Consider the following 72,089-nt stretch of genomic DNA (forward strand, 5'->3'; position numbering starts at 1 on the left):
CATGTATCCGGGCCTTGCACTTGCCTCATCCTTACTGCACTTGGTCAATGACCCATGCTGGTCAATGACCCATGCAAGTGGCATCTCCCAGCACCTACCCTAGCTTCTGACTGAATGGCCGCACTTTGGTTCCATTACCTCCACCAACCCCCCACCCCGAAACTTGTGCCCTCTCCCCTCTACAGAACCTGTCTGAGCACTTGCACAATCTGAATGCACCATGCCTTGAAGATCGTCTACCTGTTTTCCCTTGTCTCTTCTCCTTGCATGGTGGCTCCTAAATGCACTTGGAAAAACTGCAGAAACATCGTCAGACCTATTTACTGTTATCTACACAGTTAATTGTATTACATGCACTTGTTCTATGCACCCACTCTGCCCATGCAGACTGTTATCGTTCAGAAATTCAAGGGCTCTGAATGACTGTTGTTTTTCCCCTTGTTTCCTCCCTCCTTGAGCACTCTGAAACACATGCTTTGTGTATAGGCGCTTTACAAATAAACAATACCATAACATACTACACATTCCCTAACTGTTGAAATCACCAACATAGAAGCTCTCTGGAATGTGATCATGAGATGAGGACCATGGAGGAAGGAGGGGATGAAGGGAACAATTCAAAGTTCCAAGGGTAAATGGTAACTGACACAGTGGATGAAATGTGAAATTTTAAATGTTTAGAATGGAGGGCGGATTTGTTGAAATATTACTGTGGAACTTTGGATTTATTTCAGAATTTTCCATGCAAGCCTTCAAATGTTATTTGACGTCATTGCGTTGTCCTTTATTAGTAACAAGAACGAAACATTCCCTTTGGAGAAAGTTAACTACCTCTGTCCCTCACAATCTCTGCCTTCTCTCTTCCATCATGGTCACATCCCTAACACAACTAGCCATACCACCTACCTGCACTTAACATGTCTAACGTTAATTGTCCTTGATCTATTTAAGTTCATCTATGTATTGTACCGGGTGACTGTTCCATTTACTCCCCACCACAACGTGGTTAGAATGTCACTCAAGCTCACCCCTTAGTAACTATCTCACTGCTTCAGCTCTAGTTTCTTATCTATTGTACCTTCTTTTGGAATTAAAAAAGTATTGTTCTTACCTGTAAATAAATAAATAAATACAATGACTCAAAGTGTGGGAATATTTTAGATCATAAATAGGAAACAATGTTTGGACATCATTTGAAAATTCATTCAATACAATCTAAAATTATACTTTTTGAAAGAAATAAGAAGTATAATAGTTTCAAATGGTATATCAGTAACATCCAAATTGAAGAAGTAAATCACTTCAGCTACCTAGGATTTCTGATTGCCAACAGACAACATATTAATCATTTTAAAAATAAGCTCAGACAGAAGGTGGGTGCCTTTACTGCTCAATTGAAAATTATTTTGGCCAAGTATGAATGATACGCAGTGGAACCACTAATTGTTTTTTACTAGGTAATAGTTACTGCTAGTATTTTGGATGGATTAGAGCTACTGTATAAAAGAAATTGAAAATGGTTAGTCACTCTAAAAGGTCAGCTTTGGCGCTCGGTATTAACATTTCTGCCGTCTTGTCCCAGCGGGGCAATTCAATTTGAGTTGGGCCGGTTTTCCTGGTAACGCTCTGTTTAGTGAAGGAAATAAATGTATTTGTTGAGTTATGAAAGATATCGCAACATGAAAAGGTTAAGATAGTCCAAGCCTTTATGACATGTTGCATAGACCATCTAAGACAAGCACATTTTGATGAAAGAGCTGCTTGTGAAAATCTTAATTTAGCGAAACAGAACATTAAGGGGCCAAACAGAATAGAAAACTTGGAAATTCTAGGAAATCGTAAATTATTGAACAAATATGTAATTTGAGCAACAATGATCTCTACTTCCATATTTTCTGCCTAATAGAAATAAACACCAGAAGTCACACAATACATCATTAGTAAAATTCTCAAATATGCTACACAAATGATGAGGGGTCTATTACTAGTTTTTAACTAACTTAAAGTTATCATTTATTTAAGATATGAACTGTCTAAACCTTTGCACATGTCACTTTACATGCTCAAGTTCTCTAGGTTAGCAAATGTAATTTACACTTTATTTGGTTGTATTATGTAGGCCATTTCAATGTATTTATTTATTGTTTGCTTATACAGCAAGTAAAATACAGTTTCAAAGCACCCACAGGGCGAAGGGAGGGAACAAGGAAGTGAAATACATTACAAAACACAATATTTAACAGCAGTGGGAGGAAACTGGTACTTCAATACACAGTGCAGTCGATTGTTATCTTATAAGTTTGATGTCAATTTTGTAATATTATACAACATTTTTTTCTTTTAGAATAATTTTTATTTAGATATTATATTGATAAAGTGTTGCTTGTTTGACATATTGTGAAAGGTTTACATTTTAAACCATAACACAATACAAAATAGGAAACACACAAGATTGTGATATGGATGGATTAATCAGAGAGACAAATTTAAGGGCTGCAGAAGGGGTGATTCCTGTTCCAAAGGCATGAGCCCTGTCCGCAAGGGATCGGCAGAGGTGGGAAATTGAGGCAGTACTATCTTCATGGAAGCTTATCAGAATGGCCTTGCTGTCTCAGAGATTTCCAATCAAGAGGGTCCACGCTGATTACAAAAAATGAAAAGATAATTTCAAAGTGACTATGAGAATTCCCCAAATTAAATCATAAATGCTCTCTATAACCATTTTTGCTAATTCCCAGAAGGTGGTGGTACGGGGAGGGTGCTATGAAAATACATTGATGTTGTGATGAGACACTAACAGTGCATTCTCACCACATTTAAAATCAAGTGAAATGCTATTTCAATCCAACACAGAATATATTTGTGAGCGGAGTGCACAGTGTGATACAGATGACACTAGTGTGCAGCCTGCGCACAGCTCTTTGTAAATAATACTGTCATGTAATTCTCCCAAAAGTGTTTTCACAGATATAGTTTTTATTGAGCTACAATTCGAAGACATCTGTAGCATAGCCCCAATGAAGAGTTGCGTGATAATGTGTAATCTGTGAAGACCATCGATGTAAACTGAATTCTGGAATGAGGGCAAGCTTAATTGTGTCATTTGTACTCCCATTGAAAAGTATGCAAATGTAAATCCCATGCAGCCCCTTACTCTTGACATTACACAGTGGATGAAAGGAACCTTGCAACAGTGGGAGTTATTGGGGTGTGAGGTAAGTGTTATTGGGGAAAGCAAAGTTATTTCAATACATTCGTATTTTACTTATGTGTAATTTAGAACTGTTTTTTAAATCCAGACAATTTTGATACAGTGACCAACAAGAAGCAGAATTATCACTAAAATGCCTATTGCTGTTCAGAATTAAACATACAGAGATTTGATTATGTAAACATATTCATATGTGTCAGAAATATCGAGATTTATGCGGGCAGGTCATTTTCATTTTTGTAGACAAGCTGTCTGCTATTGGGGATTATATTGTGGTATTCATTTATTTGTTTATAATTCTTCAAAGCTCTAAACCCCCATGGGCCTCAGAGCACCAGCAAAACAAGAGGACCAGACGGTCAGAAGAGACAAGATGATCAAAGTGGGAGAGAGTAGAATTTAATCAGCAGAATTAAAAAGAGTTTAGATGGCCTTTTTGAAGACCAGAAGCAAGGAGGATAGTTTACAAGCATTAGAGAGGAGAAATTAATCTCTCCAAGTAAAGAGGAGCGGCAGTGTTATGGCATTTATAGATCAGGGAGAGTAACTTCTGTCTAATTCTCTGTCTGAATGGAAGCCAGTGTAGCTTTTTTCTGTAGGTAGATACATGATCATTCTTGGCCAGACTGTATATAGCCCTGAAGGCTCCATTTTGCATGGTTTGCAGATGGGAGGGATTAGATTGCAAAGTCGGACAAGCAGATTATTACAATATTCATACCGCGATTTAATTAGTGCAGTGGTCAGAAGATACCTATTTTTAAAGCATAAGTATGGCTTGATTTGATGCAATAACTTGGGGAATGTATCCACAAGATGAGTGCACACCAGACACCTGCTGTTTCATGGATAGTTCAGAGTCCACAATTACCCCAAGAGTTTTAACTGATTAACTGACCGGAATGCTATTACCCGAGATAGAGAGATAGGAATAGCAGGGGTCAATGTTCTTTAGCTGGGGGGATGTGTCAACAATGAGAGCTAAAGAATTATAGGCCATCCAAGTTTGAATTTCATTATAAATGCAATTCACCTTTTTGAGATCGGTGGCATAGGTACCTGTTAACTCAAAGAGGACCTGGGTGTCATCTGCGTAGTTAGTATATTGGACACACAGGTCATCAAGAAGATCAAGAAGTGGTCTGATATATACGTTAAATAGGTTTGTAGACAGGCAAGAACCCTGAAGTACTCTGCACGTAGAGAGATTAGGAGTGGCTTCGACCTCCTTAAAAGCAACTCTTGAGGTTCTAGAGCTCAGAAAGGAAGATATCCAGTCGGCTGCTTTACCTGAGAAGTTAGCAATATTGAGCAGCCTTTCGTGAAGGAGATTGTAATATATGAGATCAAAGGCCACAGAGAGACCCAATAACATAAGCAAGGAAGGGTGGCCCCTCTCTACGATCTTTGAGATGTTGGACTTAAGTTTCAACAATGCTGTCTCAGTCCTGTGCTGATTCCTGAATTCAGACTGATGAGTGCCCAAAAGTGTATTCTCTTCTACAAAATGTTGAAGTTGTTAATAGGCAACTCTGTCAAGAATTCTTAATAAGCATGTGACACAGGTTATAGGGTGATAGTTTTTGGCTGTGGAAGGGTCTAAAGAGTTAGTATTCCGCTGCATAAAGCTTGGGGGCACCTTTGCTTTGATTTTATATTAATGATTCCTAAATATGCCATTTTTCTATCGCCAGAATTGTGGGGTGGAGTTGTATCTAAGAGAGCATTAAATCATGGGCCTCCATTAGTGAAACAAACCAATGTAAAACAGTTAATATCTGCGACAAATGGTTGTTGGCAAGAAAGAATGACAGGCCGATTCATGGAATAATTAGCGCGGCGCAAGTGGGCAAAAACGTGCGAATCGCAGTGGAATAGCGAAAATCGCAGTGCAAGTGCGAAAATCGCATGAAAAGCAGCGCACATCGATTCATGGAAGGCCGTGCGCGAGAAAACCATCGGATGTGCGATAAAAAAGTGCGTGGCGCACGTTGGCGCACAGGCCATCTAACTGCGTGCGCCAGGTCACAGCGAAAATCGCACAGGCCACAGCGAAAATCGCACATAGCGCGGCGCACGCAACAAAAGTAGGCGGAACACGGGGTGTAACACTCGGAATGGGGAACAACTTGCCAAAACGTGGGCGTCACGGGGGAAGTACAGGGTACAAGTGCGCGGAACGCCCACACGCTCGCCTACAACACGTATTCATGGAATAGAATAGGGCAAAAAAGCGCACGCTCAAACCAGCGCAAAGGCACAAACACGACCGCCACAAGAAAGCAGGCGGTAGCATCTCTGCACCTGGAAGAAATGTGCGCCAAAAGGTGCGCCAACAAATAGCACCTATATACAGCCATGATGAATGTCCTATACTGTGGCCCTCCAGGACAAATGACGTGCAAAGGGGTACCCACAAACACGGACACCCGCTGACAAAAAATATGTGTGCGTGTATACCGGGGTGCGCGGGAAGTCTCACACGCGATTTCGGCAGGGTACGTGTATTTCAGGGGTGCGCGGGAAGTTCCACACGCGATTGGCCCAGTGCGAGCAGGGTACGTGTATTCCATGGGTGCGCTTGAAGTTCCACACGCGATTTCGGCAGGGTACGTGTATTCCATGGGTGCGCGGGAAGTTCCACACGCGATTTCGGCAGGGTACGTGTATTTCAGGGGTGCGCGGGAAGTTCCACACGCGATTGGCCCAGTGCGAGCAGGGTACCTGTATTTCAGGGGTGCGCGGGAAGTTCCACACACGATTTCAGCAGGGTATGTGTATTCCAGGGGTGCGCGGGAAGTTCCACACGCGATTTCAGCAGGGTACGTGTATTTCAGGGGTGCGTGGGAAGTTCCACACACGATTTCAGCAGGGTATGTGTATTCCAGGGGTGCGCGGGAAGTTCCACACGCAATTTCAGCAGGGTACGTGTATTTCAGGGGTGCGCGGGAAGTTCCACACACGATTTCAGCAGGGTATGTGTATTCCAGGGGTGCGCGGGAAGATCCACACGCGATTTCAGCAGGGTACGTATATTTCAGGGGTGCGCGGAAGTTCCACACGCGATTGGCCCAGTGCGAGCAGGGTACGTGTATTTCAGGGGTGCGCGGGAAGTTCCACACACGATTTCAGCAGGGTATGTGTATTCTAGGGGTGCGCGGGAAGTTCCACACACGATTGGCCCAGTGCGAGCAGGGTACGTGTATTTCAGGGGTGCGCGGGAAGTTGCACACGCGATTTCAGCAGGGTATGTGTATTTCAGGGGTTCTGGGGAGTACTACACGTGAATTGGCCGTGTGGGTCCTCCCAGGTGTACGCTCCACAACCTCCACGGCCCCTGCAGGCAGCCCACACCACGGGGGACTACCCTGCACCCCTGCTCATGTCCCGCAGGCAGCCCATCCACCATGGGCATGCCCCCCAGCCAACCCACATGTCACCTTGCACTACTGATCAACAATGCATGTCTCCCACCACCCACACCCCCCAGCCACCATGGCCAGCCCCCACCACGCTCCCACTCATGTCCCCTATCACCCCCACCCCCCAGCAGTGCAGGGGCAGCCTCCACCAGGCCCCCACCCATGTATCCCACCACCCCCACCCCCCAGCAGTGCAGGGGCACCCTCCACCAGGCCCCCACTCATGTCTCCCACCACCCCCACCCCCCTGCCACCATGGTCAGCCTCCACCAGGCCCCCATCCATGTCTCCCACCACCCCCACCACCCAGCAGTGCAGGTGCACCCTCCACCAGGCCCCCACTCATGTCTACCACCACCCCCACCCCCCAGCAGTGCAGGGGCAGCCTCCACCAGGCCCCCACTCATGTCTCCCACCACCCCCACCCCCCAGCAGTGCAGGGGCACCCTCCACCAGGCCCCCACCCATGTCTCCCACCACCCCCACCCCCCAGCAGTGCAGGGGCAGCCTCCACCAGGCCCCCACTCATGTCTCCCACCACCCCCACCCCCCAGCAGTGCAGGGGCACCCTCCACCAGGCCCCCACCCATGTCTCCCACCACCCCCACCCCCCAGCCACCAGGGGCACCCTCCACCAGGCCCCCACTCATGTCTCCCACCAGGCCCCCACCCCCCTGCCACCATGGTCAGCCTCCACCAGGCCCCCACCCATGTCTCCCACCACCCCCACCCCCCAGCAGTGCAGGTGCACCCTCCACCAGGCCCCCACTCATGTCTACCACCACCCCCACCCCCCAGCAGTGCAGGGGCAGCCTCCACCAGGCCCCCACTCATGTCTCCCACCACCCCCACCCCCCAGCAGTGCAGGGGCAGCCTCCACCAGGGCCCCACCCATGTCTCCCACCACCCCCACCCCCCAGCCACCATGGCCAGCCCACACCAGGCCCCCACTCATGTCTCCCACCACCCCCACCCCCCAGCAGTGCAGGGGCAGCCTCCACCAGGCCCCCACTCATGTCTCCCACCACCCCCCAGCAGTGCAGGGGCAGCCTCCACCAGGACCCCACTCATGTCTCCCACCCACCCCCACCCCCCCAGCCACCATGGCCACCCTCCACCAGGCCCCCACTCATGTCTCCCACCACCCCCACCCCCCTGCCACCATGGGCAGCCTCCACCAGGCCCCCACCCATGTCTCCCACCACCCCCACCCCCCAGCAGTGCAGGGGCACCCTCCACCCTGCCCCCACACATGTCTACCACCACCCCCACCCCCCAGCAGGGCAGGGGCAGCCTCCACCAGGCCCCCACCCATGTCCAACTCATGTACCCCTGCACCCCCACCCCCCAGCATCCAGGGGCAGCCTCCACCAGGCCCCCACTCATGTCTCCCACCACCCCCACCCCCCAGCAGTGCAGGGGCAGCCTCCACCAGGCCCCCACTCATGTCTACCACCACCCCCACCCCCCAGCAGTGCAGGGGCACCCTCCACCAGGCCCCCACTCATGTCTCCCACCACCCCCACCCCCCTGCCACCATGGGCACCCTCCACCAGGCCCCCACACATGTCTCCCACCACCCCCACCCCCCAGCAGTGCAGGGGCACCCTCCACCAGGCCCCCACTCATGTCTCCCACCACCCCCACCCCCCAGCAGTGCAGGGGCAGCCCCCACCAGGCCCCCACCCATGTCTCCCACCACCCCCACCCCCCAGCACCATGGCCAGCCCCCACCAGGCCCCCACTCATGTCTCCCACCACCCCACCCCCCAGCAGTGCAGGGGCACCCTCCACCAGGCCCCCACCCATGTCCAACTCATGTACCCCTGCACCCCCACCCCCCAGCAACCAGGGGCACCCTCCACCAGGCCCCCACTCATGTCTCCCACCACCCCCACCCCCCAGCAGTGCAGGGGCAGCCTCCACCAGGCCCCCACTCATGTCTCCCACCACCCCCACCCCCCAGCAGTGCAGGGGCAGCCTCCACCAGGCCCCCACTCATGTCTCCCACCACCCCCACCCCCCAGCAGTGCAGGGGCACCCTCCACCAGGCCCCCACCCATGTCCAACTCATGTACCCCTGCACCCCCACCCCCCAGCATCCAGGGGCACCCTCCACCAGTCCCCCACTCATGTCTCCCACCACCCCCACCCCCAGCAGTGCAGGGGCAGACTCCACCAGGCCCCCAGTCATGTCTCCCACCACCCCCACCCCCCACCAGTGCAGGGGCAGCCTCCACCAGGCCCCCACTCATGTCTCCCACCACCCCCACCCCCCAGCAGTGCAGGGGCACCCTCCACCAGGCCCCCACCCATGTCCAACCCATGTACCCCTGCATCCCCACACCCTAGCATCCAGGGGCACCCTCCACCAGGCCCCCACTCATGTCTCCCACCACCCCCACCCCCCAGCAGTGCAGGGGCAGCCTCCACCAGGCCCCCACTCATGTCTCCCACCACCCCCACCCCCCACCAGTGCAGGGGCAGCCTCCACCAGGCCCCCACTCATGTCTCCCACCACCCCCACCCCCCAGCAGTGCAGGGGCACCCTACAACAGGCCCCCACCCATGTCCAACTCATGTACCCCTGCACCCCCACACCCCAGCATCCAGGGGCACCCTCCACCAGGCCCCCACTCATGTCTCCCACCACCCCCACCCCCCAGCAGTGCAGGGGCAGACTCCACCAGGCCCCCACTCATGTCTCCCACCCACCCCCACCCCCCCAGCCACCATGGCCACCCTCCACCAGGCCCCCACTCATGTCTCCCACCACCCCCACGCCCCTGCCACCATGGGCAGCCTCCACCAGGCCCCCACCCATGTCTCCCACCACCCCCACCCCCCAGCAGTGCAGGGGCGCCCTCCACCAGGCCCCCACTCATGTCTACCACCACCCCCACCCCCCAGCAGTGCAGGGGCAGCCTCCACCAGGCCCCCACTCATGTCTCCCACCACCCCCCAGCAGTGCAGGGGCACCCTCCACCAGGCCCCCACTCATGTCTACCACCACCCCCACCCCCCAGCCACCAGGGGCACCCTCCACCAGGCCCCCACTCATGTCTCCCACCACCCCCACCCCCCAGCAGTGCAGGGGCAGCCTCCACCAGGCCCCCACCCATGTCTCCCACCACCACCCCCCAGCCACCATGGCCAGCCCACACCAGGCCCCCACTCATGTCTCCCACCACCCCCACCCCCCAGCAGTGTAGGGGCAGCCTCCACCAGGCCCCCACTCATGTCTCCCACCACCCCCCAGCAGTGCAGGGGCAGCCTCCACCAGGCCCCCACTCATGTCTCCCACCACCCCCACCCCCCAGCAGTGCAGGGGCACCCTCCACCAGGCCCCCACTCATGTCTCCCACCACCCCCACCCCCCAGCAGTGCAGGGGCACCCTCCACCAGGCCCCCACTCATGTCTACCACCACCCCCAGCCACCAGGGGCACCCTCCACCAGGCCCCCACTCATGTCTCCCACCACCCCCACACCCCAGCAGTGCAGGGGCAGCCTCCACCAGGCCCCCACTCATGTCTCCCACCCCCCCCACCCCCCAGCCACCATGGCCAGCCCACACCAGGCCCCCACTCATGTCTCCCACCACCCCCACCCTCCAGCATCCAGGGGCACCCTCCACCAGGTCCTCACAATCCCCAATCATGTGCGTTATGGTCAGCCTCCACAGCCAAAAAGCCCTACCAAGTAACCCATTCACCCACATGGAAATGGAAATTACATGTTACACCCCCAATGTTCATGAAGCTAATGAACCCATGTCCATCACACACAATGGTTGCAATTGAATGGGAAAACACCCAACATGACATGCATGAAACCAATGAGATGATACCACACAGTGAAGTATGAAAACAAAATTGTATTGAAAAAAATAAACAATGCTAAAGAAACGAAACAAACTACAATGGGAATGAGAAAAAAAAGCTGCATGTCCGTATAAAAAAAAAAACAGCAAATCAGAATCCAAAAGAATGTCGTCCAAAGTCAAATGTAAAAAAATATCTATGCAATCAAGAACTATGTAAAAAACTACCAAGGGTCCATGAGCCCAACTGAACAAAGGGAACCTACAAAAAAACCTAACTAAAATGCAACTATATACAAAAAGTGGAGCAGTGTCCGTCGACTCCAAATCATAATAAGAAACAAAGGAAACCTAAAACTAAAGAACTATATACAAAGGCGGCGGGCAAGTCCAGCGGCTCACTCCGTGGTGTTCCGGGCCAGGGCATCATCGAACTCCTGTTCGATGTCCCGGAGGCGGTCCAGTTCCATGGCCCCGAGGGTCCGCAGGGACGACGCCGTGTCCTCCTCCAACCCCCTGCGGATTGCCTCTAGGCACTCAGCCCGCCTCAGGGCCCTCCGCATGGAGTTTTCCGCCCTGACCATTGTGAGCCGCGCCTCTTCCGCCCGCCGCCGCTCCGCACCTATGGCGTGGCCCAACCGCTGCCACACGGAAGACACTCTCTGTCCTGGGTCCTCCTGCCCTCCGGCCGATGCCTGCCCCTCCGATGTCGAAGGCCCCGAGCCTTCATGGCTCCCACCATGTTGCTGCTGCTGCTCTGCCTCTGCCCGTGCACTGCCTCCTGCTGCCTGCACATCCTCCGCCGGCTGGGGTGCAGTTGTTGATGTGGCCACCCCTGCTGGACCTCCGACTCCCGACTGTGGCAGGGATGCCTCCTCCACCAGCCTGGCCGCACCGTCAGAGGCAGCTCCACAGGGCACCCAGGTGACTGATGGGTGGGAAGATGGCAAAGAGGACGACTGGCGCGTAGGGGGTCCAGTTGAGGAGGGGGTCGGAGCAAGCCCCATAAGACGGAGGAATCCGGCCTGGGTGACCTGTCCCAGCAGGCTGACGTGGTCAACGAGCCATTCGAGATGACGTGCAGTCTCTCCATGAAAAGACTGCAGGTCACCTCGCATGGCCCGTTGACGCAACGCCACACCAGCCAGCACAGGCTCAACCCAGACCTGGATGGCCACGTCCGCAGGCAGAGGAAGGCCAGTTGACGTCAGCTCATCCCCTGCCTGAAAACGGGTCTGGACGTAGGCATCCCTGCTGGTGCAAGATGATGCAGGGACAGGATCGGGGACAGGATTGTACACAGGCACCTCCGCGGCGGCCTGTGCTGCCTCCTGTCCCTGGTCCTGCACTGCACCACTAGCACCAGTGGGATCCCCACCTCCAGACCCCGTCTCTGGTGCTTGCACGGCCTCCTCCTCCACCAAACCCCCCACCAACCTGGATGACTCCGTGCCATCTTCCCCTGTTGGGCCCTGTGGGGTCCCAGCTGCCCCTTCTGCTGCCGAGGAATCCAACTCCAACCTCTGCCTCTTGGACCTCCCCCCGGCAGCTGCGGCCTGGGACGCGGCACCGGACTCCTCACTCCCCGACGAGATGACAACACGGGAGGGGAGCTGGGCCTTGCGTCTCCGGCTGGCGGTCGGATCCCCGCCGCTGTGCTCCACAGCACCTTCTCCGCCCTCTTCATCAGTTGACGCTGCAGACAGGGAGAAACAAAACACAGGCATCAGGGCACTGTACAATGGACACATACACACATGACAGTTGCACATGAATGGCATTGGCAAACCTCAGACATGTCATCACAATCCCCAACACACATGTCATTGCAACTCGCACACATGAGCCATACCACAGCCATATCGCAACTGCCAGCACCATCCCTACACATACAACAGCATGAGCAGCCAAAGGGGAGCCAGACATCACATGCAACACAGGAAGTGCACCACACATGTACACACACCACCACACTTGCATGCATGTGTACACCTCTGCCAAGTGTCGCATCTGTTCAGACGGGCATCCATGTCACATCTGCCAATCAGGCTTCCACATACCGCTGTCACATGCATCCATGTTGCATCACTGTTGCACCCTTGTCAAATACACACACATGCACATGTACACAGTGCTCATACATGCAGCCGAAAACAACATACATGCGTGACATCACGGACATGTCTACTTACATACACATTCATCCAAACATGTGTGCACGCACAACTGCATTTGGCATGCAAGCCTACACACACAAGCACCATCCATGTCTCACACATTACAGCCCTCGCATGTGTCAGCCCCACGGCCCTGTACACCCCCACCCATACTCGACCCCATACAAACAGATGTGCAACCTGCACAATACCGAATAATCACCACACGCACTGCTCACAATCAGGATGCATGTACACTCACCGCTCGACTCCAGACGGGTCTGCTTCTCCAGGACCTGGACGTGGAGCGCTGGGGATATGCGTTCCAGGACCCTAATCTGTTCTTCCGACAAGTGGCCCCGGCGCCCCTTGGCATCCGCTGCCTTCAAGAGGCGCCGGGCCTTGTTCAGGGTCCTGGACCTGAAGTCCTCCCAGCGCTTCCTGACATGTTGTAAGTCCCGGGCTGCCACCCCCTCCGCGTTGATGGCAGTCACGATGTCAGTCCAGATCCGAGTCTGTCCTTCCTTGTCGGCGCGGGAACTTCCGAAGAGGGCATCATACTGCCCCAGGACTTGCGCCACCAGGACACCAACTTCGGTGGCACTGAAGCTGGTGCCCCTCTGCCTCTCTGGCCGGGGGTTGTCAGTGGTCACAGATGGTGTTTGCCCCGACATGACAACCCCAGAGGCAGGAGTGGGTGGGCAACTGGGTCCTGGGGCTGGGCTGTGGAGCGATGGAATCCCAGTCGGGAGTCTTCGGTTCCAGCAGGGGTGGTCACAGCAACAGCACCCCTGGCTGATGTGCAGGCAGCAAATGGCAGTGCACGTGGGCAGCAGGCAGTCAGGCAGCAGCAGATGGCAGGTGGGAGCGTGCTCTGGGCTCTGGGGGACAGTAGTTCGGCCTTCTGGGCAGGAGCGTGGTCTTCCGTGTGCTTACGCGTGGCCAGCTTGGTACGGAGTGATTTGGCACATGAAAATACTGCACGTCAGCGTGAAAATCGAGGAAAGGCCCTTAGCGCGTAAGCGCGTCAGCACGCATACGCGATTCTATTGGACCAAAGGCCCTCAGCGCGCAAACGCGTCAGCACGCATACGCGATTCTATTGGACCAAAGGCCCTCAGCGCGTAAACGCGTCAGCACGCATACGCGTTTCTATTGGACCAAAGGCCCTCAGCGCGTAAGCGCGTCTGTGACGTGACCCTCACGGTTGTTTCCCACACAGCACGTGATGACAGAGCACACGTGGAAAGACTGCAAGTCAGAGTGTCATCGCGTGTAATTGGACAGCACGTCAGAGTGTCATCGCGTGTAATTGGACAAAAGTGCACGTACACGCGATTGGCCTATGTACGTGTAAATCAGGGGTGCGCGGGCACTTACACACGCAAGTACGTCAGCGCACCTGTATCCCGGGGTGCGCGGGAATTTCCACACGCTATTGGACTGGGTACTGGATTTCAGGGGTGCGCGGGTCACACGCTCGCCTACAACACGCGCAACGCATACATTTGCGCGCTAACAAAATAACAAGCTCAGACCCAGGATGAACATACCGTTCCTAGCAGCAGTGGGCGTGGGCTACCAAAGGAGGGGGAGGAGGATAGTCAGGGCCAGAATATTCACACCCAGAACCAGCCTTTTCGGGATGCCTGATGACCAGGTGCATGGGAGGTACAGGTTTCCACCACACATTATACTGGACCTGGTGAGTGAGTGGGAGGATGACCTCACATCACCCACCCTGTGCTCCCAAGCACTGAGCCCCCTGGAGAAGGTCCTCAATGTACTGCACTTCTTAGCCACTGGATCATTTCAGCGGACAAGTGCCATTGTGGGTGGTGTATCACAGGCCACCCAGTCACGCTGCCTACACCAGGTCTTGAACATCATCACTGCACGCCCATCAGTCCGCAGGCACATATACCTGCCCAGAACACCTGCAGAAAGGCATGCTGCCGCCCTGGATTTTTACGGTGTGGCACGATTCCCCAAAGTGCTAGGTGCCATCGACTGCACCCATGTGGCTCTACGTCCCCCCAGGGCATCAGAGCACATCTATAGGAACCGCAAGCACTGGCATTCCATCAACGTGCAGGTAGTATGTAATGCCGAGGGAATCATCACCTCAGTATATGCCAACTATCCCGGGTCAACCCACGACAGCTTAATTTACCGAATGTCCACCCTAAGCCGGGACCTAGAAGCTGGGCGGCATGGCGATACATGGCTGCTTGGTGAGTATGAATGCCACTGCACATGCATGCATGTCAGATACTGAGCAAGGTCACAACCCCACCAATGATACCAATCGCCACCTCCACAGGGGACAGTGCCTACCCTCTCAGCCCCCACATGATGACGCCAATTCGGAACCCCACCACGCCACCCGAGGTAAGATATAACACAGCCCACATTACAACCCGGGGCATAGTGGAGCGCACATTCGGAGTGCTAAAGTCACGCTTTCGCTCCCTTGACCGTTCTGGCGGGCAGCTGTTGTACACTCCCCCAGTAGTGTGCAGGATCATAGTGGCAGCATGTGTCCTGCACAACGCTGCAACACGCCGGGGCCTGGCCGTGGACATGGTGGTGGCCCCACATCCCCAACCACATGCACAGCCGCTGCGCATGGGAGGGGAAAGGGCACGGGGGGAGGCAGCCCGTACACAGCTAGTGGCTAATTACTTCACATATAAATCACACCCCTGTGGAGTGCACACTGCCCTGGCACATTCCATCTGACAATCAATGATGACTCAACCTGACACAATCCTGAATGTCTGGAGAATGAACCGTGAAAACCATATCAGCCTGAGATTGTTCACCTGGAAGTGTCACAATGTGTGCATCCCTACCCACACAGACACCACCAATGCAGTTTTGTTAAGTAACACATTCAAGCAGCTAAAATGAATACCCACTTGCAAAATGCAACAAGAGGACAGTGCCATGTCAGCCAACCCATCCCCAGCACCGCCACACGACACACCGTGCCATGTCATGCTATTTGCAGGTAAACAAAGTAATCCCCACAACATGACACTAGTGTCACAATGTAGAGTGTCCCTAATTGAAACTTGCAACACCTGAAATGCTCACAGTAATGCAGGACCAACAACAAACTTGAGCAGGTACTACCATTAACATGACATCACAAATGTTATATATTAGTAGTCTCACCACCTGGAAATGCCTGCACTCCCACCACTACCAACTGTGCAGTGTTGGCGCCATGTAGAGTTGTAGGTGCACTGCTGCCAACATGGACCCCATCTCCAGACTAGAGGGCCTTGTGTAGACATGAGGAAGGGACCTGCAAATTGGGAGGTAGACACAGATGATGAGTTACACATCAATGCAACATGCAGTGTACAACACAACAGCAATATGCACTAGGAATGTATACACAGTATTGACTAGACTACCCACACATGTAGTGGGAGTCCAATGTCACCATGTACGTCAATGTCACTTGGGCACACCCTTTGCAAGCCCATGGAAACGGGAAGCAGGAGGGGTGTGTGTGACTCAAACCCAAGCATCTGAACCAAATACATGACAAGCCTGCATGTGCCCAGCCACAATGCTGCTTATGCCCACGGGAACCACGGAAGGCAACAAATTGTCCCAAAAAAATTGGGAAAAATTAATTAGAAATTAAATATAAAAATAAAAATAAAAAATAAAAATAAAAATAAAAATCAAAAATAAAAATAAGAAAAAAAAATAAAAATAAAAATAAAAAATAAAAATAAAAATCAAAAATGGCCATTGATGGGCCCGGGGGGGTTTGGGAGGCCACCCAGGAGGTCCGAGGACAGGGTGCACACCAAAACCCACCTGTGTGGATCCTGGGGAAAAAAAAACACCTCCATGGGCTCATGGCCCACACGGCTACCCTATTGTGGGAGTATCACTGCTGTCGCTATTATCACCCTGTGCAGCTGCATCCGGAGGTGGTTGCACTATGGGAGGCAGCCCACGCAAGGCCCTAGTCTGCTCCTCCATGGCTGCAAGCATGCTGGTGTGGTAGGTCTGGTTCTGGAGGATGAGTGTGCGGAGGTCCCCATGCAACAACTCACGGGATGCCCGGACCTCCGCCCTCGTTTCCTGCATCTCAGCTGAGAGCGTACGGGTGAGACACTCCAGCTGCTGTTCTGTCCTTTGGTGTGTTGAAGCCTCAAGCTCAACAAGAGTCGTCCTGAGGTGAAGGAGCTCCTGCCTCAGGGCTTCCCTGTGGCCCTGGGACTCAATGGAGATGGCCTCCTGCAGAGTCACCAGTGCCGCCCGCCTGTCCCTGTTGGACCCCAACATGTCCTCCCTGTGTGACTGGCAGATGGAGTCGGTTGCCTGCTCTAGTCGCTCCATCAGCCTTTCAGGGGGGACAATGGAAGTGGCCACCCTATCCATGGCCTGAGCCATCATCTCGGATGATGCTGCCTGTTGTGTTGCCATACCGTAAATGGATTGCTCCCATGCGGTATTGCCAGGTGGCGTACGGCCACCACGTCGGCGGGCACCACACCTGTCTGGGGCAAGGCGAACTGCGCCTTGCTGTGCCGGCACTGCCTGAGGCTGCAGGACTGCATTCCCCCTCTGATCTGCTGGCCCAGGAACAGGATCAGATGTCGCGGAGTGTGACCCTGCATCCGTAACCACCAAAGGCGTAGCTGCCAACACTGACATCCCCATTGAGGGTTCTGACCCTGGTGCAGGTGGGTGGGACAGAACAGAATCCCTCCCTGGAACACGCACCTGCAACGGCACGTAGGTCTCATCCGAATCAACACCTGAGTACAGCTCGGGGGAGGTGCAGCCAGAGACACCCCTTGAGAGCACGACCTGCAGCAGTTGTGGGTTCTCACCCACTTCCACACCACGTCCCTCACTGGTGGTTGGTCGGCCCTCGGACCCCTCCTGGGTCTGCACCATCTCCACAACCCCAGCAGTATCAGGTGCGTCTTCCCCTGCAAAGACATAAAAACAAAGAAATGGAAACAAGCATTAGCACCATGGCACACAATGAGGGCTGAGAAGCAAGAGAACCAGTACTTGATTGACACATGTCCCACATGACTTAAACCCTCCCATGCATGCACCCTCACTGCATATGAAGGGCAGGCAAATGGCACACACTGATGACACCAAGATGGAAGATGAACACATTTTCTGCATGCTGCCTGGCAGTGGCATCACACATTGGCCTGTGATTGCCAGGTGAAACACACATGCCATCACACAGATGGCATGTACCATTGCTATTGAGTGAAGATGGAGAGGAGGGCAGCACCTATTCATTCAGTCCAGTTCCCGCATGTAATAGCTTTTATAATTCTAACAGGTCAGATTTTTCACCTGGAGCTGCCAGTCCGAAATGGTCCAATTGCACAGGGACATGTGTGAACAAATGATATCCAGGTAACAAAGTCACTCCACTTTACCATAGCCATGTCAGACATGTGACTAGAGGACTGCGACATGCCTAGTAAAAGTGGTGGAATGCAAACAATCTGACTGAATGAACAGTGAAAAATAAGCAACAATGTTGTGGCAAGGTGACACTTCAAGGGCAACTGGCGTGCAGTTGGGCTAGATGTCTACTGTTGGCAGAAGGGATACTGCTATGGCCAAATGCAGCTGCGCAGGATGTATTGCATGAAGCACATGGCTGACCCATATGACTCAGGCGCACACACTCTCACCTGGCACACAAACAGAAGCCCTCACACACACCATGCACATGGATGACACACACATGCATGTGCACTCACCGGACAATGCCTCGTAATCAGCCAGATCTTCCACGCCTTGGATCTGTTCCTCCGTGACGTAGGTCCCAGCGACTGACTCATGTGGAGTGAGTTCCATGTCTACTACTGGAGACCCACCTCCAGTCACTAGAGTTGCGGCATGACTTGAGGCCAGCTTACTCTTTGCCCTGCGCTTTAGGTCATTCCAGCGCTTATAGCAATCATTGGCTGTGCGCCCCACGATTCCAAGGGCACTTACGATGTCCACAACGGTCTGCCAGTGTGCCTGGCGTTATGCAGGTGTGGTCTTGGATCCTGCAACAATGACCATCTCGTTGTCATGTGCGGACACATACTCGACAAGTGCATTCAGTTCGTCATCCGTGAAGCTGGGCTTCCTGGACGGGCCGGACTGTGTAGCCGTGTCTGGGGCATCAGCCTGTGCCGGACGAGCACTCTTCCTCTTCCGCTTGGAAGGTGGTGGTGATCCTGAGTGTCCTGCGCCACTCTGGACACTAGGGGCAGGAGCCCTGGTGGACTCTGTATGAGGAGTGTGGGATTGCACACTCAGCATGGGAGTTGGTGCAGGCATTGGCTCAAGTGTGATGGTGTCAGGGGGAATGTCAGCAGGATGGACTAGGACCGACACTGTCCTGGCTGGGTGTGTGAGGGCTGGGGTGGATGGAGCCGCAGCTGCCCCTGCAGCCTCTCCGCCCTGCCTACTTGGTGCAGCAGATGACCTTGCTGCCCCAGATGCACGTGGGATGGTGACATCAACGTGCACCAGCGCACGTGTCATAGGCCTGCTGACCTGGAAGTCAGCCATGGAGTCAGCCAGGTCTGGTGCCCCAATGGGCTGGTCCAACAAGGGCTGAGCATGGATGGTGTCAGCCACATCAGCCTCAACGGGAGGGGGGGGGATTATGGGTGCCCTTGACTAGTCCTCCACACATGGGGGGACAGGCTCACCCTGCAAGTAACGACCACGTCCCCTACTGGATCCACCACGGCCACCACTTGTGGCTCTTCCACCTTTGCCACCCTTATGGAATCCTCGCCTCCCAGCCATGGCACTGATGTAAATGTGCGTATGGGAGGGGATGTAAACTATTGTCCTGGGCATTTGGGGGTCAAAGGGGTTGGGTACCAGATGGTAATTGTACCCTAGTGCTCTTGCAAGGCTGATTGTAACCCCTGGGGAAAGATGACGGGTCACGCTACGCACAGGAGCCCCAAAAAAGGGAGATGACGTGCACGCAACCCCTCCTAGACCACGTGTGCAGAAAGAAAAAGCTGCACTACGCTGTGGCACCCAGTAACACAAGAATGAACGTATGCGTGTCACACGCAGCCTAGAATGACCTCTGAAGGGGTAGGCTACACACGGGGCAAGCACAGATGTTAGATACGTGCGTGACTCACCGTCTGCCAGGTAAAAGAGCGTGAAAAAGGAGCGCGTTTGGTTGGCAACACCCCCGCCAAAAGAAGATTTGTACACTGTCTGAGGAGACAGGACAACAGTAGAAGGGAACACTGTTTGAGGGAACAGGCCCAGGTAAACCAGTAAAAGAGAAAAAAGAGAAAAAGCTGTCAGAGGTAACAGGGAATACGAACTTGAAACGCCGTGAAGTAAATCGCGTGTGAAACGACAAGAAGTACAGAATTCACCCACTCGCTCTCCACGAAAAGCACGTACAAGGAAATGGTGTTCTACACGTACCTTTTATACAGGCCCACACGTCCAGCGTCACTTACGCGGCGTGTACGCGCTAGGGCCATTTCCACCAATTACACGCTTTGTCACTTATGCGTGTAGGGCCATTTCCACCAATTACACGCTTTGTCACTTCTGCGTGTAGGGCCATTTCCACCAATCACACGCGATGAGACTCTGACGTGCTGTCCAATTACACGCGATGACACTCTTACGTGCAGTCTTTCCACGTGTGCTCTGTCATCACGTGCTGTGTGCGAAACACCCGTGCGGGTCACGTCACAGACGCGCTTAAGCGCTGAGGGCCTTTGGTCCAATGGAATCGCGTATGCGTGCTGACGCGCTTACGCGCTAAGGGCCTTTCCTCGATTTTCACGCTGACGTGCAGGATTTTCACGTGCCAAATCACTCCGTACCAAGCTGGCCACACGTAAGCACACGGAAGACCACGCTCCTGCCCAGAAGGCCGAACTACTGCCCCCCAGATCCCCGAGCACGCTCCCACCTGCCATCTGCTGCTGCCTGACTGCCTGCTGCCCACGTGCACTGCCATTTGCTGCCTGCACATCAGCCAGGGGTGCTGTTGCTGTGACCACCCCTGCTGGAACCGAAGACTCCCGACTGGGATTCCATCGCTCCACAGCCCAGCCCCAGGACCCAGTTGCCCACCCACTCCTGCCTCTGGGGTTGTCATGTCGGGGCAAACACCATCTGTGACCACTGACAACCCCCGGCCAGAGAGGCAGAGGGGCACCAGCTTCAGTGCCACCGAAGTTGGTGTCCTGGTGGAGCAAGTCCTGGGGCAGTATGATGCCCTCTTCGGAAGTTCCCGCGCTGACAAGGAAGGACGGACTCGGATCTGGACTGACATCGTGACTGCCATCAACGCGGAGGTGGTGGCAGTCCGGGACTTACAACATGTCAGGAAGCGCTGGGAGGACTTCAGGTCCAGGACCCTGAACAAGGCCCGGCGCCTCTTGAAGGCAGCGGATGCCAAGGGGTGCCGGGGCCACTTGTCGGAAGAACAGATGAGGGTCCTGGAACGCATATTCCCAGCGCTCCACGTCCAGGTCCTGGAGAAGCAGACCCGTCTGGAGTCGAGCGGTGAGTGTACATGCATCCTGATTGTGAGCAGTGCATGTGGTGATTATTCGGTATTGTGCAGGTTGCACATCTGTTTGTATGGGGTCGAGTATGGGTGGGGGTGTACAGGGCCGTGGGGCTGACACATGCGAGGGCTGTAATGTGTGAGACATGGATGGTGCTTGTGTGTGTAGGCTTGCATGCCAAATGCAGTTGTGCGTGCACACATGTTTGGATGAATGTGTATGTAAGTAGACATGTCCGTGATGTCACGCATGTATGTTGTTTTCGGCTGCATATATGAGCACTGTGTACATGTGCATGTGTGTGTATTTGACAAGGGTGCAACAGTGATGCAACATGGATGCATGTGACAGCGGTATGTGGAAGCCTGATTGGCAGATGTGACATGGATGCCCGTCTGAACAGTGCGACACTTGGCAGAGGTGTACACATGCATGCAAGTGTGGTGGTGTGTGTACATGTGTGGTGCACTTCCTGTGTTGCATGTGATGTCTGGCTCCTCTTTGGCTGCTCATGCTGTTGTATGTGTAGGGATGGTGCTGGCAGTTGCGATATGGCTGTGGTATGGCTCATGTGTGCGAGTTGCAATGACATGTGTGTTGGGGATTGTGATGACATGTCTGAGGTTTGCCAATGCCACTCATGTGCAACTGTCATGTGTGTATGTGTCCATTGTACAGTGCCCTGATGCCTGTGTTTTGTTTCTCCCTGTCTGCAGCGTCAACTGATGAAGAGGGCAGAGAAGGTGCTGTGGAGCACAGCGGCGGGGATCCGACCGCCAGCCGGAGACGCAAGGCCCGGCTCCCCTCCTGTGTTGTCATCTCGTCGGGGAGTGAGGAGTCCGGTGCCGCGTCCCAGGCCGCAGCTGCCGGGGGGAGGTCCAAGAGGCGGAGGTTGGAGTTGGACTCCTCGGCAGCAGAAGGGGCAGCTGGGACCCCACAGGGCCCAACAGGGGAAGATGGCACGGAGTCATCCAGGTTGGTGGGGGGTTTGGTGGAGGAGGAGGCCGTGCAAGCACCAGAGACGGGGTCTGGAGGTGGGGATCCCACTGGTGCTAGTGGTGCAGTGCAGGACCAGGGACAGGAGGCAGCACAGGCCGCCGCGGAGGTGCCTGTGTGCAATCCTGTCCCCGATCCTGTCCCTGCATCATCTTGCACCAGCAGGGATGCCTACGTCCAGACCCGTTTTCAGGCAGGGGATGAGCTGACGTCAACTGGCCTTCCTCTGCCTGCGGACGTGGCCATCCAGGTCCGGGTTGAGCCTGTCCTGGCTGGTGTGGCGTTGCGTCAACGGGCCATGCGAGGTGACCTGCAGTCTTTTCATGGAGAGACTGCACGTCATCTCGAATGGCTCGTTGACCACGTCAGCCTGCTGGGACAGGTCACCCAGGCCGGGTTCCTCCGTCTGATGGGGCTTGCTCCGACCCCCTCCTCAACTGGACCCCCTACGCGCCAGTCGTCCTATGTGCCATCATCCCACCCATCAGTCACCTGGGTGCCCTGTGGAGCTGCCTCTGACGGTGCGGCCAGGCTGGTGGAGGAGGCATCCCTGCCACAGTCGGGAGTCGGAGGTCCAGGAGGGGTGGCCACATCAACAACTGCACCCCAGCTGGCGGAGGATGTGCAGGCAGCAGGAGGCAGTGCACGGGCAGAGGCAGAGCAGCAGCAGCAACATGGTGGGAGCCATGAAGGCTCGGGGCCTTCGACATCGGAGGGGCAGGCATCGGCCGGAGGGCAGGAGGACCCAGGACAGAGAGTGTCTTCCGTGTGGCAGCGGTTGGGCCACGCCATAGGTGCGGAGCGGCGGCGGGCGGAAGAGGCGCGGCTCACAATGGTCAGGGCGGAGAACTCCATGCGGAGGGCCCTGAGGCGGGCCGGGTGCCTCGAGGCAATCCGCAGAGGGTTGGAGGAGGACACGGCGTCGTCCCTGCGGACCCTCGGGGCCATGGAACTGGACCACCTCCGGGACATCGAACAGGAGTTTGATGGTGCCCTGGCACGGAACACCACGGAGTGAGCCGCTGGACTTGCCCGCCGCCTTTGTATATAGTTCTTTAGTTTTAGGTTTCCTTTGTTTCTTATTATGATTTGGAGTCGACGGACACTGCTCCACTTTTTGTTTATAGTTGCATTTTAGTTAGGTTTTTTTGTAGGTTTCCTTTGTTCAGTTGGGCTCATGGACCCTTGGTAGTTTTTTACATAGTTCTTGATTGCATAGATATTTTTTTACATTTGACTTTGGACGACATTCTTTTGGATTCTGATTTGCTGTTTTTTTTTTTATACGGACATGCAGCTTTTTTTTCTCATTCCCATTGTAGTTTGTTTCATTTCTTTAGCATTGTTTATTTTTTTCAATACAATTTTGTTTTCATACTTAACTGTGTGGTATCATCTCATTGGTTTCATGCATGTCATGTTGGGTGTTTTCCCATTCAATTGCAACCATTGTGTGTGACGGACATGGGTTCATTAGCTTCATGAACATTGGGGGTGTAACATGTAATTTCCATTTCCATGTGGGTGAATGGGTTACTTGGTAGGGCTTTTTGGCTGTGGAGGCTGACCATAACGCACAATATTGGGGATTGTGAGGACCTGGTGGAGGGTTCCCCTGGATGCTGGAGGGTGGGGGTGGTGGGAGACATGAGTGGGGGCCTGGTGGAGGGTGCCCCTGCACGGCTGGGGGGTGGGGGCGGTGGGAGACATGAGTGGGGGCCTGGTGGAGGGTGCCCCTGGTGGCTGGGTGGTGGGGTGGTGATAGACATGAGTGGGGGCCTGGTGGAGGGTGCCCCTGCACTGCAGGGGGGTGGGGGTGGTGGGAGACATGAGTGGGGGCCTGGTGGAGGGTGCCCCTGCACTGCTGGGGGGTGGGGGCGGTGGGAGACATGAGTGGGGGCCTGGTGTGGGCTGGCCATGGTGGCTGGGGGGTGGGGGTGGTGGGAGACATGAGTGGGGGCCTGGTGGAGGCTGCCCCTGCACTGCTGGGGGGTGGGGGGGCGGGAGACATGAGTGGGGGCCTGGTGGAGGGTGCCCCTGGTGGCTGGGGGGTGGGGGTGGTGGTAGACATGAGTGGGGGCCTGGTGGAGGGTGCCCCTTCACTGCTGGGGGGTAGGGGTGGTGGGAGACATGAGTGGGGGCCTGGTGGAGGCTGCCCCTGCACTGCTGGGGGGTGGGGGTGGTGGGAGACATGGGTGGGGGCCTGGTGGAGGCTGCCCCTGCACTGCTGGGGGGTGGGGGTGGTGGTAGACATGAGTGGGGGCCTGGTGGAGGCTGCCCCTGCACTGCTGGGGGGTGGGGGTGGTGGGGGACATGAGTGGGGGCCTGGTGGAGGCTGCCCCTGGATGCTGGGGGGTGGGGGTGCAGGGGTACATGAGTTGGACATGGGTGGGGGCCTTGTGGAGGCTGCCCATGGTGGCAGGGGGGTGGGGGTGGTGGGAGACATGAGTGGGGGCCTGGTGGAGGGTGCCCCTGGTGGCTGGGGGGTGGGGGTGGTAGGAGACATGAGTGGGGGCCTGGTGGAGGGTGCCCCTGCACTGCTGGGGGGTGGGGGTGGTGGGAGACATGAGTGGGGGCCTGGTGGGGGCTGGCCATGGTGGTTGGGGGGTGGGGGTGGTGGGAGACATGAGTGGGGGCCTGGTGGAGGGTGCCCCTGCACTGCTGGGGGGTGGGGGTGGTGGGAGACATGGGTGGGGGCCTGGTGGAGGCTGCCCATGGTGGCAGGGGGGTGGGGGTGGTGGGAGACATGAGTGGGGGCCTGGTGGAGGGTGCCCCTGGTGGCTGGGGGGTGGGGGTGGTGGGAGACATGAGTGGGGGCCTGGTGGAGGGTGCCCCTGGATGCTGGGGGGTGGGGGTGCAGGGGGACATGAGTGGGGGCCTGTTGGAGGCTGCCCCTGCACTGCTCGGGGGTGGGGGTGGTGGGAGACATGAGTGTGGGCCTGGTGGAGGCTGCCCCTGCACTGCTGGGGGGTGGGGGTGGTGGTAGACATGAGTGGGGGCCTGGTGGAGGCTGCCCCTGCACTGCTGGGGGGTGGGGGTGGTGGGGGACATGAGTGGGGGCCTGGTGGAGGCTGCCCCTGGATGCTGGGGGGTGGGGGTGCAGGGGTACATGAGTTGGACATGGGTGGGGGCCTGGTGGAGGCTGCCCATGGTGGCAGGGGGGTGGGGGTGGTGGGAGACATGAGTGGGGGCCTGGTGGAGGGTGCCCCTGGGGGGTGGGGGTGGTAGGAGACATGAGTGGGGGCCTGGTGGAGGGTGCCCCTGCACTGCTGGGGGGGTGGGGGTGGTGGGAGACATGAGTGGGGGCCTGGTGGGGGCTGGCCATGGTGGCTGGGGGGTGGGGGTGGTGGGAGACATGGGTGGGGGCCTGGTGGAGGCTGCCCATGGTGGCAGGGGGGTGGGGGTGGTGGGAGACATGAGTGGGGGCCTGGTGGAGGGTGCCCCTGCACTGCTGGGGGGTGGGGGTGGTGGGAGACATGGGTGGGGGCCTGGTGGAGGCTGCCCATGGTGGCAGGGGGGTGGGGGTGGTGGGAGACATGAGTGGGGGCCTGGTGGAGGGTGCCCCTGGTGGCTGGGGGGTGGGGGTGGTGGGAGACCTGAGTGGGGGCCTGGTGGAGGGTGCCCCTGGATGCTGGGGGGTGGGGGTGCAGGGGGACATGAGTGGGGGCCTGGTGGAGGCTGCCCCTGCACTGCTGGGGGGTGGGGGTGGTGGGAGACATGAGTGGGGGCCTGGTGGTGGCTGCCCCTGCACTGCTGGGGGGTGGTGGTAGACATGAGTGGGGGCCTGGTGGAGGGTGCCGCTGCACTGCTGGGGGGTGGGGGCGGTGGGAGGCATGAGTGGGGGCCTGGTGGGGGCTGCCCCTGGTGGCTGGGGGGTGGGGGTGGTGGTAGACATGAGTGGGGGCCTGGTGGAGGCTGCCCCTGCACTGCTGGAGGGTGGGGGTGGTGGGAGACATGAGTGGGGGCCTGGTGGAGGCTGCCCCTGCACTGCTGGGGGGTGGTGGGAGACATGAGTGGGGGCCTGGTGGAGGGTGCCCCTGCACTGCTGGGGGATGGGGGTGGTGGGAGCCATGGGTGGGGGCCTGGTGGAGGCTGCCCATGGTGGCAGGGGTGTGGGGGTGGTGGGAGACATGAGTGGGGGCCTGGTGGAGGGTGCCCCTGGTGGCTGGGGGGTGGGGTGGTGGGAGACATGAGTGGGGGCCTGGTGGAGGGTGTCCCTGGTGGCTGGGGGGTGGGGGTGGTGGGAGACATGGGTGGGGGCCTGGTGGTGGGTGCCCCTGGATGCTGGGGGGTGGGGGTGGTGGGAGACATGAGTGGGGGCCTGGTGGGGGCTGCCCCTGGTGGCTGGGGGGTGGGGGTGGTGGTAGACATGAGTGGGGGCCTGGTGGAGGGTGCCCCTGCACTGCTGGGGGGTGGGGGTGGTGGGAGACATGAGTGGGGGCCTGGTGGGGGCTGGCCATGGTGGCTGGGGGGTGGGGGTGGTGGGAGACATGGGTGGGGTCCTGGTGGAGGCTGCCCCTGCACTGCTGGGGGGTGGGGGTGGTGGGAGACATGGGTGGGGGCCTGGTGGAGGCTGCCCCTGCACTGCTGGGGGGTGGGGGTGGTGGGAGACATGAGTGGGGGCCTGGCGGGGGCTGGCCATGGTGGCTGGGGGGTGGGGGTGGTGGGAGACATGGGTGGGGGCCTGGTGGAGGCTGCCCCTGCACTGCTGGGGGGTGGGGGTGGTGGGAGACATGAGTGGGGGCCTGGTGGAGGCTGCCCCTGCACTGCTGGGGGGTGGTGGTGATAGGGGACATGAGTGGGGGCCTGGTGGGGGCTGGCCATGGTGGCTGGGGGGTGTGGGTGGTGGGAGACATGCATTGTTGATCAGTAGTGCAAGGTGACATGTGGGTTGGCTGGGGGGCATGCCCATGGTGGATGGGCTGCCTGCGGGACATGAGCAGGGGTGCAGGGTAGTCCCCCGTGGTGTGGGCTGCCTGCAGGGGCCGTGGAGGTTGTGGAGCGTACACCTGGGAGGACCCACACGGCCAATTCACGTGTAGTACTCCCTAGAACCCCTGAAATACACATTCCCTGCTGAAATCGCGTGTGCAACTTCCCGCGCACCCCTGAAATACACGTACCCTGCTGAATTTGCGTGTGGAACTTCCCGCGCAACCCTGGAATACACGTACCCTGCTGAATTTGCGTGTGGATCTTCCCGCGCACCCCTGAAATACACGTACCCTGCTTGCACGGGGCCAATCGCGTGTGGAACTTCCCGCGCACCCCTGAAATACACGTACCCTGCTTGCACGGGGCCAAATCGCGTGTGGAACTTCCCGCACACCCCTGAAATACACGTACCCTGCTCGCACTGGGACAATCGCGTGTGGAACTTCCCGCGCACCCCTGAAATACACGTACCCTGATGAAATCGCGTGTGGAACTTCCCGCGCACCCATGGGATACACGTACCCTGCTCGCACTGGCCCATTCGCGTGTGGAACTTCCCGCGCACCCCTGAAACACACGTACCCTGATGGAATCGCGTGTGGAACTTCCCGCGCACCCCTGAAATGCACGTACCCTGCTGAAATCGCGTGTGGAACTTCCCGCGCACCCCTGGAATACACGTACCCTGCTGAATTCACGTGTGGAACTTCCCGCGCACCCCTGAAATACATGTACCCTGCTTGCACGGGGCCAATCGCGTGTGGAACTTCCCGCGCACCCCTGAAATACACGTACCCTGCTTGCACAAGGCCAATCGCGTGTGGAACTTCCCGCACACCCCTGAAATACACGTACCCTGCTCGCACTGGGACAATCGCGTGTGGAACTTCCCGTGCACCCATGGGATACATGTACCGTGCTCGCACTGGCCCATTCGCGTGTGGAACTTCCCGCGCACCCCTGAAATACACGTACCCAGATGGAATCGCGTGTGGAACTTCCCGCGCACCCCTGAAATGCACGTACCCTGCTGAAATCGCGTGTGGAACTTCCCGCGCACCCCTGAAATGCACGTACCCTGATGAAATCGCGTGTGGAACTTCCCGCGCACCCCTGAAATACACGTACCCTGATGGAATCGCGTGTGGAACTTCCTGCGCACCCATGGAATACACGTACCCTGCTCGCACTGGCCCATTCGCGTGTGGAACTTCCCGCGCACCCCTGAAATGCACGTACCCTGCTGAAATCGCGTGTGGAACTTCCCGCGCACCCCTGAAATGCACGTACTCTGCTGAAATCGCGTGTGGAACTTCCCGCGCACCCCTGAAATACACGTACCCTGCTGAAATCGCGTGTGGAACTTCCCGCGCACCCCTGAAATACACGTACCCTGCTTGCAGGGGCCAATCGCGTGTGGAACTTCCCGCGCACCCCTGAAATACACATTCCCCGCTTGGCGTTTGCTGTTTGCCAGCCCGGTGAACTGGTCCAGGGTTAGCGCAGCCCTTTGCGATGATTTAGCGATTTTGATGGCTTTTCCTTGCGCGAGGGCGTTCTTGGGGGCGTTACTGGCTCTGCTGCAGGGTCGCTGCGATTCTCTTCGCCACGGCTGGTTTGGAAGCCTAAAATCCATGAATACGCTGTGCGCGGAAATCGGTTTTAGCGCACGTGCCTGGCGCAGTCAATCGCACGCGGACACTCTGCGCCAGCCGCTTGCGACACTTTTCTGCGAAATTCTATGAATTACCCTGTGAGCGTTTCCTGAACAGGCTGGGTAATACAGGCAACAATAAGAGCAGTGAAAACTAGATGGCCTTGCTCACAGAATCCAGGGCATCAACGACCATCAAAATCTGAGGGTGAGGGGTGGGCAGAGATCCCTGCATCTGCTACTCAGGGTGGGAAACTTGAGATAGATCAAACATTAAAAACTAGAGTTAGGGTTTTGTATGTCTTTTATTGAACTGACTAAGTATTATGCAGAGATGGAACAATGCATTGGACTTTTTTTGAAATCTCATACACATCTTCACCAGATGGTGCAGAGTGAAATGATTGGAAAAGAAACACCCAGTAGTTAGTTCATTCCCAAAAAAAAGCTCAGTTTTCAGTTGAAACTCCATTGGGTACTGAAATGGTATTCATAGAATGCAATTCTGGAAAGGCTGCCTTATCCAAAGGAGCATAAAACTGCTGGTATCTGGCAATAACACAACAGTTTTCACTGAAAACAGTAAACATTTCTAGCTGGCTGATAGTTGCATTTTAAGAAAACAAACCATATACAGATGTAACTTTTAAATATAATATGTTCTCCAAGTTAGGCACAGGTAGTCTTAAAGTGGGTCTAGTAATTTCCTAAAATTACTGATGTTCTTTTAGAAATATATTAAAGTGAACGATTAAAGCACACAATTGGAAAGCAGGGTGTGCTTTGCATTTTCCTCACACATAGTATAAAAGTGTATTTTGCTCCCTCTATGTAGTCCCTGGACCATGCAGTGATGTCATTGCAGCTGCTAAGGTTTTCTGGTTGGTAGTCAACGCGTCACTGCAAAATAACTTCTAAAGGTTTGATTGGTACAGTCGCCAGTGTTATCTCATTATGCTTCAAGCTTCACAATGGCTTCCCGGCTTGCATACAATGTGGCAAATACGAAGTACAACACCCATTTTTGAATGGTGCAATGTCTGCAGTTATCTCATGCTTGGCAATGGGTGCTCCCCATTTGAGCTTAGACACCCGAGATCTCTAGTGTCGATTTCCTTTGTCCTCACCCATTAAAGTTGTACAAATCTTCTCAGGAAGCAGAAATCCTGCTGGATACTCCGAGGACTGCTTTGCTAACGGTGATCCTAAATCCAGATAAGCCATCTGAGTTCTGCTCATCATACTGGCCAGTGTCCCTGATCAATATGACAACAAAATATTGGTGAACATTTTGATGAATCGATTGATATCTCATATGCCCTTTCTGAGTATACCCAAACAAGCTGGCTTTGTGCCAGGCTCAAACCTACGCAGTTGGCTTGCTATTATGCCTAATAGAGACAATGAAATCATTTGGCTCACAAAAATGCCCATCTTTATTTGGGATAATGCCAGGTCAGACCTATGCCTGCACTTTATAAAAATGATCCAGCTTCCATGCTATAATCCGATAACTAAGATTATTACAAGAAGCATTATCTCTCAACTCTGTACATATCCAGTTATCGCCCCTGTCATTTGCTCTGACATTAGAGCTGCTAGCTTGTTTGTTAAAACCGTGGTATTCTGGCAGTAGGATCTAAGTGGGTGCAAGAACACAATATTGTTTTTCTTTATGTAGGCAACCTGGTCTTCTATGTTAAGAAATCCCATGGCACAGTTACCACCCAATGTATGTGATATAAACATTTTCGCGCAATATGCTGGTTTACGGAGAAATTAGATGAAAGCTGCTACCTCTTATGAAAATCACATCAAGGTGGGCAAAGCTCCAGGTTTCTGATGGATGGAATGCAGTGTGAACTATTTGGGTGTGAGGATATCTACAGATAAGTGTACCAAGTATACTGATGTGTGAAAAGCCTCACCTATTTTATTTTTTATTTTCTAGATTTAAGCACAAACCTATCTCAAGATCAGTGGAGCACTTTACAAAAGGAGGGTGCAGCAATGGGCTCGGCATTTTATACAGTAGGGCAGTACTGTTGGTGGAGAGAAGTAGGGGTTTTGATTCATCCAGCAGGTATTGTTGAAAAAGCCATGTTTTTAATGTTCTGTTGAACTGGAGGCTGGTGGAGGTCTTTCGAATCACTGTCGAGATTAATTTCCAGATGGTCTGGCAAGGACTCCTTGTAAGTCTTCTCTTTACGGGTTACCTTAGAATTCAACTTTTTGATAGTTTTACTGCGTGAGGCGCAAGAGCCTCCAGAGGTAATTGATCTGCATGATACCAAGTCAATATGGTCCTCGTGCCCAAACTGCTATATGCATTTCGAAATTTGCCTTTTGTTTCTCTGTCCTCATACTTCCGAAGCTTGAGGCAGTTGGTGTTCAGGCTTATCTGGTGGCAGGAAAGCAACCCAGAGTATTCCTTCATATTATTATGCTGCTGCATGACAGGGGCGGTTTATCAGGGCCAAATCTGGAGCTGCAGTATAGAGTAGCTTAGTCGCAGTTCGCTATATGGTGTTATTAGGATAATCCAGACCTGCTGAACCCCGGTCACGTGTTGACCCTTCGTGCACTACCGAGCGGTACTCTCAAAGTACTGTGAAAAATATGTATGGGTCCAACCACGAGAGTGTGCTATGCCCACTCTAAATCAATGCAACAACAAGCTGTGTAACCAGTTACACGATATCTACCCATATAGACCTCGGATAAATATAGCAAGAGAATAAGTTGGAACGGGTGATACGCACGTTGCCTCTCAAACACTAGTCACAATGAGTTAATTTAATTGACAAATCTTCACATATTATGTATTTATTTGCAAAGATCAGCCAACATGTGTTTCGACCCAAGTCGTCCTCAAGGCCTTAATCTTGAATAAAGGTTATATAGGTCCAGAATGTTGCGTGCTGATTGTATAGTAAATGTCACTGATCATGTCTTTACAAGTTCCTTTTCTTAGTGGGTTGTTTCACATATGTAGCCCTTTGTCATGGTACTGATACCTGATTAGTTTCCGTAAACTCCAAAGAGCCGGGTTGGATCCTGTGTTCTGCGCGTGTCAGCTGATCTTTGCAAATAAATCCATAACAGATGAAGATTTGTCAATTAAATTAACTCATTGTGAATAGTATTTGAGAGGCAAAGCGTGTATCACCGGTACAAACTTATTCTCGTACTCTCAATGTACCATGAACAGATCATAAGGCCTGGCCTGGTACACCACCTGGCTAGCACTGCAGAAACTGATGCGTACTCCTACGATCCTGGTGTTGTATTCTCCACTATTACTGATCTTTGCTTCTCGAGTAAATAGATCACAAGTCATGATTTCTTACCCTATGCTCACTGGTGATACATAAGCTGGGCGATTTGTTCACAGAAGCTTACATTGTCACATTACAACAGTTTAAAGTCAAGGATCCTGTTAGTTAATTCATTATAACATTAACTTTCCAGATGGCGATATCTACGGCCCGTGATATGCCCTACCAACCAAGTTCATTCATCCCAGTGTCTACTTCAGCAAGACCCACCTCCCCCACCTGGACCTAAAGGGTGAGCGCGCGCAGTTGGCATGTGTGCAGCCAGTGTGAGTGCTGTCAGTTGAGTGCGGTCTTCTCTCTCCTTGCTTTGGCGCGAGGAGTAAGGGAGCACTGGAAGAGTAAGTTAGTGGATTTAACATGTTCAACTATGACCCTGTGCTGCGGCCGGCTACTACTACCCGAGCTTGCTTCCTAGGGCCAGGGTGCCTCATTGATGCAAGCCACACAGGCTCCTATCGACTTGGCACACTGTAAACAATCCCCACTATCCACATAAATGTGCCACCTTAACTGTCTGACGGCCACCGCATCCACACTCGTGATAACTGCGTTAAGCCCATTTTTGTGCAATAACATCATGACGATTAAGCCCACACGGAGGGCGGGGCTACGCTGAGAATCAGCCAGAATGGTAAAGCGAGCCCAAAGCCCTATTAACATCTGCAAGACTCAGAAGGACGCACGCAAAACCAAGAAGGGTAAGAAAGATCACGGTGCCATTGGTGGTACTCTGTTCAATGCACATCCCAGTATAAATAGTCCCAATTTTTCCCGTCCAACCTGATGAATGAACAAACAGTGCAAGTCAATGTTTTGTTGCACTACACCAGACAACCCCCAAGTAAATATGACTGCTGAACCTGACAAGCAAGCTTAATGTTCCTTGCAGTGCTTGGACAACAACGGCACATTGCTCAACCTATGTAGGACTCTCAAGCGAAACTCCCTTGGGCCTAATATCCCCTCTAGTGACAACAACACAGGGGTGAATCTATCTAGCAGCCCTAACTTGGAAGCACTGGCTGCTGACCTAGAGCCCTCCGCTGAAGCAAACTTTGAACATGAGGCAACGTGTATGTCACAAGGCAACGAATATCGTCCTGAGGCGGATACATTAAACCCCCTGCTGAAAGCTTTGCTATCTAAAATTGAATCTTTGTTTGCCATGTACACAGTTATGGCATTGGACCTGTGTGAACTGAAACTGGCAATAACTAAATGAGCCAATATCACCACTGATAAACCTGCAGTGCCTAAACCCCACATTATAGGGACCGGCACCGGAGACGTCCTAAGAATGGCTCCAGCACTCCACTCGGCTAGAGCTTTGGAAGCCATACCTGGTATATTAGTCAAGGGGGGAGATGCCAAAGTGCCGAGTGGAGCAGGAGTGAGGATTTCCATCTCCTCAGATGAATCAGAGGTAACATTGATGTCCCAAGATTCAGTTAACATTGCAGCAGGGAACGAAGAGGACGCCCTAGAAGCTCTGTGTACCAAGATCTCTGTGATGAAAAACACCCCACCTGCCAACAAGCCTAGAAAACGCACGAGGGAGCTGCACAGAAATTATATATATATAGAAGCACCAAACTAATTGTGCCTTTGAACAACCCTAGTGGCCCAATAAGGTTTCCCAGGGGCATTCGGAAGTACATCCCTCAACAAACCAAAAACATTTGCAAAAGTAGAGATGGATGGTACAAGGTGCACTGCGACCCTGCAGGGTCCCACTGACAAGTGAACACACCCAAGGCCCACGCCCAGCTTGCCTACTGATGTGGGCAATACATGACACAGTAACTCACAATCAGCCCGTAATGAATGGCCTGGCGTCCAGGCAACACGACAAGGATGTACCCTGCCTACTAGCCCAACCAAGACATGTGATCATGATATGCCTGAAGGTTACCATTGCCAAAACCCCCACAGAAGACCTATGACTCAGTCGCTTAGCAAGAAGCTCTGTGTTGAAGGCCACTACAAGCTCCCTGTATCTGTTCCCTTGACAGTGCCTGTGGTCAGTGGCCCTTACAGTTCTCTATCTGGTAACATGATAAAAGGGCCCATAAGGGCGGTATCACTAGCAAGACTCAGTGAGATACATACCTCTGGACTTGGCCCATTCCTACACCAAACGAACCTCCTGCAGATGTGGTCTACGATACCCTGGCTATCCACAATCACCTCAAACAACATGCTGCAGTTGGAGCTCCCTAAATGGGATAGTCGCACAATTTGAGTTTTGATACGATTTGCATCACCTATAGTGGTATCCCTTCTAAGTGCAAACGTGGATGTCTTGCTCAGCTTCAGACTTAAATGATCAGTTTGTTGTGAATCAAGGTGCTGGCCCATCCATAGTGTAGGCCCCCTGTCAAGCTATGCACCATTTAGTTGTCAGCACCCTTACCCCAAGAAATACTGGGATCGCACATGGATCTGCGCTCCCAGGGCATGAAGTGGTGTATTGGTTATTACCATGTTGGGATGGGGAGACCCCCAGAGAACATCACACTAGGAAGACTTGAAGGCTAAGGATAGCTAGTTGGAATACAAGGGGGTTTAATAATCTCCTGCAGGCTGAGGAGTCGACGTATGCACTTCCTAACTACAAGGTATTCCTATTACAGGAAACCTGGCTAGACTGCCCTCTGATGTTGATGGTTACCACTTACACCAAATTATGGCCAATAAGGGTCCTAAGGGCAGACCCTCTGGGGGGGCTCATCATTGGAGTGAGTCAAAAAGTCACCTCGCGCCAAGTGGTGTTGCCCCCCTACGGAGGCAATGTCCAAGCTGTGGAGTTGTGGCTCAACAACAAGGTGGGTGGCGTGAGGAAGCTGATCATAAATGTTTACAATACAACCCTTATGAAACGTATGGAGGAAATACAAGCGAACCTGGAAGAGATATTTGTAATGATCGAGGAGAGTTATAGCAACCACTTTGTCCTCTTAGTTGGGGACCTTAACGCCAGGTGGCTCAACGAGCAGCAATGTGCTTAATATTGCAACGCTGAAAGAAAGAGTGAGATGCTACAGAAAAAAGTAAAAATAAAGGAACACAGTGGATTGACTACCTGAGACACTGGAACCTTACCATGCTGAATGCCAGAGCTAAGGGGACATCCCCGGGCAATATACATGGGCCATGAATAACAGTCGAGCCACCCTAGATTATTACTCTGGGAATAATGCTGGTTTTATGGCCACTGAAGACCTAAGGGTGACATGTAACGACAACAGTGACCACAGTATCTTGGCCCCTTCTATAAACACTCAAACAAAGGCTTTTAACCCCTATAGCTGTACTGTCATTTGACCAAACCACACCAGTTACTGTATACACTGGACTGCCAGGAGCATTGACATCATGGGAGTCCACCTAGTCGAGCTCTCAAGTGCCGATATGGAGGCTGTAAGTGAGAGGCCCCCGAAAATACAGTTAATTCTTCCAATGGAGTCAATAAAAACGCATCCCAGGAGGGAATGAGACCGAGACCAAGTGCTGGTGGTATCAAAGGCTTTATCTAAAATAGGGCAAGCAGAATCTACTCTGCTCACGCCGAGAGCGCTCTGCAGAAAACATGTTAGAATTTATTTTTATAAGAAAAATCGTCATCAAACTGAGGGAAGGCATAGTGGGCACATGAGCAGTTGGGATTGGTCACTAAGAGTGGACACCTATAGGTGCCATAGGGTTGGCGGCACTTGATTGGCTTGAGGGCACGTGATGAGACGGTGATGCGTCCTGGGTCAATCGGTCAGCTGGGCTCATCGAGTTGGTATGCAGGATTGGCAATTTGTAATGTGTCTTTTGTTAAGTAACCATTTGACATCTGCCCTTGCGGCCACGCACTCCCATTCATTCACTACCATAATCTGTTTGTCTGGTGAGCTCAAAGACCTGTGGCTTAAACACTTATAAAAACATGGTTCAAAGGCAGGTTATTTACTACTGGCCATGGGTTAAACTTCATCCATTAAATACAGCGCTTGACCTGTTCAGACAATTCAAGAGGATTCTAAATATATTGCTGGAATGACTAGGTCACAAGGGACACATACCTCTATGGGCATACATTTCATTGTGGGGGTTTTAATGATCATATGTGCAAACATCATTAAATCTCTGCTAGTCCATCTTGACACCATGAAGGGTAGAGGAGAATCAAAACCTCCTTGCGGTAAAGTTCCTCGTCGCACAAAGAACCAGGGCCTTCAAACATAGGCCCTCATTACAACTCAGGTGTTAAGGGTTAACGCCACCGTTAACCCTTAACGCCTGATTCCCACCTTAACGCCTGCTTTTTGCAGGCGTTAAGTTCCATGGTGCTAAGGCACCTTGGTGCTAATTACGGCACCGTAATTTACGGTGCCGTAATTAGCGCCTTCCCCACTCCCATTATGCCCTATGGGGCAAAAATGGGAATGGGGAAGGGAAAATAGGAAATGGGGATTTACCGCCCCACTCACCTTGTAATGGGGCGGTAAATCCGCCATCCACCATGGTGTAAACATAGTTTACACCATGGTGGTAAAGTTGGTGCACTTAGCACCTCAGTTGTAATGAGGGCCATAGTCTTCCATGCAGGCTTTTACATGTGGCTTACTATATTGCATTTAAGTTCTACTGCGCTAAAATATACTATGTCTTCTGTTTGGCTAAACATTCTCATTGTAACAAAAGAACTCATCAAGAAACCAACACATGCACTTGAATCAATGTTCATTCTTCATTAGAAGCAGTTCATGGCTCGGGGTCTGGGCATGCAGCCTCGGCAGGGATTGCGACTTGTCAAAAGTGATTAGCTGTTGTATTATGCAATATCATACTTATATTTACATTTGGACTTATGGAAATGAGGTAGCTTAGTGTTGGCGTGTACAGTATTATACTCATTATGCATCATGTTGTTGCAATCTACTTCTATGGGCATCATATGTTAATCTACATCATACTCTCATGGCACTTGTAATTACACATATATGTTATATTGTTCACTAGCATACATATTGTCTTCTTATTAGTTTTACATTATCTCGCATGCAAGAAGACACGTTGGCTCTGTTCTCATTAAGGCGTGAACGATTAAACAGACTCAGGGGTCACATTTGGCTGTCGACCCTGTCCTAAGGAATATAGGGATTGTGTTCTTTATGGCTGGGGTCTGTTGGGTGCGGGGGCAGGTTTATATAGACGGATGGCTTTCACACTGGCCCTTGCTCAGGTCTGTCTCTGGGTCAGCGAATTAAGACGGAAAGAAGAAGATACAGTGTAAAGTTTGTTGTATTCTCGCAGCTAGTCTCTCATGCGAACCAAACTACTGCAGAGACGGCAAAGAGGAGGAGGTGGGGGGAGTAGCTTGCTCGCTGTGTGCGCCTGGCTGGGGAAAGCTGTAGGTCTACGTTGAAACTTCATGACTGTCTTGCCATTACAAAATGGAGTCAGTGGCTTATAAAATAGAGTCTTATTCACCTCTGAGTCTTGCACTGCCATACAGGGTGTCACAAGGGGGGTCAGAGTTCCTAGGGGTATTCCCGCGCTAGTGCTCCGGGGCCGGGGTATTGAACCCAAAGCAGCCGTTACTGGGCCTACCCAGGAAGTGTAGGAATAGGGGAGGGGTGGCTCAAAATGCCCACTCCTTCCACTAAAGGCACTGTGTGACCTTAACTGTAACAAAGTTGAAGGATGGCTTAAAAGCTTTGCCACCTTAGTTGGCACCAATAAAAAGGGCACCTCTTGATTGCTGACAAACATATTAATACATTTGACAGTGCCATTCAAGACGCTAAAAGAGCGATGCAATGAAAGTTGAGAAGGGTACATGGGCAAGGATGTCGCCAACGCAAGATGACCAGATATGTAAAGAGTATTAAGAACGATGATAAGTACTGCCTTAAGCAATGGAAGTATTTGATAAGAAACTCACACTGGCAAAGTGTGATTACTCTACTTAGAAGTGTCAATATTAGAAACATTTGGGCGACTAACTAAGGTTAAAAGGGAGAGTAGGAAAAACTAAATCCTACCGAAGAAAAAGGGTGTATTAGCCACATGAAAGGGAAAAGGGGTACTCCCCCTGGGGACGTGCTCCCGCAATTTATCATTTTCGGCTGGCCCCTGATATTGGCGTGGCCGATATTGAAGTAGTAATTTCGAACCTTAAGAACTCTAGAGCCCCTGGGCCGAACAGCCTTGCCAACATAGTCCTCAAGCAGAATCCCTCTAAGTGGACCATTATATTCAAAATCCTGATTGATAGGGTGTGCACTACACAGGTAATCCCAACCTCATGGCAACAGTCTGTACTTATACTGGTCTATAAGAAAGGAGACAGGTACTTACCAGTTAACTACAGACTGTTGTCATTACTTAATGTTACTGGTAAAATCTTCTCAACATTTATCCATGGGACACTACAGAAGTGGGTGCACGACATACACCTACTGCAATTTATGCAGACTGGGTTTTGTCCGGGGGAACTCGACAAGGCACATCCTGAGGATTATGGACACCTTGTTTAGAGGAGCCAAGGCACCCAGAGGGTCTGCAAAGTATGCTATCTTTGTTGACTTCCTTTGATGGGGTCAATTGCGACAAGCTGTGGTATACATGTAAAATTTGGGGTTGCCCTAATTGGCTGTTGAGTGCCTTTAAGGGTTTGCATTATTTGTATTCAAAGGAAAATTGGCCCAATGGGACTGGACTAATAATTATACCCACCTTTCGACCCTACACACTTACAAATATGTCTCAAACATTACACATAGATTACTGCAAACACAAAGATATTTGAGACAGTGCCCAAGCCCTGCAGTCCAGAATTTCATGTATGTATAAATCAACTACCACTATTAATTTTTCATGGTGGACAACTTAAAATACCCTTTGCACATAGGGTTAGTCGCATATGCAATGTCCCTGGTAACTGTCAAATGGCAAGACACCTTTTTACCGAGTGTAAACCATTGGGCTCTGCAAACATGACCCTCATGGGTATTTTTGTGCACAAACTCGACTCGATAAAACATGATTCATTCTGGGTCTACGGTCTTAATACGAAGTCGGAAAATGTGCACATAGCCTTGTACCAGCTTTGGCGAATTATTATAAAAGCTCTGCCCATCGATAATCGATAGAGTTATAGCGAAAGATGGTGTTCACAATGTAGCTCAAATTCGATTTTATACAAATGTAATTTCGTTGCAACTGGACAATTGTCCTGATATCTACATTTTAGCACTGTTTTAACAGTTTTATATTGTTGAAGAACCACAACATGTGATTAACTTAAAAATAGTCACTCGACTATTCTTATCTGTGTTGTATATGAATTGAACTGATTTGGTCCAACCTGATAGTACTTGGATTAATGTTTGGTGAAATTATCTGTGAAACAAATTGCTATATCAGGTGTTTATATTATGTGTTTTGTGATTCAGGATTTATTATTATGATCATTTTCTGTTTCTTTTTTTTTTAAAGGTATTTTAGAGCTAAATTCGTTCCCTAACAACCCTGTGGGCTAGAGGTCCTGGACATTACCATTTCACCGCCCGTCATGACACATGTGGTGTCCAGGTTATATGCTATGGCTTTGAAAACAAAAAAACCTACTCAAACAATGCCCAGTCGGCACAAGAGGGATGCCCTTCTTAGAAAGGTCGTCTATAGGATGTCCTCCAACAAGGTCAGTATCACTAAAGTCTAGACATAGACTACTCTGCTGCAGTTTCATGCATCAGATGTTATATCTTGCACCGTTTATGTCTACCTTGTCCTATGAATGTGTGAGATGCGGGATGGAGAGAGCAGATTTTTAAAATCTAGCGTGGGCGTGCAGATCAGAAGCCCTGTTCTGCCAGAAGATATGGGATGTCCTACTGAAATGGTACCATCGTCAGTGGTCAACTCTGTGGTAAGTGTATGTGTTATCAGTCACATCCAAGTGTTGTTACTATAAATGTTAAATAAAGAGAAAAAAAAAACACGAGTGTTCAATTTGGAAACCTATGTAGGACAGACAAAAAGAAGCACACTACAACACTACAATGACATTACAATGTTAGGTTGTGGTTTCTAGGATTCACACTGGAGTTGACCTGATCAGTATTACAGTAGTATTACAATTTTGTGGACTGTTAAAAAGCAGACTCTACAAACCTGGGATTTACTGTTGTAGTAGGAGGCAGTAATTACCAGGGTAATGAAGATAGCATGTATCCAGTAGTGGCTGATGACATTTGTCAGTGGAGGGTTGTAAATATTTTTCATAAATGAGTATGCGTGACTGAGCATGGTGAGAGAACCCACATTTTTTAAAATAAAGGGTACGTGTACTGCACATGTTTTGCTAGAAATTGGGTAAAACCATATCATTTATAATCAGTTCTGCAGGGTAACATAAATAAAATCCAATCGATGTCAGGTCACCAGCATAACAAAGGATGGTTTTACAAGATTTTCATGATGCCTCTACCCACAATTTAAACCAGCGACACCTAAAACACTTTCATGAGGCTGGTGTCCACTCTATATCTCACCACTGCAAAAGTGCTTTTCTGATGATGTTATGTACCATGTGTAAACAATGACAAAGTAAAACCTTTTATGCGTCTGATGTACCCAATATATGTCATCATTGCCATTGTAAAATGATTTCTTGACACTGGTTTCCAAGGAATATGTAATCATTGACACTTTCAATAATATTGTTGATGCATGTGGTACCTAATATATGTCAGCAGAAGCATTCTAAATCACAATAAGGGCTTGATGGTCACGTATTATTACAAGCCTTTGATGCTCTGTGGCATGCACTGGAGAAAGCAGGTTATGGTTCTGAACTGATGTTAATCATGCATAAAGTCTCACAATTCGTGTCCGATGTAACATATTGTACACTTAAGCCATTTGTTTTTTCCTGTTCCCCAAATATTGGTACAATTTCGAGCAAGGAAATGATGAAACAGTCAGCCAAGGTTCGAAAATTGGGGTTCAATTTAGGCCCCATCCTTCCACCTCTGGGAGACAGGGGTCCTACCCTGCTCTTTTTCATCCAGGCTAAACACTTTTCAATCTTCTAATTCCCCCTCCTACGCAAGTGTAGAGGTTGTTGGGTTTCATACAATACCCAATTTGAGGGGTCAGAAATGGGAGACAGACACAAAGTTGTAGGGTTATTAACTTTTGCCATGTTTATGAAAACAAAAAGGGTGGTATAAAGGCCTATCCGTCCGTATTTTAATGAGAATGTCCCAACCTATGAAGCTAAAGCTAAAGCATGTTGAACTCAGAGGCATTGCTAAGGGGGGGGCACTAAGGGGTTATAGCCCCTGGTCTTTTGGTTGTAGCCCCGGATAGAATCTCAGCAGCTGCAACCGAAAGGCTAGCTAGCCCCCACTCCCGACAGTTCCAACATTAGCGTAGCCCCAGGCTTTTTCCAGACCTAGCAACACCCCTGGTGACCTTATCTTAAAGTAGATCTGACCCTCACAATAACATATCCAAAAAAATATGTAGGGTAAATGTGTCTGATTCCAACTTAGAAAATAAAGAGTGTGAAAGTTCAAAAAGGAAATTTGAACAAAGCAATCCTTATATTCAGGAGTTGGCTCCCTTCCCCTGAATCAATTCAGGATGCCTATTGGATATATGTTGTTCCAACAATGTTCTGTCCAAATGAATGAAAAATGTCTTTCAGAAAAACAAAATGTCTTCCTTGGATTAGCAAAGCAAGACTATCTCATCCACAGAATATTATTGTCAGAATAGCAAGACACTTCTCTTTTCCACAGAACCCTTTTCTTAGGACGTCAAAGCCAAATGTCTTTTTCATAGAACACTGTTCTCAGGATGGTAAAAGCAAATGTCTCTAACATATAACACTTTTCTCAACTCAATCCTTTGATATCCTGGTTTACTCTCCTGCCAGGAAGAGCTCTTTAACTGCAAAAAGAAAACCGCTTGATATCCTGGTTTACACTCCTGCCAGGAATATCTCCCTTTTGACTCACCGAGATCTCCTGGTATACTCTCCTGCCAGATATCTTTCCAAAAAGCATTACCACCTGATCAGGTCTTCCTGCAAACATCATTCCACTTTAGATATTATAGTCTTATTTCTTCAGTAACACAACTTGTTGACACTCGTGGTTCACTTGCACGATTTCCCCATGCAGACATCTCATATATGAGGGGTTGTTTAAGCTCTGTCTGTCAACCTTTCTTTCAGTCGCTCTTGGGTCTTGACAATGCTTGTTCCAGATTTCCACAACTTGCATATCATGTCAGAAGAATTGAACCATATTTGCCTTCCTCTCACAATGCCTTTTGACTTATAGCAATGATGGTCCCAGATTTCCCCCAACTGACATCTCATGTCAGAAGAATTGAACCATATTTGTCTTCCTCTCACAATGCCTATTGACTTATAGCAATTCTGGTCCCAGGTTTCCCCCAACTGACATCTCATGTCAGGAGAATTGTAACATGTATGCCTTCCTCTCACAATGCCTTTTGCCTTATGGCAATGCTGGTTCCAGGTTTCCCCCAACTACATCTCATGTCAAGAGAATTGTACCATGTTTGCCTTTTAATTCACTTTGGTCGATATAAAAAATGTTCTTTCAAATACTCTTCAAGGTTTCTGCATATCCCGGGGCCTATCTCACTCTCAGGCTCACTCACCAGTACACTGTGCTGTCGCTGCCAAGGTCTGTTGCAGGACCGGCTTCCCCATCTGAGCAGAGGCTCCTCTGGTTCCTGCATCAGTGTTTGCTTCCTTCGCTGTCGGAACAAGTGCCTTTTCCTTATTAGAGGCTCTCTTCCACGGTCCAGAATGCCACTGACCTGCTGCAGGCAAACGTTTGCCACTCTCTCTGCGGCAACTCTCCTCTGCACTGCCTCTGCTACCGGTCTCGCTTTCCACTCTGCATACTCTGCAACCTCTCTCCTTGCTTGCTTCTCGATTCTCCAGCTATAGGCAAGTGTAAGTTTTAAAAGTCCCATGCAGATGATTTAGCTTTGGACAACTAGACTGCACTTCATGCTCAAAGTCACATTTCCTCCTCATTGACTCTCTGTTCTTATTCGTCTCAGCACCCCAGTGGTTATGGGTATTGGAGTCCATATATGTTCTAGGCTTCTCTGGGCAATATAGTTTTAGATACTTATTGGAATAGCAACTGTCAGAGTCAGACGAGCATATGTGAACATCATGTATATTAGGGATGACAGCACTTGGCTCCACTTTACAATAATCCATTCCACTTTACAATAATCCATCAGTGGTTGTGCCATTTTGGTTTGAGGAAGACTGGACTGGACAAGACTTGCTTTCGCTCTGCTAGGGTTTATCAGGCTCCTGTAAACTTGTTGGCTTCCCCAGCCTTGATTATCAATGTTCATACCTCTCAATTGCGTTCTCTCCTCGGGAGCGTTTGCTACCCTTCTGCTGCTCATCTCAGCTGTAAATGCACTTCTCGTTCGGAGCGCAGGGATCTTTGCTCCCCTCTATGGTCTGGTCTCAGCATCAGTTATGGAGCCCCAGTCCTACCACGGCTTCCTTATGGGTGCATCACCAGATAAGACGGTTGCTTTCCCGTCTGTCTCTTTTCCAATATTGGCTTCTTGGTCAGTTAGAACGCCAGCCTAGCTTTTCGCTCCCACTCCATGCCACCGCTTTCTCTGCAGTCTAGCGTGGCTGTGCCCCTCCAGCACCTCTGTCCCTGCATAGGAGTGTCTCTTCTAGTCAAAGTTCCTCTTGGTTATATGTATGTCCTCACAAAAAAAGGGTGTGTCCTTTTTCTTTGACTGTGGTATTCAGACCAGATCCAGCATTACCTGAAACCAAAGGGATTAAAGAAATGTCAGTATTTAGTCAATTCAAAACAGAAGTAACAAAATATTTTCCAATTTTCATACTCCTTATCAGACTGGGTCTCCTTATCCCTGTGAGGGTAGTCAATCCCTTTGAGATCCCACTTGCCCACACCCCTAGGGAGGGCCTTGCTGAGCGGGCTCACCCGCCTAGCCTCCAAGGGGGTGGGCTCCCCTCTAGGCAGAGGGTATGAATTATCCAGATTTGTCACAACAGGGGTACAGAAAATTAACAAGGCACTCTCCCAGGCCCTAATGTGTTACCGCCTCCATTACAAGCAATCCTACAAAGAGAAAGGGTTTAATTTCAGGTATAAAGGGCCGTCTTCTGAAGGGTGCCACCTTCCCAGACCCAGAAAGAGGACAAGAAAGGGTTTCTACTCAATCCTCTTCTTAGAGCAAAAACTATCAGGAAATTACATTACCATATTCGACCCCAATACGTTGAATTTATTTATTCAAAGCAGTACGTTCAAAATGGTCTCTATATCTTCCATCTCTCTCCAACTCTCAAAGGATTACTACTTGGCATCTATTGATCTGAAGGATGCACATTCTCCTGTCCCTATTGCCCCTTGTTAGGCAGAAACCTGTGCAGCTCCCTTAGGGACCACTGCAAAAAGTTTAGGACTACAGGAGTTAGCAGTAAACCCAATTGGTAGCAGTCTGCACCACCCAGATTTACCTGGTAGCTGTGGCTGAGCAGTCAGACTTCTCTCAAGAAGAGTTGGGCAGTATACAGAGCATACACAATAGGGCAGGTAAACACAGTAGAACAAGCAAACACTGATCAGAGCTTTGGTGTAAAATATATATAATTATTTATTTAAAAACACATCTAAGAAAACACACTGGCACTAATCTCAAGCAAGTTCAAAAACACAGTCACTAAAGTATATACACTCTCTTAAGAGAATATTAGACAAGGCTTAAGTAGAGGCCCACTTATTTTCAGACAGCGGTGAGCGCTTAACGCAGATGGCACTCTAATAATTCGGTTTAAAAGGGAGAGAAAGGCAGAGCATAAATTGAAACAGATCCCAACACTTTCAAAAGAACACAGCAAGAGAGGAAGGCAGAATCAAACCGTGAAGTTAGAGTTCAGAAAGCCGGATCCACTTTAAGAGGATCAGAACGAAATGTGTCCAAGGTCGCACGGTTGAAGAGTGCACAAAAGTCTCGAAAAGGTTCAGAAAGAAGTTGGACCAAAAGAAAGGGACCAGTTAGATGGTCAAGAGGCCAACCCACTTTAGAAGGTTAAGGATTTACTGTCACCTTGTAGCAATCTATAGAAAGGGAGGCCAGGCGGACACAGTACCTTGAAATGGTGAGAACACTCCAACGGGGGCAGTTGTTCCTGGCAGCGGTTGCGAGTTGGTGCTTCGTCCAGCAGAAGAGAAGATCTCATCGGGGATGAAAGCAGAGGGTCGTTGTACTGCCAGGGAAGAAACCAGCCGCAGAGTTTCTCGATTCAAAGGAGTGATCCTTTTATTCGCGGTTCAGTGGTAAGTGGCTATCCGGTTGCCGGGGTGCTTGGCACGGGCAATTCGACCACTAGACGTCCTGGTAGGCGAAAAGGAAAGCGAACTGGTTGTCCCCACCAGCTCAAGGGGAAGAGACTCTCCGGCAAGAAGATCTCCTCTGTCGTCGGGAAGTGGTGAGACGGTTCAGCAGGGCTCCACCGGTGGTGTTGTTGTTGCAGGTCAGCTCAGCTTCTCCCTCTTCGGATTCTCAGGTCCTGTGGCGACTTCTGAAGTTCCAGTACCAAAAGCCCTGCTTTTATGCAAGAAACCCCCATTCATTTAGCCTAGCTGTCAATCAAACATGCTAAGTGGTGATCCGGCCGGCTCACCACTTGGGCCAATCACACAAGAGTGCGACTTGAGTTGCCAAGGCAACTCAGTCCAGGGTGCCCAAACCCCCTCCCACACTCCCTGTGGTACCCAGACAGAGTGGCACAAAGGGCTCGACTTGGGTTGGAGTCACAGAAGAGAACACAAACGCCATTTTAGAATCGAGTTCTGGCAAAAAATACCAACCAGTGAATTAATATTAAATAAATAACCCGGCGGTATGTTCGAGGCTATAGGAATTAAACAATTAAAGTTGGTAGCCTCGAACATTGGGAAAATCCCACAGAGATATATTCGCGGTCAAATATAAAAAGTAGTATCCACTGCCACCAGCCAAAACTCGATCGGGCGGACGGAGACGTGCCCCCTCGAATAACAGACCCCGGGGCAATTGAATTGCCCCGACCAGTACGTCCACAATATGATGGTTTGTACTGGTTTCTGTTCATAATTTGGGACTAGTAAAGCCAATGGTGACTTTACATGCCCTGGGAGACAGTAGTCGGTCCCAGGGTATGGAGTCTATTGTGGGGTGTCACTATGACACCCCTGTGTCACTGCACTGAGGGTGCTTTGTAACACACATAGTAAAAACACATGAGACCCTATGGAGTAAAGGACCCCATAGCCCATAAAACACATTAACAGTTAAAGGAACCCCTCAAATCATGTCCAAGAGTGTGAGAAAAAGAGACTCACTCTTGGCAGGAGAAAAAAAACAAACTCCAGAAATCCAGCAAAGCTGCTGGGGGACTCACTAGGTTAGGAAATTCAGCCTAAACAGAGAATTCTCCCTAACACCCCTCATCACAAGACGTTCCTGCGGATTGAAGTGAGAAGTCAACAATTTCAGTTCTACCTCCCCCTTTCATTTGGGGTCAAAGCTACTTCTTCCGTGTTTACTAAGGCCCTGCCCCTTCTGGCAGGTCTGTAGCATGCATTAGTGATTGATATCCACCCCTGCCTAGACAACTGATTAATGCATGTTCACTCTCTACAACTGCTTCAAGTCCAGTCTCAGAGGGCGAGTCAGGTTTTAACTTCCCATAGGTGGGTTTTGAACAGAGTTCTGAAGCTTCAGCCATGTCAGAGGTTGAGATTGATTCTAAACCTTCTAGCCATCACCTCTTTTGCTTTTGCTGTAGTCACCCTGAGTGGGACGGGTATGCCCAGACGTGGCTCCCGTGCATTGATGAGGCCCTATCAGGCCGAAACACATCTGGGGATGCTTGTGGTCACGTGCAGAAGGGATGTTACCAAGCAGTTCGGGCTGGACTGCCTCTTTTGTGGTGGGATCAAGCCTGATTTGCATATGGTCTTTCCCCTTTTGAAATGGCTTTGCAGGTAAAGAACAATGGTCTGGAAGGTTGCCCAGAGCAATGCCAGAGGTTACGATTGATTCTAAAGCTTCCAGCCATCACCTCTTTTGTGTTTGCTGAAGCTTCAGCGCATCTAAGATTTCTGTTGGCTGCAGAGCTCCACCCTTGGAGTAAATCTTCTGCTTCATGCATGGGCATAGGTTGCTGCCATGATTTTCATTGCACCCACAAAACCACAAGCATTTGGCCACTGGCTGTGCGCCCCTCCATTTTCAGGCGAACAACATGGGACACACTTATCAAATACCACTGACGTAGCTTTTTCCTTGGATGCATCTGGCAGCCAGCAAACTTTACTAATTGTTTCATACTAATTGCATGAGCTGTTGCTGACTCCACAAGACTTTACAGTAAAGGTGGGCTCCTTCGTCCTACCTCCGGTGCTGTCCCTCTGCCTTTCTATCACAACTACTACACACACCTGGTGCTTGACAAATATTGGACTCTGGTGCACATTTCCCATGTGAGTCACACAGAATATACCAAACAAGGCACCAGCCATAAGCCCCCCCCCCCCTGCGTTTTTCAGGTTGCTGATCCAGCCCAATTCATAGTTTGGAATCCCTTACTGCATGTCATGTTTTCAGAGCCAGCACCCTGCTTACTAGAGGCGGGCTCCTCTGTACACGATCCGTGACAGACTCAACGTCTTGTTATCGAGACAACAACGCACACGTGCACGATGCTGCACTCACTACCAATCAAAAGGTAGATCTCCCTAGAGGTAGTGGTTGCCTACACGACCGCCCCAACAAACGTGCAGACTAGGCACAGATGAGCATCGGACGGGCTTGCTTCCCACGCCCTGGACAAGCTTCTCTACACTCTCGGAAGGTAAGCTCTACACCCAAGGGTGCTCATTCTACTTCCCAGCCCCAGTCACATTGATCTAGGCTCCAGCCCACCATATAATAATTAGGCCATTACAGCAAGATGCATCCACATGCTCCGCCTTCTCGCTACCGCCTTACAGTGTACAGACACTGATGCAGATCTACTGCTGCTTTTCTTGCCTCCCCTCTACCCCTCCATCCCCCATTACCACCCTATACAGCAGCATCCAAACCGGGACCTGTGGTCACCATGCCAGTTGGACACTTGCACTCCACATCTACTACGGTCAAGACTCCACCCATCGGGATGGAAGCCTGTCACCCAGATAAGCCTGAGCTGACCTTGGATCAGCGGAGTCCCTCTCCACACACCGGGCCAAGACATGGATTTCTAACCTGAGAGTAAGCAAACCCACAGGACACAGAGGCCAACCTAAAGTAATTGCCTTGGGTACCGCAACCACACATGCACTTTTGGCAACTAAAACACTGATATATGCCCCCCACAGGGTCGCATGATTTGAGCCCTGATGAAGGCGATTCACATCATACTCCACCGCCGAAATGTGATCTGAACCGGAATACCTACCCAGGAACCATCAGTACTTGTTCAAACTGTTCTATCAATCACGCCGGCAGATGACAGACCTCCATGCCCACCCCCACGGATAGTTTTTACTGTGCTAGGGGTAATAGCATGCACATACAACCAAATTCAGGAATCTGTTTCATTCATGGAACTACCTCTGAACTACATTTTTAGATAATAAGCAACAATCAATTTTCGTGCCAGATTGCCCTGGATGGGCTTATTTATATCTTGAACAAGTTGATTTAACTTTGTTTGAATTCTTCCATTCCTATTTCTTATTTCTTCCTTTCACTCCACTCCTATCTTAGGCACCTCAACATTTGGTTTTAGGATTATTTGGAGGCAGCTTTGTTTTTGTCTCCCGTATAGACTGAAATAACCAATATAATCTGCATTGTATTTTATTTAAAGTATACATTCAGCAGTTTGCATATGTATATACCTGTGTGCACCTAACCAGTGAAATGTATATTGTATTTTATTTAAAGTTGAAATTCACAATTTGTGTGTGCACTGCTCTATTTGATGTTTGTTAGTCTTACATTAAAACCATTTTTTATCCACATGATCTGAAGCATCAGTGTTTGATATAAAAGTTAATATTTGCAACACCAGCAAGAATTCATGCAGCAAAAACACTTACGAGTAGCACCTTAATATGCATCAATCTGTAGTACTCATTGATTTTTGTCATAAGGCATACTGAACTCTTACCTCACTAGGTACATGGTTGTTACAGACCATTAATGATGGGATAACAAATATTAAGTAACCCACACCCAATGACCACATATAAAACTCAGAGTATGTTTCTATTTTACCTCCTTATTGGCACATTTTTCTTCTCTTTCTCTCTCTCTCTCTCTCTCTCGCTCTCTCTCTCTCTGCCTCTCTCTCCCCCTCTCTCCCTCTCTCTCCCTCTTCCTCTCCTCTCCTCTCCCCCCCTTACTGGACCAGGATCTCGGTACCCAGTTCCCAGGGGATATTCTTTGGATGGTGGCTAGATGATAGGAATAAGTTGAAACAGATCCCTCTTCACCCCTGGTGGTTGTAATAGATGCAAGCAAGGTCGGGTGAGGGGCAAACCTGGGTCTCCAGTGGCACCCAAAATGTGGCATCCACAAGTCTTTTTGGGCCCAGGGACCACACTATCTTCAACTCTATCTTACTAAATGCTCTCCCTCTACACCACTATGTTCCTCTGGCACCAACTCTTTGTGTGTAAAGCGTTTTGCTAAACAGAGGGTAGATGGACGATCACTTTCCTCAGCTGGCTCCTTCCCATGGAACAGCCTCGCCCAGCTGCTGCGCCTTGAGCAAGACTTTCTTACATTCCGGCGGCTCCTCAAGATTTTCTTCTTTACCTCATCCTTCCCTTCTTCTCTTCTCTGTTAATCCCTCAGTTGCTGTGATTGGTGTTCAGGCCCTTATTCATCCTCGGGGCCCCTCACCTCCCATTCCCAATTGGCCCAGCTCCTGTCTACCCTCAGCAGTTGCCTTGGTACACCGTCAGCACTTGCCTTGGCACACCCTCCTCCTAGAGGTTTGCACTTACTCCTAAAGTGGCCCCTGGCTATGTAGCACTCAAAAACCCAAGCACTTCATCTGTGACCCACCCATGAGTCCGGACTCCTCAGCACTTCCTTGCTGCACCTGCACATTCTGAATACTCACAAGGTATAGTAGGTTCGTCATTCATCCTTCCACTCCTCCACTCTTATTAAACGTTGGGATTGTAATGCATTTCACTCCCTGTTCCCTCCCCTCGCACTGTGGGTGCTTTGAAACAGTATTTTACTTGCTGTATAAGCACCTAACAAGCAAACAAATAAAACAAATAAATAAATTCAAGGTCTGTGGTCCCAGGAGTTCAAGAATTTCTCTTCCATATGGCTGGAACTAACAGTAATATGTTTAGCTCACTAGTCCCTTGTTCTGCAATTGTTTATGTCTCTGTTCTTGTTTATTACAGACACTCACGTATCACCAGAAGCAGACAGAGGTATACTTACTCAGACCATTGGGTGCCGGTAGCTCATCTGTTGGGTTTGTGTGCAGAAGCAAAAATGTTTCCTTCTTGCCAGCATACACCCCAGGGCAGCATAATGTGGATGGTGAAGCAGGTGTGGTCTGCAGGGTCTTCTCCTCCTTCTTTTTCCTTACAGGGGCAATGTTGTACCGCCTAACTGCAAACTTGTGGCTATGCTTCTTGATTTCCAGGTGGAGACGCAGCTTCCTCTTTAGTTTTCAAGGGGCAAAACCCTCCCCAATTCATGTATGGTCAAAGAATGTCCTGTAAATTGTGCAACCTCACAGTCTCCTATTCACTTTAACCCTCATTCCCCCGATTGCCAGAGGGCTTTACAAAATCAAGAAGGGGTCTTTGGTCGTTTTAGTGATCCCAGGGTTGACACAGGAAAACCTGGCTGTCCAGGTTGAGTTATCTGCCTCTTGTCCTGCTCACTGCTCCAATTCCCTCCAATACCTCTCCACCTGCCGATCTTCCTCCACAAGTCTCTTCTGGAGCTTTGTTATCAGCATGGCTGCTGAGAGGGAGAGTTTGATTAGGAGAGACATTATGGGTGATGTTGCAATGACCGTTCAACAGTAAATGTGCCCAACAAGTTTAAAAGTGTACAATCGCCATTGGGCATTCTTTGTGGCACTATGCCTTAAGAAGGGGTTGGTTTCCTCTGTCTTGTAATGCCTTGGTTATTCTTAATATCAAGTAGGACTTCTCCAAGACAGCTTATGTGTTCTCTACTTATGATCTCAGTTGGTGGCCATCAGGATCTACTGGGATCCTTGTATGACTATTGCAAAGGTGGAAATTTGTGCAACCTGTCTTCTGCAGAGCTTTCTTCTTTTTAGCCCTAACAGTCTCACTTTGGTGCCAGCATCGGCCTTTCCCTAGTGTAGTCTGCCCAATAGAGTCCTCTATTTGATGCCCAAGTGGATATGAAGTTAAAGTTTCTTTCCCTTAATGCACTGTCTCTGGTGGCCACATTACATCTGGGGGACTGGTACAGCAACCATCTCCTGCCTTTGTCCTTAAGGTCATGTCTTATTGCAAATTGCACAGGAACTGGAACTTTCTACATTTAGGTCTCTAGTGCTCCTTGAGACCACCTTCTGGATGTGGGCCATGTTAATCCATCTCAGTTTAGCCAGGATTGCCCAATTCCGTTCTTCTAATTGTCTTTTTGTTTCCTTCGGGCCGAGCCATCAAGGTAAAACCCCATCCATTACATCCCTCAACAAGTTCTGTTCAATTCTCCTTTATTTCGGGATAACCATAAAAGCATGAGAATAAAATACAATAGAAGTAAAATACATAAGATATTAAAACAATAAAGCATACTATATGCAAATTTATTATCAATGCACATGGAAAATCAATAGGTTGAAAGTGAGGACCAGATTTCATAGAACTGCATCTTCTGTCCCAAGCCCTTACTAAAAAAACGGCAATAGCCACTGTCCTATACAGATTTAACAGAGATTTACAGAATATCAAGTCCTCCACTAGAGTAGTAATGTTACTCTCCCTGAGTGAGGGAGTCAGCCGTCTTAACTCTAGGTCTCTTATAGTGGGACAGAAGAATAAAGGATGGTACTCATCCCCATTGCTGCAACTACACATTGGGCAGGATGGGAAGTTCTGGATGTCCCAAGATTTGGTAAATAACCAAGAGGAAGGATTCCTAAATACAATTTCATATCAATATTCCTTCCCCTGTGATTGGGAATCCAATTCAAGTAAGGTTCAAGGCCCATCGATGTTTTGGTTGTCAAATAACTAAGGACCAATGGCTTCACCATCCCACTAACAGGTCCAGCAAGACCTTTGCCCAATAGTTTTTTAACACAATTTACAGACAAACATTCAATTAAATCTGGGTTGTCCGAAAGACGGCTTAGGTTAACATTAGTGCACATTTTCCTAATGTGTGAGAACCAGCCCCATGGTTTTTCGTGATTACCCCTTGCTACAGCCATCGTAACTTCTATATAGGCAATTAATTCAGGATTAGACCACATAGTAATCCAAAATAAGATCAGTCTAATTTGGGCTGCCTGATCATTCCTCAGTTGTCACAATTCCAATTTAACAGAAGTGTTAGGAGAGCTCTGGGGAGGGCAAGACATTTGTGAAGAATTAGCTTTCACCAGTAATTAACAACTACGTGTTTCCAAATCCCCACAATTATGACCTTATAAAACGGCTGATTTCAGCTAGCCATTATTCACAGCCAATCTAGTCTCGATTAACTGGCCGCCACATTGTTTTTGTTCAGAGTAGCCCCATCTCTTCTTCTCATAGCTAGATCCCTTTTCAAAAGCTGGGATTTCCAATCCCGCTTATTGTTAAAATGCATCCCAAGATAATCAAAGTGGTCAACATTTTCTGGGCCTAGGTCGTCTAGGATCTAGAGAAACTGGGGTTAGTGGCTTCCTGTTACAGAGCATGACTTCAGTTTCAAATCATATATTATCAGATCTTTACTCTTACAAAGAGTGACAAATGTATTAAAAACATTCTTTATAGCCATGCTGGAAGTGGATAGGAGAACAGAGTCGTCAACAAATACTAAACTATGTGGTCAGTGGCTGTACATATCATTAATAAATACAGAGAAAAGAACAGGTGCCATTATGCAACCTTGACATTTGTCTATGCTGATGCTAAATAACTCAGTCCTTTTTCCACCTTCGCCCCACCGTACAGAGGCCAATTTTCATCTATAAAAAGATATAATTGCACTCAACAGAGAGGGATCAATACACTATGCAGCCAAAATCTTCAAAAGGAAATCGTGGTTGAAGTTATCAAAGGTGGCCTTCAGATCCACAAAAATGAAATAAGGGGGCGAGGGGTGATTTTGAAAAACATATTTTTGATTAATCAGGATCAGCCGAAATGCTTGTCCAACTGTTCCTACACCTCTATGAAATGCTTGAAATGGTTTTAAATTGTTCTCCTCTTCCACCCAGTTGTTTAATCTTGTGACTAAGATTTTCATGTAGACTTTGCCTAGACAGTCCAAATGGGAAATTGAGCAATAATTTTTTTAAATGTGAACTATTTCAGCATGTTGGCATGAGTCAGGAGGTTTATTAGCTAAATTAATGATATTAAAAACCATAGTCAATACTGGTACCCAGACAAGAGGCTCTTTATTAAACACATCTGTTGGAAGGTGATCCATATCCAGAGCTTTACCACCTACCTGTAGGCTAAGTGCAGCATTGACTTCATTAATTGAAAAAGACAAGGGTGCTACTGCATGGTCCTCTAAAATTGTACAATCTATGTTTTAATAACCACATACCGCTGAACCGATAGACAGTAGAAGTTGCATTAGGAGGCAATAACTAGTGTATCTAGCCCAGCAACTTGGACTTGATGCTCTCGTGTTGATTGCTAGAGAGCCTTTGTCTTCATAGCCATTTTTTGCTATACATTTTTTAAGTGTTCTTAGCTCTGTCTTAATTGACGAGAATCCATGAAATAAGCTCAGTTAGTATATAGGTAAATAAATTGTTAAATAGACCTCTGAATTATACTATAGATATCCTCTCTCTATTTTTTACTTTACTGAGTTTGAGAATGTATGAGAGTGGTTTAAGAGGGAACTATGAGAGCAAGATATTTTTCATCATAGTGACTGGGTGAGAATATCACTGCTACCCTATTCATTTCCTTTTCTTTTCCCATCTGCTTTTAGATAAGCGGCACACTAACGCTTTCTAGAATTAGTTTCCATCAGGCAGATTTAGTTAGAAAATCTGACTTGACTTTCCTTGTGTCTCTTTTTTCGTAAATACAGTCAGTTCCCTCTATTGATCCATGTATGATTGGGAAGCCTGTTGCACAGTACTACTATATAGATGTGCTTTGCCTTCTTTTGTGTTCGATACAATCCTCCTACAGCAGGCCTTCTCCCTATTGAGAAGTCTCTACATCTTTATTAAGTTTGTACACAAGATATCCAAGGGAACTGATATCTGATGTCACATGAGTAATTTTACTGTCCACATTGACACATTGGGGCAGATTCTCAAAAACGGGCACATCTCAATGAAATACGTAATGGCACAAAGATACACCTGCACCATTGCGCATCTCATTGGGACAAATTCACAAAGAAAACACCCAAAAATGCCCAGCGTGCAAAGATGCGCAAATTGTGGTGCAGGAGTGTTTTGATCCTGTATATGCCGCCTAGGAATACTCCTCTCTTTGAGGAGCAATTGATATAATTTACTGGAGGTATATCGAAGGACTCTGAAGCTTTTATCATATTAGGGGATTTTAACTTATGGGCTAACCACCATCAGGATTCTGAAGCAATGTCGCTTCTACAAACCCTTAAACCCCTGGGCTTTGACCAGTTTGTAAATGACTCCGCACATAGTGGTGGAAATACCCTGGACTGGGTGTTATAAAAAAAACCAGCCATATTTTTAAACCAGATTGAGAGTTTTATCTGGTCTGATCACTTTTTATTGCACTTTGAAGTTCCTCTATCCTTTAGCAATACTCCCAAACCAAGAGGACCACCCAACACTGTCCGTAATCATAAGAATATTACCTCCAAAGCATTTGAGTTAGTAGTGGTGCCACTATGCTACTTGCGCTCGGTCCAAGAGACCACGTATCCTCAGCCCTTAAGACACTGCACTGGCTTCCAGTAGCCCGTAGGGTAGCTTTCAAAATCTTATGCCTCTCCCATTGAGACTACATAAAACCGGACCGCAATATCTTCAAGACAAGCTAATACCTTATCACCCCACTCGCACCCTAAGATCAAGCTCAGCCGGCCTCCTAGTAATCCCTAAGACAAACTCAACCAGGTTAGGCGGATCATCATTCTCAACGCTAGCCCCAACCCTATGGAACTCGCTCCCACCCCACATCCGCCTAACTGAAGACTTAACGGCCTTCCGCAAACTACTGAAAACCTGGCTCTTCCCCTAAAACTAACCAGCAATTTGACCGGAAGCAAGAAATGTACAACTAAAAAAAAAAAAAAAAAAATCGAATGTAAACCATAAGACAAACAATACCAAACGAATAATGTAGATCAAAACAGTGAAGTGGATAATATGAATAAATCATCAGAAAACTAGGAGATCTAGATGGACGCTTGACCAGACGAAAGTGTTAGAGTGAATGAGAATCTAGAAGTGACGAGCAAAGAGAGCGGATGAATGTCAAGAACGGACGAACATGGAGAACGGACGAGCGTGGAAATCGGATGAGTATGGAGAGCAGATGAGTGTGGAGCGTGGAGAGCGGATGAGTGTGGAGAGCGGATGAGTGTAGAGAGCGGATGAGTGTGGAGAGCGGATGAGTGTGGAGAGCGGATGAGTGTGGAGAACAAATGAGTGTGGAGAGCGGATGAATATTGAAGGGCGGAGGAGCATGAAGAGTGGAGGAGCGTGGAGAACGACTGAATGTCGAAAGCACAGAGCGAATGTGGAAAACGGCTGAGCGGAGAGCGCAGAATCGTAAGATACAGTTGAGCCGCGAGAGCGGATGAGTGTGAGAGCGGATGAGTTTGAGAGCGGATGAGTGTAGAAAGCGGATGAGTGTAGAAAGCGGATGAGTGAGGAGAGCGGAAGAGTGAGGAGAGCGGAAGAGTGAGGAGAGCGGAAGAGTGTGGAGAGCGGATGAGTGTGGAGAGCGGATGAGTGTGAGGAGCGCAGTAGCGTGGAGAGCGACTGAATGTAGAAAGCACAGAGCGAGTGTGAAGAACGACTGAGTGAAGAGCGCAGAAGCGTAGGATGCAGTTGAGCCTGGAGAGCGGATGGCGGTGGAGAGCGGATGGCGGTGGAGAGCGGATGAGTGTAGAGAGCAGATGAGTGTGGAGAGAGGATGAGTATGGAAAGCACAGAACGAGTGTAGAGAACGACTGAGTGAAGAGCGCAGAAGCGTAGGATGCAGTGAGCCTGGAGAGCAGACGACGGTGGAGAGCGGATGAGTGCGAGAGCGGATGAATGTAGAGAGCGGATGAGTGTGGAGAGCGGATGAGTGTAGAGAGCGGATGAGTGTAGAGAGCGGATGAGTGCGGAGAGCGGATGAGTGCGGAGAGCGGATGAGTGCGGAGAGCAGATGAGTGTTCCGAAACAAACGAATACGTGGAGCAGACGTACGAGCGGCACAGATGAGCAGATAGAGCGGACGAATGTGCGAAAAGATGAATGTGTGGTGTCGGGTGAGTGTGTGAAATGGATGTTGTGTGTGGAATGGATGAGCGTTTTTGGTGCGGACGAATAGTGTGGAGCGGACGAGTGTGCTGAACGGACGAATGTGTGGAGCGGACGAGTGTGTGAAGTGGATGAATGTGTGGCGCGGATGAAAGTTGTGAAACAGATGAATGTGTAGAGCGAACAAATACACAGTGCGGATGAGTGTCTGGAATGGATAGTCACGCAGAACAGACAAGTAATATTATCAGGCCAACGAGTAGTATGCTTGGCCGATGTGTGGGTGGTCCGGGTAATCGAGTATCAAGACTGTACGAGTGTCTAGACGGGACGAGTGTGTGCACAGGATGACTGTGTAAACGGGAGGAATGTATAGACAGGACGAGTATGTAGACGGGACGAATGTGCGGACTGGATGAATGTGCGGAGCGGACAACGTTTAACCAGACGAAAGTGTAAGAGTGAACGAGCATGTTGAAAAGACGAGCGAGGAGGGCGGATGAACGCCGAGAACGGATGAGCATGGAGAGTGGATGAGCATGGAAATCGGATGAGTATGGAGAACGGATGGGTGGGAAACGTGGAAAGCAGATAAGCGTGGAGAGGGGATGAGTGTGGAGAGGGGATGAGTGTGGAGAGGGGATGAGTGTGGAGAGGGGATGAGTGTGGAGAGGGGATGAGTGTGGAGAGGGGATGAGTGTGGAGAGCGGATGAGGGTGGAGTGCGGATGAGTGTGGAGAGCGGAGGAGCATGGAGAACGGAGGAGCGTGGAGAGCGACTGAATGTGGAAAGCACAGAGCAAGTGTGGAGAGCGGATGAGTGTTGGAGAGCGGATGAGTGTTGGGGAGCGGATGAGTGTTGGGGAGCGGATGAGTGTGGGGAGCGGATGAGTGCGAGAGCGGAGAAATGTGGAGTACCGATGAGTGCGGGGAGCGGATGAGTGTGGGGTGCGGATGAATGTGGAGGGCGGATGAGTGTATAGAAAGCGTTTGAGTATACAAAGCGGATGAGTGCATAGGCAGACAGGAGTTCATGCGCTGGGTAGACTGGAATGCATGCACAAGAAAGACAAGGGTGCACACTTATGGAACACATGAGAGCATGCGTGAGGCACACTGGAGAAGAATAGGTCAAGCAAGCATGAATGTGTAGTACAATCCCGAACGCCTGAAATGAACAAAATGAATAGAACGGACCTGCCCGCTCGGAACTGCGTGACATACATAATATGTTTTGGAATGCAGTGAATATTTGAAAGAGTACTTATCATAACACACCTCACGCCTACTCTCTCCCTTACATCACCACTCAACTAGAACACAGAGATACTATGACACCATTCGGTATAACTGTTCTCATATCTACATCTCCCGCTCACTCCACAACACTAAGTAAACACTGCTGGTTTCACACCCCCCAGCCAGGCGTTCTCCTCAGGCCTAACGCAGCCACATTCGTCCTGGATAAAGCCAGCCAGAGCGAACACATACTCCTGATCTCTCAACCACCACACCTACCGCTAAGAAGCAGCTACCACCTGAATTCCGCATCAGCTGCACACATACCTGGTGCACACACGCACTTTTGACTCTCTCTTCTCTCTCTACTGACCCGAACTTCGGCTCCCGAGGGCGTTCAACCTACCAGCGCCTTCAGACCATACCAATAGTATATAAGGCGCTATATAAATGCAAAATAACATAACATAACATAACTATTGCCATCATTAGTTGAGAACCTATCATTAGAGGAATTTACATCCTCATTTAGATTAGCTACCAATCAAGCTTTTGATTCCCATGCCTCTATCCGACTCACCAAACACAAGAAACAAACTGGACAAAATGTACGGTTTAGTCCTGAGATCTCACCAGCTAGAGGGAATAAAAGGTAAGCAGTGCAACACTGGAGAATCTACCCATCAAATACTTCAATCAGAGCTTATAAACAAGCTGTTAACCTGTACAGAACTGCGATTTTCGAAGAAAAAAGCTGCCACCTCAATTCCAGGATAGGAGGGGTGTCATCAAAGTCCAAATAACCTTTCTCGATTCACCAGGAACTGAAAGGTGCAACTATTGAACCCCTGCCTGCTATAGATGATGACTGGTGCCAGAGTATCCTTGATGGGTTCTGCCAGAAGACATTACATCATCAGGTACATATTCAGAATCAGATTGAGGCCCAGCAATTTGTAAATTACTCTAGTGCTCAATTTCCTAAAGACCTCCCTCATGGTACCAACCTTTTTTTCTTTCACGAGGTCTCAGAGCAGGCGATTCTAGAAACTATTGATAACATGAAACCCACATCTTGCAAAGGTGACTTCATTCCAGCATCATTCTTCAAAGACTGTGTGCCGATGTTGAGCCCCTGGATTACAAAGTTTATCAATTGTTCCTACTCAGAGGCCTATGTGCCAGAGGTTATTAAGGAGAGATGGATCACGCCTCTACTGAAGAAGGAAAGTCTTGACCCATTGGTTCCTGGTAACTATCAACCAATAACGAAGGTGCCCTTTATCTTGAAAAGAATTGATAAGGTGGCATGTACTCAGAATCAGGCCTTTGTGGAAACCCAAAACATTCTGGCAAATGAGCAATCGGGTTTCCAGGCAAACCATGGAATAGAAACAGCTCTATTGGATTAAAAAACCAATATCTCCGAAATTATTTAGGCTGGAAATGTGGCGCTGTTGGTCCTGTTATAATTATCATCTGCATTTGATCTGGTCGATCACGACCTGCTAGCGGACAAACTAGCACACGTTGGGAGATGTTCCCCCATGGCGATATCCTGGCTCAAATCCTTTTTGCGTCCAAGAATGGCATGTGTAGCTAGTGGAGAAGCCCAGTCACAGAAGACACCTCTAAACATGCAGTGTCCCCCAGGGATCCCGTTTATCCCCTTTGTTATTTAACATCTTCTTTAAATGCTTATGTGATGTCTTTCAGTCCCTGGGAGGGAAATTTGCTAACTACGTGGGTGATACCCAGATAGTACTTAAGCTATCTGGGGTCTACAAGGAAGACGTAGAAAGCGTAAACAAAGTCTTCAGGGCAATCCAGAAATCGATGGCCCTAAATTTGCCTGGCTTTTAATGACTCAAAGACAGAGCTACTTATCCTCGGAACACCCCATAGACTGAAAAACTTAGACTCACAATACAAAGGTTTTGTCATAAATGGGAACATCATCCCAGTATTGGATTCAGTAAAGACACAGGGAGTCTACTTTGACTCTCTCCTCTCTTTTCAAAAACATGTCTCCCATTTAAAATCATTGTGTTCATACTATCTACACTTATTGTGGCAGATTTGCCCCTATTTATCTGAATCTAATAGGGCTCTGATTGCAGTGGCCATAGTGAACACGAAGTTGGATTACTCCAACAGTCTTCTTCTGGGGACATCAAAAGGCAATATTAGGAAACTTCAAGTCCTGCAAAACGGTGCAGTTTGAGCGGTCTGTGACCTTGACCGCCGATCCCATGCCTCGGACTATCGCAGGAAACTAGATTGGCTCCCTATTGAACAACGCATCCAGTTTAAAGGTATTGTCATGGTGTTTAAATGCTTGATGGGTGAAGCACAGAGTTACCTCTCCTCCAGAGTAAAATGAACTCCCTTGCTTCGGACACTACGTTCAAATAACAAGATGCTACTGGAACAGCCACACGTTATCCTAAAAAAGATTGGTGGAGCAAGCTTTAATTCATGGGCCCTGTCTCTTTAGAACTCGCTCCCTCTGGATAGAAAAGGCTATGTTTCCACTCAGCTCTTCAGGAAACATTTTAAAACATTTCTCTTCAATAAAAACATGAACTGCGGTGATTAGCTGAGCATAGGCCTGCATGGACCCTTCTTTTGGTCCAGCATTCGTTGCATCATGCAACACTTTTTTGGTTCTGTGTTTTGTCCGTCTTGTGAGCGCCCTGAGGCCTTTGGGCGAGTGGCGCTATATAAAAATATTTTAGATAGATGCAAATAAGTGGGCAACTTATGGTGTATTTCATCAGATATGCACCTTTTCGGTGCATCTGTAAGGTTCCACTTTTTTATGTGCAAATGTTGACATGTGCATCTCGTCAAAGGCCCCAAAAAAGAGTGCATCTACCCTAGTAAGGTACAAGCAAAGTATTTCAGACAATTTGTTTAATGTTCATGCTCTTTTTTTTGTCTTATGCGCATAATAACGGTGAGAATAAGACAATGCATATTTTTTGTACCTTCAGCCTTGTGGTGATTTTACTTTGTAAAGTGGATCAATTCCCATGCGAGTAAGGGTATACCATGTAAATGCCTCATGTAGTAGTTTTGTCATTTCATTCAGGAATGTTGTAGAGTGATGTCTATGATTGTGCTGTTGTAAAGGACGATTATGCATTTAATTCATATAATTGTGTAAAAACTGGCATTGTGATTGCTAGACAGCCACGTGGAAAGTGTTCTACTTCCTAATGTTCTCTCAGTCCTGTAAAAGTTGTTATATGGCCGCAGGGGTAGGAGAGCCACACAGTATCAATCAATAGCAACACAAATTCACAGTACCCAGCTATGTCATAAAATGCCCTCACCAATCCTGCCTTGGTACATGTATAATTAGGTATGCCTAAATAAACACCATGGCAGATGTAAGGATCATGTTGACGAACTTCCCTAGGGCCCGTGACTGTGAGGATTATGATATCACCATCATGACATCCCTCACAGCCTTCCGGAAACATCTGAAAATTGCCCCCTTTAATTAACCCCACTCACCCCCTTTTCAACAGCCTACTTCTATACACCACCACACATCTTATCGCACTACATTTTGTACTTTATGTAATATGTAAAACGTATGGTGTTTAAGCATGTACCATGTTGGAGTCCTTCTTGCAACTAAGCTCTGCTCCTATCTCTTTAACTAAGTATTATCATCCTCTGTAACAAGCGCCACGATGCCTAAGGGCTGTTGTGCGCTCAACAAATACGAATACATAAATAAATAAATAAATAAATAAAATGACACCACTGGTGATGTGGAAGGAGCCTTTTGAAAAGAAATCCAGGGCTGAAAGTACATTGACTCGTTGTTGTATGTCGTGGGATTGCATTGTTGGTGTGTTGAGGACCACCTTTAACTGACACACCATCTTCAGGATCATATGGGGTAGGAAGTGCTACCTCCCGGTGAAATCTACATCAGACAGTTGAAATACTGTGATCCTCCTCTTATAGATCATTCCCTCCTCATCAGTCGGTGCAGCAGCATGATGCCTAATGGAGTGCCCATTTTGGGAATGTGTACCTGTCTCTGTGTGCTGTGCTTTTATACTGTGTTGTTGGTTGTAAGTGGGGTGCACTGTGCGCTTCATTGGTTGGGAAAAAACAGTGTACTTTTTCTGGGCCATTTGCACCACATTGCGAAAGGACCAACTGTTGGAGGGCATTTTTGGAGCAAATTAGGCGGTCAGGTTTTGTGAATCAGGATTTTGGTGCATCTTTGCTCACTTTCTGTAGTCACTCTCCCTTTGAATACTTAATTTGGTGTAGGTGCATGCTTTCCACCCACTTAGTGCATCTTTTGGTCACATTTTGCGCTCTTTTTCTAAAGTGGTGCATCACTGAGATGTGCACAACTGGAAATTAAGTATCAATTTCATACGCAATTATAGCATATTTGTGGGGCGACTCATTTTCCTTAACATGAAAATTGGTGAGGGAAATACCTGTGTGACTAGGGAGCAATAAACTGGTAGTACCATCAGATATAGTCTGTTTTTAAGCTTCCTCTTCGGCTATCATGCTAAACCTATTTCAACCCGGAATTAGAGGATCTATTGAAAAATTAATAAGCCTTTCCTGCCAGGGCAACGCAGTATTGGCATCCTCCTGCACACGCGGAGCATCATTTATATTAACTATAGTGGTATTAACATTCTCTATTAATACTATAACAATAGTTGAAGTATTTTTACTACCCTGGATTAATACTTCAGCAGCGTACAATATTCCTCCCTCTTGATGACTGGACCATTGGAGTTCACAAAGGTTTCAATTTTTCTTATTTGCCCACAGAAGATTGATTATTAATTTGATTGTCTAGGGCTTTAAATGGCAGTAGATTGATTCAGACCCTTGGTGTCACCAGGGCTCGATGATGGTTTATTGAACTGACGGCAAAGAGTTTTGAGCGAGGGCCTTTGCCGTTCACTCTAGCTTTACTTTCAAATTTAATGCTCAGAGCTTTATCTATGTCATTGGCAGTAAGAAGTACTTGAATTTCATTCATTCAAATATTGGTGTCATTAATAGGGGCTATAGGTTTGGTCATTTTACGCCCTTTACTCTCAGGTAAGAACCATGTACTGCTTTCCTTCTAATCTTAGCTAAGTGCACATAACCAAAAAGAAAAAAAGGAAAAACTAGATCACCCTACAGTTTAGGGTGTATATATGAAAGGGTCTTAGGCTATAATAAGGACAGTGTCTAATGCTAAAGCGAAAGGCCAAATGCCAATGCTAAATGCAAAAAAAGAAAGGTGCAAAATGTAAAATAAGACTAAAGTGCGTCAGAACTACGTCAAAACTAGCAGCAAGCTAAAAATGCGGAAGGGCTGGCGTTGGACCTGATAGAACATCAATAAGAATAAATAAATATAGCTATAGCTATGTACATGAGAACAAATGTACATAAATACATTCATACATGTTTAAAAACACAACTATACAATAAATGTAAAAGAGATGTAATGAACCCAATTGACAGGTCAAGGTGAAAAGGTAAGGTAAGGTGGTGGGTGCATCCGACTGGTTTATGGGTAATCATAGTCTGACACCCACCACAGCCATCCTTACCTGAGGGCAAATCAAATGAGGCTGTTGGCAGTGCCCCAATCCAATACTTATTCAATGGCTCTCAATGGCGTACCCCAAATTTACGTTTGTCTCCAAAATTATGCTGATGGCCCTCCGAGACCTCGGACCTGCACTTCAACAGCAACCAGTCCTCTCCAATGGTCATTCCACATAACCCCAATTAGGCCACTCCTAACATAAATTAAATCATGGCAGGCTAAAGGCAGCAGTCAAGTCTTCAAAAGCAGGCAAGACAATGCAGCAGACTGCAGCCTGCCACTTCCAAACACACCGGGCTAGAAAGCACCAATCAACTTTTGCCTCGCTGCACCCAAATTTCACCAGGCACCTCAAGACTCTCTCCCAGGCCGCCAGGTCCAAGCACCAAAACCAAAAGCTACTGGCGTACACCACTCATGGGAGCAGATTTCCCTTAGGCCCTCCTCAAATTAGATCAATTCCTATGGTCAGAAGGACAGGGGAGACAGGAGGGCACAAACTCAATGCTGGTCAATTCAGGTAAAGACAGGCTGAACCGGAAATTGCAGATCATAGAGCACAGGACTCTGTCCCAGAGCAACCGCAGGGCTTAGCGCAGGCCAGTGGGGAACAACACGTGCCGCAGCCCGCTCTGCTGGCCGACAATGTTAACACTGGATAAAGTGTTACTGAGGGCAAGGGTGTAGCGTCACCAGTAACAGCCTACAGCTGTGAATCACTCAATGGGAACAGCCCGCACTGCAACCCGCTCCACCTCAATAAGTGGATTCGACAAATCTTGGTGACTGCATATGAACAAAATGGGGTGGCTGTGTGTGCAGAAAGTGATTCAAATGCGGTCCAACAGATGGGTGGCAGCCTTTTGGGCTGATATGAGGGCAGTGTCTAAGTATGACATTTGCCATGTGGCCGCTTGTGCTTCTGCCTCACGGTATCTTCTTAAACATCACTGGCTCCTATTTTTGGGGCTTCAAAGGAGGCAAAATTTGGCATGGCCGTGTTGAAATTGGCTTCGTAATGGATTTATGTTTTATATTAAATAGAAATGTCCAGTATTGACTTGTCTGTCTTGAGATTGTTGAAATGGCTGGAAACTTGGCATGTCATCATACGGTTTATCCTGGAAGGGGGAACATGGGGTAGTGCCCTGATTATTTATGAGCAATACATATTACTCGTAGTTCTACTCTTCCTTGCCCCAGTCTTCTTTTCCTTTTTCCTCCATCTTTCCCTCCCACCCAAACCACTGACAACATTTGCATGATATGTGCTTGATATGTGCAGGAGGAGCTAGGCTGGCGCGACACTATATGCACTGCTCAGGAAGGAGCAGCCTTTTCAGCTGGCTAATTCAAATAATTACTTGGGAAATTCTGCTTGGCAGAAGGAACTCTGGAAGCTGGGTGCCTCAATTAGTTTGGGCTGGCATTAGTATGAGTAGGACTCAGAGAATTGAAGATTACCGATAAAATATCAGGCTATTTTTATCAAGGAAAAAAAAGAAAGAAAATACAATTTCATTTTGTCAAGAAAAAAATATATATATCAGGCTATACTCCCATATCAGGCTATACCCTCACCTCTCTTCTGTCTCAGTCCTTACTATGTGAGGTGAACCCAAAATAACTGGCAATGGCAACTACACAAAATAAAACCTCCATACAGAAGTGTACTGAATCACAGGTGCTCATTGCCACAGCTAATATTCAGTACACTACTTAGCTACTGTGTTTAGCATACTCCCTCCAAAAATGTTTACTGTTCATCTCAATGGTGTAAATGGTATTGCTTTTCAAAGGCGTCAGGGCTGCATTAGTTCCAGCCCTACAAATGTCTGACAAAAGAACTCCTGGAGCTTTTGGCCAGGAAGCTGGCATATCCTTTGTGGTTCTTCCCTGGATACCAGGAGGAAGGAGGCAGAGATGACTTAGAGTATGCTAAAGCGATGAAAGATCTGACCATCTATGTTGGGTCATTGAGGAGGCTTTCATGCCATTCCTAGACAACCCGGGAAATATATCAAACCAGCTCTTTTCCCATTTGGGAGAGGAATACACACCTCCTCCTCTGAAAAGTAAACTTGATAGGGAGCCTGAAGGATTACCTCTTCAGACCTGGGAAAGAAGGAAATATGTTTGTCTTAAAGACATGATCCATTAGCAAAAACAGACTCTGAGGTTTCACCAACAAAACAACTTTACAGAGCATAGCACACAGCTCCCCTACTCTTCATGTTGAAGCAATGACTGCCAGAAACAAGACCTTGATTGTCATAAACTTAATGTCAAAAGAGTCAAGCTTTTAAAAAGGTCCATATGGGGACTGAAATCCCATGTGGAGGCATGGTCTAACCAGATGATGGAATAGAGGATACATTCTATGAAGCAAGTTCCTTCAGCTCCAGCAATCACGTCCCAGAATTCATCAAAAGTCCTAAGGGCTGCCCATTGGCTCAGGAGAGTTAGGACTTCTAACCCCAAGGAGAAGCCATCTTGAAGAAACTGAAGGAATTGAGGAAAGAGACAAGATAGGTTTTCCATTTTCCACACTGAGGCTAATGCCTTCTGGCAAAGAAGAAGGAACAAGCCTACTGGAGGTAAAATGGGGACCAGTAGGATTAAGGATTGAGCATCCTTTCAGACCTGTGTCAACACTTTCAAGATCAAGGGAAAGGGAGGGAAGGCAAACGGCAATTTAAGCAGGGAGTCACCAGATCATCTTTCTACAATGCTAATGGATCTGGGAACCACAAGCATATTCTTTGCACTACAATTTTGTTCCCCAGAAGCAAGTAGAAACAGGAATGGGATTCCAAATTGTAGGCATTTTATCTGCATAATTCTTGAGACCAAGAAATCTATGCTTAGCATGCCTGTCTGCTGGTTGTCTACACACGCACCCCTTAAGTGGATCTGTGAAGGGAACAAAAATAAATGGTATGCCTAGGTCCCCAGTTAGGGTCTTTTCTTATCTTCCCATATCACCAGTACTGAATCCTCTGAGAACCCATGGCTGCCCCCCATTCCTGAGAGCTAGCATATAGAGTGACCACCACAGGGAAAAAGCATTCAAAGGCACTGCTCTTCTGAGGTTGCTAGGAATTAACCACCAAGTGAGGTCTTCTTTCACTGCTGGGCCCACCAGAATCAGCCTGTCTTGCCGGTTCCTGAGCAAGGGCACCAAAGATTCCCTGAATCTTACTGCTTGATCTTAAGGAAGTAACATTGGGGCTGGTTGTGCGCTGAATTAGTCCCTTATGAATGTTTAGTCTTGTGACATTTCCAAGTTGGATTTCTCCAGCTGGATCATAAACTCTTGTTCTTAGAGCAGGAAGCATTCAAAGTGCCAATGTAGTCGGTGATGAATTCAGCACCACTTCTTCATCTATGAGGTGCGTTGGGGTGCTGTGGACCACGAAGGTCGACTAACAGGGTCTTGGCATCAGTGCTGTTTGACTGAGAAGAGGACACAACTCCAGTACATGACCTCAATTCCTCATGTTGGGAGCTCCTCCTTGCCTTAACATAGCCTTCCCTTGAAGCACGGACACTTGTTTTGTAGAGCCACCCGAAGCACCAGAATGAACTAAGAGTGGCATACCTGGAAATAATATGGTCCTCAAATGAACTGCTAAAACGTGTTCCGCTCATGGAGCCAGAAGAAAGTGAGAAACACCTTTAATGGCACAGAAGCAAAACTCACCTATTGCAGCATGGGGCCGAGTGGGCACCATAAGGGAGGGGAATTCTACTTGACTTCAAAAGCCTCAGGGACAAGACGCTACGGGCAGCTACAGGTAAACCCACATTTTCAAATTTTATAAAAGCCTGAAAACCAGAGTGGTGGCGATAGAGGGTCGGGAATGAGAAGTGAAGGAAGAAACCAGTAGACAACTGCAGAGCAAACGGAGCGTTCTGTCCCTGAGGGTACTGTGCAAGCTGTATTGAGAGGTGGGCGCTATACCCCTAGACACAGAGGTAGCAGAGTGCTATGTCCTGGAAGCTCAGTGCAAGTTGCAGTTGGAGCTCGGAGCTATCGCCCTAGTCTGCGTGTGCAACAGGCTGGCCGATATATCCCTGAAGGCATAGCATACAGCAGAGTTGCCTGGGTACTATACCACTGCAGAAAGAATGAGCTGAGCACTGTATGCCTGAAAACAGAGCTGCTGAGATTGAGAAGACAAATAAGACCTAATGTGTGCTATAACCCTGACACTGTGGAATAAAACAAAAAGCCCACTGAGTGCTATATCCCTGCTGCTGAGAAATAGATCAAGAAGTGTGCTGCACACTTTAACCCTGAGACTGAGATGTGACACAAGAATTGTGTGGGGAGCTATAATCCAGCCAGTGATAGGGAAGCTAGCAGGCGGCTAGATCTCTACGAGCAGGAGTACCTTCCTGAGACTATAACGTTTTAATCCCATGCCACTTGTGATCACAGCACTAAGACATGCGGTTGGTTTATGGTTAATACTTAATATGACACCCCAGGTTGCCAGTATATTCCATTCCATCCTGGCTATCAGAATACATTCACCATTCGTGTAGGATATCCATCAAAAGAAGCAATATCTTGGTGAATACACAATGGATTGTCTTCAAGTCGAATAACAATGCCTGATACTCAAATTCTGCTTCCCTACTGTAAATATCTGGTACCTCTTATCGTTCTTGTAATTTGAGCTATAAAATATTGTGACAAAGTCAGGTCCTTGACTCCGTCCCAAGGCCTGGCAGAGACTCTCTAGCCCAGGAAAGCCAGCAGACCAGGGCAAAATCCCCAAAGCCTTCAGCCACTTGGAGGCGGTACAGGGTAGGAAATTCACCACTGCCACTCCCACCCTACCACCCCCACAAGTACATGGCCTTTTGTTGGCTTGACAAATATAGTCTCTGATCTAGGAGATTCAGAATTCAAGGCTACATCATTTTCCTACTGTCAATTCATGTCCCTAGTACTTATCGCCTCATAATTATTGGAGAAGGTGATACTAAAACCATGGGTCTATGTAATGCTTGTGTCACAGGAGCTCTGTAGATGACACAGTAGTTAATTCCGTTCATAGCCATGCACATTTTAAGAGACTAGTATCGGAATTGCTAAAAAGGTAGCAGGCTCCCCTCTCTAGAAAGAACATGGCATGATAACCTGTTCTGTGGTTTTTTTTCCCACTTTGAGAGTCCGCAGTCATCGCTTTTTGCTCAATGAACTTCTCACAAAGGAGGAATAACTATTTGCATATCACTCTTTGTCCTGCCCACAAGGGCAGTCCAGCACCGAAATGCCAGGCCAACTTCCTTTGAACAAGAGTACCAACAGCAACCCCAGACACATGTTTCTTGCTTGTTGGGCCTCATCAGTGAGGTGGAGCTGTGCCTTTCTGAGCAGAGTGAGCAAGGGGTCCACGCCTGGGTTGCCCCAGGTAACTTTGGGTCACCAACTCCAAGTTCCTTGCAAAAATTCAAAAAAGGTAGCAAGCGCCCCTCCTGGCATGATAACCTGTTCTGTGTTTTTTTCCCACTTTGAGGGCCTGCAGCCATCACTTTTTGCTCACTGTACTTTTCATAAAGGAGGAATATCCATTTGTATACAGACTACTTATCAACCATGGAGGCGACCATACCACAGTGTCACGGAGCTGAAGCAGAGTGGTGCATTGCAACTCTGGAGGTGAAACTTCCCCCTGATGCTAAGATTGCTGCTGGGAAAGCTCTGGAATGGTAGCATCTGGGGTAAACGAAGAAATTAAACAGAACAACCCCTGAGCCCCTTACAAGAAATTGAGGAAAACCAAACAAATAATAGTATAGATGCTATGTAAAAGCCATGTGGGACAGAGTAAATTGGTCCTCCAGAGGCCCATTTAAAGCAGAAACAGTCCACCAGTGGCCAGAAGCACACACCAGGATTGAGAGCCAGATCGCAGGAATTTCTCAAGAGAGCCTGGCATTGGACCAAGCATCCAGCAGAGGAGATGTGTTGCCAGTCCTACGCTAACTGGATAGGCTGGCCAAATTTCGGCTGCTGAAACAGTGAAGGGTCCTAGGTCCAGCACCCCAATATATTCCTGAAGGGATCAAGATCATTTGCAATGGGAATGGCACTATGTGGCTTATTTACAGGGACAACGCCATATTCCTTGTGAGAAGGTCACTATATCGCTTAAGAGGCTGAGAAGGACATGCTATCATTTGTACGATGTCCCCTGATGAGTGTGTTAGGGTGGCTCAGGAGGCTGGGCAGGACCAATACATGATGTGCAATCAAGGGGCACGAAGGGGAGGATGCCCTGGCTCCCCAAACAAGATTGTGGTCACATTGAAGGGGCTTGGTACACGGACCGCCAGGTGGTACTGGCCCTTTCATGGGAAAGCAATATCTGGTTTGTAATTCCGCCCGCCCAGTACACTCTGGCCCTGGCGTTTTAAAATCAAATTCATGAAGATTTATCAAAGAATGTGTTGGGAAGGAACCAGGGTCCTCCCAAACCCCCAAGTGCTTCAGAGTTAGGCAAGACCTCTTTAAGGCGCTATAATATACTGGGGGAGGAGGAAATGGTGGCTAGAAGAAGGATGCAGGAGTTTAGGAGATGGGAGGAGAAGTAACATCAGCAAGTAGGAAGGGAAGAGAGGTGGATAAAAGGATGTTAATGAGAGGCTAAATGACAAGGAAATGTGGGACTCCCTTTGAGACATAGGGAGAGTGCCAGGAAGGGTGAAATACAACATAAGTCCACAGGTTGGGTGGAGGAAGTGGGAGGAGGGGCGGGCATGAAATCAGGTGCTGACTAAGAAGGATGGGCTCTAACACCTGTAAGCAGCACACAGTGGACTTTGACAACCATCAAAGCACCATAGGTGGGCATAGGATCGCAACAAGGATTACCCAGAATTCATTATTAACTGAGATGGTGGCAGAAACCTGTGAAGGCCACTGCTGAGTTCAATATTTAAGTAGGGCTAATCACGTTCTCAGAGGAAGCGGTACAATGGGCACTGAAAATGGACAAGCAGGAGTGCGCTTCCAGACCAAATAAGGTATTTGATAAGAGTCCCATCCTCATCACCACCTTAGAGACTATAAAAGAAATTGGGCCTCATTACAAGTATGCCAGTCTGGACCATCACATTCAGAGTCGCAAGTGTGAAAACACCATTATCGCAAAGTGACACCCATGGCGCTACCGCACCGGGTAGCACCGTGAGCGTAAACTGCAGACAAAGTTGCCGGACATGCCTGAATTACGGGCACGACAGTAGTAACGGCACATTCAGAATACTGCCTACACGGAAACACCATAAAAATGCTGGTGGCACCGTGAACACTGCGCTTGTAATACCAGCACCGCGGACCTGGTGTTAAACAGTGCCAGGTGAGCAGCAACAGGCCACAGGTGTCCAAAATTAGCCCAGCTGCACACCATTGACCACTGTGAATGCACAAAAGGACCATACCCACATCAAAAACCTCTCCCAACACAACCGTGCTGGCAGTCCCTGTAGCAGCAATTGGGCTGGGGAACCTATAAGGAGGGATTGAGGATGAAGCAGCAGAGAGGCAGAGGAGGAGGCGGAGGAGCAGGAGGTGAATGAGGAACCATCTGGCCACACATAACATCAATGTCCAGTAAGTAGCACCCCCAGCCAGCCACCAATACCCTGATCCAGGGCCTTGCCCTGGAACCTGACCCCAAGCCAAATCCACACCTTGTACCTGCTTGACAGGGAGACCAGAGCATCAATAGTCACCCTCATTCATGACAATATCAGCAGCCTCATAAATATACAGACTGCAATCCCCCTTTGCTGAAGGTAGTGCCTGTACTGCACTTCCTTGCAACCGGCACATACCAACACACCATGTGTGAGCTGCTCGGGCTGTCAAAACCCTGTTTTTCAAGGGTATTGTTCCAGGTACTGGATGCACCGCTCCGCCATGTGGCAGAGCACATCGCCCTACCCCGAACCCCTGGCCGAGTTAATGCCACCAAAGTGGCCTTCTATGCCCTGGCAGGCATGCCCAATTACATTGGTGCGTTAGATTGCACCCATGTGGAGTTGGTGGTCAAACATGCCACTGAGGCAGTGTATAGAAACCGCAAACAATTCCACTCCCACATTGTGCAGATGGTCTGTGATGCTGAACACCTCATCACCCATTGTTGCGCAAGGTTCCCAGGATCCACCCAGGACTTAATGGTGTTGTAGAACTCCGCATTGACAGGGTACATGGCAAGGCACATCGCAGAGTGCACCTGGCTGTTGGGTGAGTAGAATGTCCAATGCATGACCTCTGTGTAGGCAGTGGGGGGGTAAGTAGGAGACCACCAGAGTATACCAGGCTGTTGGGTGAGTAGAAGGACAATTCATGACCTCTCTGTA

Source organism: Ambystoma mexicanum, chromosome 2q (assembly GCF_040938575.1).
Source record: "Ambystoma mexicanum isolate Mex_15411 chromosome 2q, UKY_AmexF1_1, whole genome shotgun sequence".
Lineage (NCBI taxonomy): Eukaryota > Metazoa > Chordata > Amphibia > Caudata > Ambystomatidae > Ambystoma > Ambystoma mexicanum.